The 72,089-nt window shown below is 29.2% G+C and overlaps 2 protein-coding genes across 2 annotated transcripts in view; one reads left to right on the plus strand and one right to left on the minus strand.

The window, feature by feature from the left end:
• Window positions 1-27,229: 27,229 nt before the first annotated feature.
• On the minus strand, window positions 27,230-35,207 carry LOC113374799 (segmentation protein Runt-like). The gene is made up of 4 exons (XM_026614765.1): window positions 34,934-35,207; window positions 33,123-33,344; window positions 30,784-31,125; window positions 27,230-27,908 (listed from the first exon to the last, which is right to left on the minus strand). Exons 1-4 carry the CDS (start codon window positions 35,205-35,207, stop codon window positions 27,415-27,417), a joined length of 1,332 nt encoding a protein of 443 aa, XP_026470550.1. The 3' UTR covers window positions 27,230-27,414.
• A 23,328-nt stretch (window positions 35,208-58,535) lies between these two features.
• Window positions 58,536-72,089, plus strand: part of LOC113374800 (segmentation protein Runt-like) — a 105,292-nt gene continuing 91,738 nt past the window's right edge. The window contains exons 1-2 of the mRNA XM_026614766.1: window positions 58,536-58,585; window positions 58,848-58,896. Of these exons, the coding sequence (XP_026470551.1) occupies window positions 58,536-58,585; window positions 58,848-58,896 (99 nt within the window). The remainder of the gene's footprint in view (window positions 58,586-58,847; window positions 58,897-72,089) is intronic.

Below are 72,089 nucleotides of genomic sequence, written 5' to 3' on the forward strand. Positions count from 1 at the left end.
ACATCGGTCGTATCGTGTGGGAACTGATTGCATACTTATTGGATCTGCGTTAGATCCGATTAGAATCGGGATCGTTGCATTTACAGCTACGCTTTATAGCCTTGGAACCCCACGTATTAAACCCTATTGTGTTTCACGATTTTGCATTATTGCTATTTGAGAAAAGCATTTCTTTGAAACCAAACAACACGTCACATAAACTATTTGATTAATTTAAAACAGGAGACAATTGCACCAACGAAAATCACCAACTGTGAGACATAGTATTCTGAGACCATGCTGTAATTAGATATACTACGTGCTTACAAGTAGGAAAGACTTCTTACGGTTGTGCCACTTTTTTGATCAGCAATTATTTTGTCAAATTTACTAATTAGCTGGGAGAAAAATAAATTAGATGGTATTTTGAACATTTGTCTACGTGGAAATACTGAAATACTGTCCTTAAATACGATGAATTATAGTCATAAAATTAAATCATACAAAAAAAGGGCTTGTCACAACCGTGGTTATGACATAAATATAGGTTTAAAAAAGAGTGCGCGTAAGGTTTACACGCGATTGAAGTAAAACTTATTTGCTACTTTACAAGATAGCATTTAAGTAAAAATAAATACATCATATAACAATTTTGAATAATGGTTATTAGTAATATGGTAACACTCGTGATGCCAACATTAATTACTATCAACTATTATACACATTTATATAATGATAAATTATAAATTATATATTTATAATAGCATTAAAATTATGTATAATATTTAAAAACAATAATGTAATTAAAGTCCTACTTCAACTATGACATGATCGGTTTGTCATTGTAATTACCATTTAGAAATGAACCTTCATTAGAGAAATGAAGTACATAATTCTATAATATTCGTTCACACAGTAGATTATGTTAAACAACGCCTAAACAAATATTGATTTCGCAACTTAACTCCTCATGTAATTGTGTTTGAAGAACTTCATGTAATTAAAATTAACATACATTAATTAACTGATGGTATTTGTTTTTACTTTTTCGCTGGCGATTTAATCTCACTCTTTGAACAGCTGTAATATCTGTCTTGCCTAAAAAATATTTTCAATTTTAATAATTTCAAACATTTATAGAAACTACGAATAATAATATAGAAATAGTTTCTAAGGAACAGGGTAAAATATTCTTCTGCTTCAGGCTTTTTTGCGTTCTACATGTTAATGTAAGGCGCTGACTCAATGTAATAATGGAAACTTGTTCGAACAAAGATACTACATGTTTCATCTTTTGGACTTAAATTTAAAGTCAGTATAGTTTAGCTGTTATGGCGACTGTCACTAACGTACCCTGGCACAACCGTACCCGAACTCCTCTACTTTAGTGTATTTCAGTTTCAACGCCTTTATTTGACATGTTAAATATGATTCTTACGTGTATCCATTGGCTTTGTATACTTTTGTCGAAGTTTGTTCCAAAATTAAGTCGTGCTGATCATTTTTTTTTGTTAAAATCGGCCGTGACGTTTCTTTGTAATTCATTATTAATTACGATTACGATTGGGCTTGCAATTTTTATGATAAAATTTTAACCATTTTTTAGGGATAGCGATAATAGCGTTTGTGGTTTTATAACGATAAAATTTTATTATTATAAAAATTTGGGATAATAATTTGCACTCTAAGATTTAGATTTATTATAAAAAAGTATGATTTATACATATCGGAAAGTTTATGCAACTTGCCTTAAGGCAAAATGTCACTTGGATTTTATTTCACAACAATGTCACTTACAGCTTTTTTATTTTTCAAATAATCTTTCTAAAAATCGTAGTGAACTGTTGGTAATGCACTCTAGATTATTGTAATATTCTCTGACATACATTTGTTTTATTTTTCTTAAAACCTAAAAAAAATTCATAAATTTTTGAGTAATCAACTCTTATAAGAATTGCAATAAAAGTGAGGCTTTAACACAATTGAAAACGTAACTATTACGTGAAGTTCAAGAAGTTGTCACCATATAATTGAAGGCGTTGAAAATATTACATTGTTAGTATGACAAATTGAATTTTATAGATTCGGATATATCGGAAATCTTTGTTTTGAATATAATGGAAATTTTCAAAAATATAGCTTAAGAAGAAATACAACGTGGTGATTACGTAATAATTACGTAAATGATATTTACGCGCTGTCCAAATATCATTTATACATCATTTTGTCAAGATCTTGGACGCCTGGAAAGTGGTTAAATATTTCGCAATACGAGATAAAGACCAGGAACAACTGCAAGTAATGATTGAATCGTCCAAACACCTTTAGTAAACTTCTTTTTACACCGAGTATAATTTTTTATACTTAACGTCTCGAAATCAATTTCAACATGTTCCCACATGCGATTTTATTTGTAATTTCAGTATTTTTACTCGTCTATGTCCCAATGTATTTAATTTTATATTTTTAAAAATGAACTAATAAAATTTAAATGTTTATAATTTGAATTAAAAAGCAAGAGTTTTAATTAATTAACCTATATTACTATGTAGGGGACCTAGAAGCTTATTGTAATATGGGTAAGTAGAAACATGCATTTCTCAATAGGATCTTAAACGATATTAAAATATTTTTTATCTTGATTGGACATATAAATCGTCCTGCATAATATTATCATAGCTACTGTTCCGCAGGTCGATGCAATAAACAGAACTGTGCAGGTCCGTCATTTTTGGCATGTAATATAAAAATTTACTATCATAAAATTTTGTTTGCGTTATTATTATCGGAAAATTTTAAATTTCATAGATATATCTAAGTTTCTTCAATCAATTAACAATCTTTGATAATGTGTAACCATTTTTGTAAGTGCTAAATAGTTATCTTGATTAATGTAAAAACAACATATATCTGGAGTTAGTTAAAACAAAACCATGGGGTTAGTTGTAACATACAAGAATAATATATGCTGATTCAATTCTGAAGAAGAAGATTGGGTGGAATTTATTGTTTGTGAGATTAGGCGAATATAGATTGTATTGCAGGAGACTATATATTTTATTTGTATTATAATAATGATTGTAGTTTACGTTGGTTTATGATAAAAATTTATTTTATATTAGACATTATATATTTTATTTGTATTAATAATAATATGCATTAATGAATGAAAAGAATTGCTTAGAAACATGTCAATTTTCTGCCAAATAAGTAATGAATAAATTATCCTAGGTATTATTGTCGTTTTTTGTCGTTACTACTTGACTTGGTAGGCATTACAACTAGCCCTAAACATTGGTAATACTGCACTATTTTTTAGAAAATGATTGATTGTGCATTAATGAAAAATAGTTATGGAGTTATTATTACTTGTTTCGTTAGAGAAATAGTTCCAGCAACTATGAACCTTTTTTTTCGTAAAAATCGAATCAGTGGATCTAAAGAATTAAATTTAAAAAAACTGTTACAAGCCCCTTGGTCTCTTATATATGAAAGTCAATTTTTTAAATTTACATTACGAGAATCATGGAAAAGTTTCTTTTCATATCAAAAACATAAAATGCTTAGTTTATTTTTTTCGGAATATTGAGGCAAGTTACATGAACTTCCCGATATGTGTAATCGACTTAATCAATAAAAAATAAATTAATTTATAAGTAACATAAAATAAATAAATTTGGTCTCATTCGATTCAGAATGGTTTGCAACGTCGAGAAAACATAAAATTAGAGAATCGGATTTTTTTATGAAAACATAAACTTCTCCTTCGGGAAGTTAAAAATTATATAGTACCTTTTTATATATCTCGATGCCATAAGGCTCTATGCTTTCGCACATGATCGATATAGATGGTAAAATATCGTATAATAGATTATTTTTGTACAATTTTATATTGTTTATACTCTCCAATTTCTTATAGCGCCATAAAAATGTATCGTTTATTATACTCAATTGAGCTAATTCACGATAAAAATCTCATTGGGAACACAAAAAATAATCTCAAAGGAAACATTCAAAATATTCATAGCCCAGTGAGTTCCACTTACCGCGGTTAAATCATGCGCAACAGAGTATTTTCACGATAACTTAATCTGCAAATCCTGAAAATCGCACAATAGCGACCTGTCATTACAATGTTCCTTTATACAAATCAGATACTAGGCATATGACAATACGAAATGTATACTCTTTGCCAGAAAAACGCAAAAAATGGCAAATTTTTCGAACAATGACTGAGATTTATATTACTTTAGCAAATACTGCCGCTCCAGATCGAATTTTGTTTACTACTTTTCCGTAACATGATATAATTTTGCAATTTATATTATACTGCGAAACGAACATTTTTCAACAATTGTCAAAAAAAATGTTTCTTAATTTTAATACATTACTTTAGGAAGTAATTTAATTTGGTCTCGAGTGGCATACAAACTTTTTCATATGTTATTATTTTTACAGTTTTCATAACTTGTATTATATTATTAACTAAAATATGAGTACAAATTTATTAATATTTTATTTATAAAAAACAATTGGTTTTAATCATTGAATATTCTGAATGGCTTTCGAAAGTCAGTTTCGAAGCAACTATATATTTTCGTATTTTTTAAGACTGTTTGCTAATTATATGATTTAGGTCTCTTTGTAATTTGAATACTTTGCAATACTTTTTATAATTTTAGAATGCTTCCTACGCTATTATTTATTATATCAATTATTTTACTAGTTTAAGTACCTATCCATGTTTCTCTTTTTATTACTGAAGGCAAATTAACCCTCTGTGGGCCCGCGCAATTCCAAATTTTTCGATATTTTACCAAATAATTATGGCTTCTTTGTAAGATTACGTATAAATCTTTAATTTATATTTAATAACAAATATAAACAATTATAAAAACATAATGTAAAACTAAAATAAATTTATAAAAACATAGCATGTATATATAAATAAAAGTAAGTTTCCGTCAAATTGTGTTACTGTCTTTGTAAATAATGATATAAAATGAATCGATTTGACTGAAACTTTTAAAATAAAGATTTTTCAACAAAATAGTTCCTACAATAGTTATCTACATGGTTTACAAGAAAAACAATGAATAATGAATAATGGTTTAACAAAAACTATCTAAACTTATTTTTATATCTAAACTTAAAAATTTTAATTTTAAATTTACTATTATAGTACTGCGTTTTCGTGAATATGTTTAAACGACGTTTTTATATAAAAAACGTCAATTAGCAGAATTAATTTATGCCCTTTGACTAATTATTTATTTATAGAACCGCCACATATAGAATTTTATTTATATTTAGTTAATGTTATGTTAAGATTTTAGACCTATGTAACTCTGAACTTAAAGTGTCATTAAACTGAATTACTGATGTAAAAATATTCCTATTGATGTGTTTTTAGCACAATATAATTGCGATAAACTAAATTAGCAATATTTTTTGCAAAAAAATGCAATATTTATTGATTGTAAATATATTTAATAAAATATCAGCATTCTAGAAGTCCATTCAACCTTAATCGATTTAATGTATAATCGAGTTGAACTGTCAGTATAAAAAATATGAATACTAAATTTTTTAATGAATAATCACGTACACATAAAATACATTAAAAATTGCAAATCGCTTAGTATAAAAAAGGCGATTTGCCCCACATTTGTCATGTCGAACAAGCCGATATCGTAAAAAAACACATTTTTAGTCGGTTTCAAATCAATAGTTTTCGAACAATGACGTCGAATGTGCATTATTACATGCAAATCTCGTAAGAGGGTTTTCACAAAAGAGAAAAATCTACGCGTGTCAATTTAAGAATTCGAGTTCTCAAAAACGAGGGCGTTTCCCAAACGAAATTGCCAATTACTCCGATATTCAGATTCAGAACTCTGTTAGCAAAATTTTTCGGAATATCTTTCATATTTTCAAGCCATCGGGGTATTGTATACAATTACTAACGTCATAAGATCGTTATATATATATATATATATATATATATATATATATATATATATATATATATATATATATGCATTTAAGCATTATTATGCTAAATTTTCAATCAATGTTAAAATCAAAGAAAGACGGTCATGTATAAGATTAGCGAAATTCTTTCTCAAAATATATTGTAGAGTTTGATATACCTCATAGCAAAGAGCCAGAAAATGAAAATTAGCATCTTTCCTATTATAATCCTTCATAATAATTTTTAAAAGAAAAACATAACTAAAAATTTAATGCAAACAAATTACCCTCAAAAATTCCACTTTTACCCATTTAGGGTAATTTATCCCAGTTTCTCGACCGCTGTATTAGATCTAGGTACAGTTTTCTTTTGATGATTATGCCACTTTCTAGAGCTGAGTAAAATAAGTGTAAAAAATCATAAAAACATAGAAAAATTATAGCTTTATTTGGTCATAAATACGAGGGATATAGTTATACATTTATATTGTGTTTCTAGCCATATAAAAGTAATAAATATATTTAGAAATACCAAATATATATATATATATATATATATATATATATATATATATATATAAAGGAAGGAAAGATTTAGACCTTTTCATCAAACTTCTTATAAATGCCTCGTGGCACAACATCCCCTGCACCACGCAATTGTAAGTATTAATACATCCCTTATCATTGGCAGATATTAAAAAAATAAAAAAATCAAATCTTTCATTCGAAAGAAATCTGTTCCATCTAATCCACATCCGCATATCGTTTTCATAAAAAAGTGAAATTTGTAAAGAAAAGCAAACTTTACATCCGTTTCAAATAAAGCTGTTTCAATAAACATGTCAAGGATTTATTCCGCAATCTTTAATCTCGACTTATAAATAAGTATTATGTCTTAATCCTTCGTAAAAAACTGTTTTATATATATGAGCCAAAGGATCTATTCATTGACATTGATGTACATAATTCATTTCTACTTTGCAATGAATTCTTGTGGATATAAAAAAATTGGGGTTCCTTTTCTATAGATTTATTTTTTGCTCGCACTTTTTCTTATTTTGGTAAAATGAACGTTTCCGTAAATATTGATTGCACGCTTATTAATATAAATAGTTTTTATGAAATTTTTAAGTTCGACTACCCTTTTTCCGCCAATGTTTTTTGAAGATACTTGTGTATAATATTTTAGAAAAAAATATAATAATGTGTGCAAATAATTTTAAATACTACTTTTAATCTCAAAACTCAACAAATATAAAAATAAGCTTAACTACAAGTTGGAAATGTGCTTAAAAAAATAATATTGTGATTAATAATGTCCTAAAATAAAACTTGTAATTATTTTATTTAATTTGTTATTTAATATTAGCAGGTAAATTGATATTTCTTATATTACTAAATGTCATATACTTCGGTGAAGTTTTTGTTAAAAATCTTACTAGGATTATTGTCATTTAGTGCACTTATTATTATATTAATGCGCATTTTATATATAATAATTCCATCTTATTTTTTTATTAAAACCATCGGGTAATTGTCCTTAAGGCAAATTGCTCGAATTTTTTGTACCGTAATTTAAAATTAAAAAAAAATAAATTAGTATTTATAACTTTCTTGTAACCTTTGAATTTTTTTACATTTATGAAAATATTTGATTTTTTTTGATAAACTAGAAAAAATGGATTTTTTGATAATTTTACAATTGTTATTTCAAATTCATTTTTACAAAACGGTAGGCCTTGTCTTTTCCAAAATTAATCAGCACGCCTCCCCATCAATAGGAATGAAATGATTTTTGAATCATTCAAATCGGTTGATTCGTCGACGAAAATTTGTATCCGAACCTACATACATATATCTAAGGTATACCAAAATGTTCAGAAACGAATAATCAAAACGAATGTTAAGAAAATATTTTCGAATTTTTGCGATTACTATAACTTACCCTAAGGAAAGTTAATTAAAATAAAAATTTCTGATTTTTGTTTTTTGACGTTTAAAACATTTTGATCATTTTGAAATGCAATCAGAGTATACGGTACGTAAATATCAGATCTACCACATTATGATATATAAAGATTGTTATTTCTCTTGGATGAAATACTTAACTTTTTTTATCACACAGACTAATTGTGATATTAAATTTGTATGTTAGTGATTCAATTTAGTTCATTGTTTTTATTTGGCTATTTCAGTGAATCATAAAAATCAACATATGATTGACTATTTATTGCTATTATTTTTAAAAGAGTTATTACTGATGCTCTAACATTCATTTAGTAAATTATAACTTAGAGATGCGGTTCTTTAAATCAGTTTTGTATCTTTTTAATTTTTCCAGTATTTACCATCAGACAAATTTAAAAATTTAAATGAGTAATTAACAAAATTGGAAACTTTAAGATCATTTTAGAAAATTAATCAAGTATTACAATTTTTTAATCTGTCGTCTAAATTGACAACCAATTCATTTGATCACTTCTTCTATAACATAAAAATCATAAATTATATTGTAAAATGTGTGATATTGAACTTTTAATGAAAATTTGTGCTTATCTCATGTATTACATACTTATAACAATTTATTAGAAAAACCATTCATTTGGGATTAAAAATAATTTTGATTGAGTTACATTCAGTTGCATAGTAAATGTATGATTATCAAAAATGTTAGTATTACATCAAAAGAAGTAGAATTGCTTGGTTGTACAATATCGAATTTCAATATGTCTCATGTAGTACCTTCAATAATAATATCGTTACATCATGTTTGGATTCGTGAATGCGTCTCTGATGAGATAGTTATCACGCACCATGGCGCGTTATTGAATTTATTAAAATCTATCCCTTATTCGCCCTACGCACAACGTGTTCACACCTTATATAAGCGTAGATGATATATAGATATAATACGTACACTCACAGTAATATATATATATATATATATATATATATATATATATATATATATAGGGTAGGGCAAGGCACAAAGGTCCAATTTGACTTTCAGTAATTATTCTGTCTAAACCAAATGAACTAGGTCACAACACATAACACGTATCAAACAAACAGCTATCGAACTATGTTTAGTAAAATCACTAGTTAATTCGTAATTATAGAAATACGTTTTTTTTACTATTTTTTTGAATCATTTATTTCATCACTCCCCCTACAAAAGGATCAGCCAGGGTGCAAACAGACCCAATGTCTTATTTTTAATTTTAAAGGAATTTTACGAAATAAAAGCTACATTATTCAATCAACCAATGCAAAATATAAATTTTATCGGCACATTTTTTATAATAATCACACCGTATATAACTTTGATCTAGTATTTTGTCAAAAATATTCATCAGCAAATTTGAAATAACTATTCACTAAATTTATCGCTTGCAAAATTGCTTTTTTCTAACCTAATTTACTTGCTTATTAATATTATCTTATTATTTACATCTTTGCCAATGTAAAGGTTCAGTTGGTTCTTTTTACCTCATTCACTTCGTAAGCTTTTATAGAGGTTGTATAAGAAACTGTTGATTTATCCTAAAAGTAACAATAACATCTTAACCAGCAATTAAAGAACGTATACTTAAAAATTATATTCAGGTATCATAAACTAACTAAAAGAGCTCAAAACCAAAAAACTACCGACAAAAAAAAACTTTTGTTATTGAAATTTATACATAGCCGTTTATCTTAATAGTAAGTAAAAGGAAATTATAGTAAATAAGTCGCATGTAATAAATAAATGAGAATAAATGGAAGTTCTATTTTAATTTGATAGAATAATAGGATTTAAAATTTTATTTACATGACACTGATTGTATGTCAATACAATTAATATAAATTTATATATATATATATATATATATATATATATATATATATATATATATATAAATGTTCTTTTGGTTCTATAACAATTTTGAATAGTTTTATAGGGTGCCGTAAAAGACTTTCACAAAAGGACTCTACTTTTATAAACCAATTACCACATTTACATATAGAGAATAATTTATTGATGTTTGAACTCATAGGCATGTTTAAAAATAATTTGTAAAAAATAACAATTGTTTTAAATGTTAATCTTCATATTTAAAAAAGAAAGAGTGCGCGTAAGGTTCACACGCGATTGAAGTTGAACTTATTTACTACTGCACAAGATGGCATTTAAGTAAAAATAAATACATCATATAACAATATTGAATAATGTTTGTTAGTAATATGGTAACATTCGTGTTGCACACATTTATTAGTGTCAAACATTATACACATTTATATAATGATAACTTATAAATTATATATTTATAATAGCATTAAAAATATGTACAATATTCAAAAACAATAATGTAATTAAAGTCATACTTCAAATATGACATGATCGGTTTGTCATTGTAATTAGCATTTAGAAATGAATATTTATTAGAGAAATGAAGTAATTGCCGATTAATAACTTCTATATTATTTGTTCACACAGTGGATTATGTTAAACAACGCCTAAACAAACATTATTTTTGCAACTTCACTCATCATGCAATAATTGTGTTTAAAGAACTTCATGTAATTAAAATTAACATACATTCATTGACTGCTTGAATTTTTGTTACTTTTCGCTGGCTGTATAATCTCATTCTTTGAACAGCTGTAATATCTGTTTTGCCTAAAAAATATTTTCCATTTCAATAACTTCAAATATTTATAGAACGACAGAAATCTATTCACATACATGACGACTAATCACAATCGACCCGCATAGAAATGATATCATCAAAAGCGAATGACGAATCATTGGCACTGGACTCTTATCTTATCTTATCTGCCGTAACGCAGTTCCGTTGCATTTGTACGGATTTACTCCCTAGTCGCGCTTAAAGAAGTTTTACTTCAAAAATGTATACGTCATTTATATTATATTATACGAAAAAAGAATTTATATGATATTTTACAATTTAATACTTATATGAAAGTGAACAAGTTATTTTTTTATGGCAAAAAGTAAAAATCTATTAAGAAATATCATATTTTTGCTGATATATGGCAGTAGGTAAAATAAATCTAATTGACACTTCCCAAATTAATCAAACAATCCCTTACAACTGCACCCCGGTCTGCCCTAGAAGGTAGAAAGGCCATGCATTGCAATTCTTGTTTTCTTTTGCATGTGTGCACACGCATGCACAAATGTACACATATATACTCTTGAAAATAATTGTGTTTGTACACCCATACATTCGAGCTTATAATCACACTTTTACGCATACACATGATTTCGAAAATAGAGTGAATTTCAAATGTTGACACATGTGCTACCAATATGTGACGCCAGGGGCACATCTTTGTGCTCAAGTTTGCAGGACAATTTTGCTTTCATGCTACATGCATTGTGTTGGAATTGGTATATTTTTTCAAATATTTGGGATATTTTATTAGTTCTTTTATATATAAAATTATATTCATTGTTGCATGTTATTCAACAATACATTTTATTAATTTGTTTTCATTATATGTTTTATATTTATTACATTTTATTAATTTGTTTCTTATATGTTTTATACACTAATAATTGTCAGCTTACTGTAAAATATATCCATATCGAGCATTTGTAAATATCGGGTAATACAATTTGGCAATGTTAATGGTAAAAGTTTTGAGGGAACGGAGCGTCTGATTTGAATGATTTAAAAAAACATTTTACTTGTATTAACGAAATAAAGATTTGATTAAGTATCTGGGAAGGCAGTTTCAGCGGTTTTGGAGATCTAGAAAAAAAGTTAAACAAATGCCATTTGGTGGTCAAAAATGATTATGTACATTAAATTATTAGATATTTTTAGAGATTATATTAAGTACAATATTTGTTTTAATTTCTATGGGTTACCTACGTACCAAGTTTTATGATGTTAAAAGTTTACTTATTTAGTTCAATGTTCTCGACATTTCGACAGTATGAATCAACCGACTTGAGTGGGTTTCAAAATTTTCGAAAATATTAAAATTTCTCAAAATAGTTTTTATTTTTCAAAAGTCAACACTTTTAAAAAATTCAAATTACTACATGAAAAGTTCAACCAATTTGCCTTAAGCCACGATGTGCCATTTAACACTAGTTTTCATTTATAATGGTATACTCCTTTATTGTTTCATCTAATATCTTCATTTTATGTTTTTTGTACATCGTCTGATGTGGGCGACATTATTTTCGCTTGCTTTTTGATCTAACAGTCTTTTTATTTTCTATAAAATAATAATGGGTAATTCCAAAACGAAAGAAGATCATTAATAATGAACTTACACAAAGAAAATGTTATTTTCCCAATCAATGTACAAACACTAGTAGCTAGCAATAATTTAAAAATTTATAAATATATAATTAAGTTTATTAATAATGCTAAGATTAAAATTGTAAGTTAAATTAAATTAAAGTAAACAATTGTAAGAATGGCATCTGGCCTTATGATATATGTCAATAGCCAATAAAAAAATTTAAAAAAAATAATGGGTAGCACTGCCCTAGGGCCATTCCGTGAGCTGCGTTAAGCTTCTGCTCGATTCAGAGAAGAAAAGTGTGAGAGATTTCCCATTGCCGTTTCACATCGTAGTGCCTGACATGGACTATTTTAAATTAGAAACATATTTTTATGTATATTATCAAGTGAAAATGGACATAGCTATTGCACGATATCAGGTCTTCCAGAGCGCGGGCTCGAACTCGCGACCCCCCACACAAAGTTACGAGATAACACGATACGACATGGAAGACCATTTTGATTCTATAATACTTATTATATAAACAACATAATAATAATTACTACATTTCTAGCATAGTGACACATATAATTGAATCTGCAGCAACAACATGTACTTGCTATATGAGACTAATATCCTATCGATTCGTTCATGGTACATAAAAATGACAGTAACCTTATCCCCCTCATCGTGACCAGAATATATCATCTACTGTTCCGATAGAGTATTTAATAAAATTTCGTCCCAAGTGCCGCCCTGTTCGTATGTAACACGTTGCAGATCGTGTGTCGTGCACGCGGCTCGCGAACCTCGCAGGGCGCGGGGGTCGCCCGCTCGGTCGTTTGCAATACTGCGTTTAGTTTCGTTTAGTGCACGCATGGGGATGAAAAATCAATAATCGCAAATGATTTAGTTCCGAATTCTGTATTACTATGCTGGATTTGAAGCAATCACTATTCCAACATGTTTGGAACGAATTTCTTTTATTGTTATGATATAGATTTCTGAATATGTAATGTAGAGTCTTTTGCGAAGATGGTGCGTTCTTCTTTATACAAAAATTATTTTTAAAAGTTTTGTTTCTAAATGGTTTGACTCACACTTCAATATTTTGCTTGTTATGAATATTATGTCCGTATGTCCATCTAAAGTTATAGGACAGAGCGGTGCTTAACGGGTAAAAAATTCTACCACTGATATCTCAAAAACATGTTAAGTTAGGACCTTTTAACTACAATGTTTGAAAGTAGAGGGCAAAAGGTGTGTAACCAAACATCACCTTGTTTCTTACGACCACGCTATCAGGATATAAACGGCAATGTTTGAAAATCCATAACAAAAGTATTTTCTTTTGTTGTTAGTTTTTTGGTTGTGAACACTATTGTTTAGTTTACAAGACTATAATTGAAGTATACGTTACTTAATTGTTTTATAAAATGTATTATTATTTTTAAGTTAGATTACATGTGGGTGGGGTAAAAAAGATTATCTAAATCTTTACATTGGCAATAGTGTAAACAATAAGAAAATAGTAAATGAACAAGTATATTAATTAATAATAATTAAGTTAAAAAAAAACAATTTTACAAGAGAAATAAATATATTGATAAATAGTTATTCCAACTCTGATAATGAATGTATGAATATTTCTGACAAAATACTAGATCAAGATTATAAAGACTGTTATCTTTGTAGAAAAAATGTGCCCCTAAAATTACTGTTATTTCGTAAAAAAAATTTAAAATAAAAAAAGCCATTGAAACTGTTTGCGGCCGGGCTAATCCAATATACCTCGCCTATGGGGTAAAAAAGACCAGATTACAAATTTTTGGAAAACAGCAAAAAAGACACATCTCTACAATGATTGATAGTTGTTTGTTTGATATGTATTATTTGTTATGATCTAATTGGTTTGGTTTTCACAAAACAACTGCTCAAAGTCAAATTGGACTTTTGTGAACCGAACCGAAAGAAATAAGAAAAACATTTTTTGATTATACATTTCGACAGTTGATGTATGTCATCATTCAACTAATTCAACTAAAACAAAAACAAAAACTTGAAACACTGTTATTAGTAGATAAAAATAAATTTTAATAACAAAAAGAACACAACTAATTATTTAAATCAAAAACTTCAAGCAAAGACATAATGCCTCATCGGCAGAAAGATGCTTATCTGAAAATAATCGAAAATGAAGTGACTGCAAATTATTTCAAATATATATTTAATTAGCTGGGAGTATTTTGCTCAACAGCTTCGTTCATTTTAATATTCTCCCTATTAATTTGTGATATTCATTTTTTCAATTATTTTTCATTCTATACTTCATTAACTTCCCGAAGGAGAAGTTTATGTTTTCATTAAAAATCCGACCCGCTAATTTTATGTTTTCTCGACGTTTCAAGCCATTCTGAATCGAATGAGACCAAACTTGGAAAAAGTATGTGTGTGTGTGTGAACAGATTTTTTGCCGTAAATCGACGTTTTCTCAAAAATGGCTGGATCGATTTCAAAAATTTAAAAGTCATTCGATGTATCTCGATGAGGACTAGCGTTTCTCAGTCGTGTGGCCGGGCCGTTTCTTTGTAAATCGCAGAAAAGTGAAAAAAATTTCGTCCACGTTTTAGCCCGCAATTCTGAATCGATTTTGAAAATTCAAAAACCGTTCGATAGATATTGATTGGGGATCGTGGTGATTAGAGATCGGCCGGGCAGTTTTCTTGTAATAAAGTTTAAAAAAAAAAAATAGACGATTTTTATGATTATTTTTTTGACGGTAGATATCATAGTCTTCTAGATCATACTAAAATATTACGGCCCTACGACAACTCGTTTAGCTTTAAAAATTCATCAAAGTTTACAAAAATTAGTATCGTTCTTTTGGCATTTGTCAAAATTAGACCTTTGATCGACGTTATCTCGGAAATTTACTTGGTATAATGATAGAGTACTTGGTTTTAATGAACATACTAAACCATTAAAGTCCCATGTAAACTGGTTCAATTATAAAAACTGGTGATTTTTGAAAATTTGCTATTAGAAAATACTCCGAGTCAAAGTGTTCGTCCGTTTTCAATCATGTGTAATAAATAAATCCACTCGGAATATTTCTAATCACTCATAAATTAAATTATTTTTTTATTGATTAAGTCGATTAATTACACATATCGAGAAGTTCATGTAACTTGCCTCAAGGCTAAATACCAAACCAACTAGTTAAAAATATCATTCCATTACAAAATGTAAATATAATACGTTGGTTTACACAAATTGCATCAATATAATTTTTCTTTTTGAAAATAGCTTTTGTATGAATATAGACAAAAAATAAACTCTTTAAATAGAGTATATTTTTGTTTGTTCGAAGATAAAGTCAAAAAATTGTTTGTTTTTTTTTTTAAGGGAAAATGTTCTAATTTGATATAATTAGAATAATATTTTCAATGCATACCTAAACCACTTGTCAGCCACCTTTTTACCATAACCGTATTCTTTCCGAAAGGTGAATGTTCTATTAGCGACCGATCCTAACGGTAAACGCAAATAGACCGCAATAAAGTCACATACCCCGAAAAAAGGGAGAAATTTTATGCGACTTTCTAAGATGCAATAAAATCGCGTTGACGAACCAAACTCACTTGGAAGAAGCATCGAAAGCAAATGCTGTTTTGACTCGTAAAATATTTTATGAACGCGGCATTTTTCAAAAACCCTAGATATGACCCTAGGTAAAAGTGCTCTTTTATGTTGTCAAACGCGAAAGCAAGAAAGGTCCTATTATGCACGACAGTCAACATGAGTCAAATATAGCTACTGTCTTCGCCTGTAATGAATTTAAGGGGAAACTGCATGTAAAATTAGGAACGAATATGAAATTGTTAACGAAAATTTGGTTTAATTGAAATATACATACCTCAATATCCAAATCGAATAAATCTTAATAATTTTTTTTTTATTATTACTAACAACAATCAGAACTTAAAACTATAAACCCTATAAACTTATTGTGATTACTTCTTGTAGCTGTAGAAGCCATCTAACAATTACCTTATCTCTATTTTATGAATTTTTATGAGAATTTTTCTAATGAACTTAATAAATTTAATACAATTTTACACAATTCAAATTTTAAATCGTTTGCTTGATATATGCAGAATAGATTCATACCAAATTAAAGATAAAATTGAAATCAAATAAATTCAAGACAAACTTATTCAACAAATCGTAGCGACAGCAATTATAAATTGCGATTCATAATAATTATTTTTACCTAATATATTGCAAAATTATGAATCAAAATATATTATATGTTATTATACTAATTATAATATTGTTTTGAATACAGTCAAATTATTTTACCATTTTCATTTTTCATCGAATTTTTTGCCAATATTCAATATTGCTTACATTTTTATATAAAAATATTGTATGGGCCTAAAGAAATGTTTTACTGTGATCCTTTTTTGAATAATTTTCACTGCAGAATTTATAATTTCTTCTGTTCAAACAGGATAAAATTTTAATAAAATGTTAAAAGAGAAAAATGTTTAAATTGTATTTATTAACTCAAAATTCTTTCTACAGTATCTACTAGGTATATCTAAATACTTTAATATTTTTTTACTTTTCTTTTCTATACAAAGATTAAATGTCCGTGGTAATTGTAGGGTAGTGCGAGGCTTTAAGGTCTGCGGGTAAAAAGGTCCACCACCAATATGTCAAAAAAGCAAAGTTAATAATTTTTAACAACGATATTTGAAAAAAAAAACAGGTAAAAAAATGTTTAGTCACCCATCACCTTGATTCAAAACAATCCATGAATTAAATAAATATTAAATAGTTCTTTCAATTCGCTGATGAATATTTCTGCCAAAATACAAAATCAAAGTTATACACAGTGTTATCTCTGTAAAAAAAATGTATCAATAAAATTTATATTTTGCATTGGTTGAACTATATAGCTATAATTTCGTAAAATCCCTTAAAAAATTGTATCTATTTGCCCGATAGCTGATCTTTTTCACGCAGCTTATTTGGTAACAAGGACCAGGTGAAAATTTTTTGAAAAACAGCGAAAAACACATTTCTACAATGTTGAATTAGCTGGAAGTTTTACTGAACATAGTCTGATAGTTGTTGGTTCGATAATTTTGATATTTGTTGTGATATAATTGTTTTAGTTTTTACAATATAATTGCTCAAAGTCAATTTGTACCTTTGTGCCCCGTCCTAACCCTATGCATAAAAGTACTTCTTTTAATTTCTATTTTATTATATTTGTTTATATATGTAATCATCTGTGATACTGTTTCTATAAGATACACTGCATTTATAATTTCTTTTCTTTGAATATGATGAAATTTTAATAACAAAAATAATATTTAATTATTTAAAAATTATTAAATACAAAAATATATTTAATCTGGAATTTCTTTATTAAAAATTGTTTAGTACACGTTTGTGGTTTTGTTCAATTACTTCATAAAAAATATATACACATATACTATACATCACAGTATATCGACTTGACTTTATTATCTTTTACATTTCAAAATTTCGGTGGTGCTTTACCTCGGCTTCCCCTTAACTTTTATGTCTTGTTGTACTTTCTTTATATGGCTTTCTCATATGCCTTTTCCGTAAATAAACACGAAGGGCATATAGATTTTTTATTAAATTATGATTCTGGCAATAAACCAATTCTTTGCCGAGAGCGCTGCGGTCATTGTGTGTTCCGCCTTCTGTTAGGTAACATGAATCCATAGAGAAAATGCTGACCAGTTCGGCCAAAACTCGGGTTAGTTTACTATTACTGTTGTATAATAAATTTTATATATGCATATTACTCGGTATGTTTTATACCTCAACTTAATAACTGTTTCTGAAATTTTAGTCGGTTAAATTTCGGCGACCACTAATTTTATATTTTGATGAGTCTTTATGAGCAATGTAAATACATGCGGTATAATTTAGGGAAAGTATAATACTTCAAAATCATTTTATTGCGAATAATTTAGCGTTTTAAGATATATTTCATCAATGCGTAATGCTCAATAAAAATATAGGCTTAGGAAATACATACCGTATACACCTAGTTGAGTCTTTCAAAAAGATTTTTCAGTAAATAATATTTAAATCGCCTATTAAATGGCATCTCTTAATTCTAATTAATAATCATGTTTAAATGTAAAATAATCGCATTAAAGTTTTTAAATCCAAATCCAGAACATATGTTTTTTTATTTTTCTTATAAAATTAATTTAACAACCGAAGGAAAACCTTTTTTTATACTTTAAGTGGATAAAGATAAATAGGTTTTTGAGAATTTAAAATTTTTTGCAAAAAATAGAATTTTTGGAAAAAATAATTTTTGCAATTTTAAAAAAAAAAATTATTTTGAAATATTTTGGAAATTTTGAACTTTTTTTCAAAGCAATCGCACTGCTTTAGCTGCATAAACACGAAATATCAAAGCGCGTAAGCGCCGCGTCGTCGTTTAACGTTTAACGAAATGTAAAGAAAATTGATGCACCTTATTAAAATCTCCATAAAATATCTGATAATTTGATGTGCATATGTCTAATGATTATTTTTGACCGCCAAATGGCATTTTTTTCTTTTCTAGATCTCCAAAACCGCTAGACTTGCCTTTCCAGAAGTTTAATCAAGATTTTCATCTTGTCAATACAGGTAAAATATTTTTTGTATTATTAAAATTGGACGCTCCGTTTTCCTAAAAACTGAGTTATCGTTTTTAGCACTTTTTGCCCCGTACTTTGGAATAGCTAGACCTGCCTTTGCCAAAAACTAATCAGCACGCCTCCTTATCGGTAGGAATCAAATGTTTCTCGAATTATTCAAATTGGTTGATCGGCGTTCCCGAACTTGTCGACAAAAATTTGTATCCGCGCACATACACACACATACATCATTTTTTCTAAGGTATGCCAAAATGTTCAAAAACCTTTGAAACGTAAAGATAGATAAAAAATTTCATTTTCTATTTTTTGCGATTACTATAACTCACCCTTTGGGACTCTTTTGTTAATTATAAATAATCAAATCAATTTGTTACTCATTTGTTAATTATATAGAAAGGGCTTTGTCGATGGTCTGGTCTCTCAAAACTAACGTGAGTCTTTGTTGAGTTTTATCCAATGACTTTTCAAATATTGAAAATATGGTCGACGAAAGATCAAATTTTAGCTCACATTCTCACATAGATACATATTCTTCATCCAATTTTGTAACTTTTGATTCAGAATGACTTGAGAATGACTTCAGAATAAAATCTAAAAATATCAAATCAAAAATAATAAACTTCTCCTTCCGGGAAGGCAACAAACGGCATTTGTTTTAACTTAATCTTTTCATATTGCAAGTATGACTCTAAAAAATCAATACTCAGGTGTTTTTATTCAGAAAAAACTGACCAAATAATAAATTTCATTATTTATGTTTCCACAAACAGTTATATTTATTATTTGTTTCAACCTTGTCAATGTAGAGCAATACTAAAGCAATGGTTTTAAAGTTTGAATTATTCAAAGTAATTGCTCAATTAATAATACAGATTGTAGATATGCATGTATGTTTGTTAGCAGAATATTAGGTAATGTGACATATGTAGGACATTTTCCGGAACATTTCCGGAGTGATTAGGATACGCTTCCGGCTTCCGCCCGGAACACATAACGTCACACGGCTACACACTGAATCGTCCGTCCGTCCAACATCTTTCTCCTCAAAGAGGAATTTGAATTTCGAATGAAATAGTATATAAATAATAATCGCATTCATCTGAAATTTAAATATTATTTATATTAGCATAAATATTATTTTGTTTTTATTATATATAAAGATATTTAGCAAAAATTATTTAAATCAAGATGAGTTTTCGTTGAGAATTTCGTATAAAAATTATGAAAATACAAGATTGTTTTTATCATATAGGTATCATTATTTGTGAAATAAGTTCAGTTAATATTTTTAACATTTTATATTCTTTGTACAAATAGTTCTTACAATTGGTATCTTTAATATCCAGTAGAGTAATAGAGAGAATATACCAATAACTTTGTGTGTAAAGAATATGAAAAGTTAAAAATATTGTGAGCAATCTTGTATTTTGATAATTTTTTATACGAACTTTTCAGCGATAATAGTTCTCGTTTTTATTAATTAACCTTTTTATTAAGGCATTCAAATTAAATTATTATTAAATTGTCACAAAATTTGTGATGAGTTGAGAAATAACTTACAACTTAATGATTCTAATCTATAATATGAACTTGTGTTTCGTCAATTTAAATTAGAATTCCATTTAATTTATTATAAATATTCCTTCGCTCTGAGTGGTTTATGGAGAAAATTTACTGTACAATTCTTCGAGGAAGCTGATTATTGGATTCAATTTATTCTGAATCGTTTGATATTAAAATTAGAAAAAGTATATGTGTGTATGTGAGCCAAAGTTTGACCTTTCAGCATCTTTTTCTCAATAACGGCAACACTGATTTAAAAAATTTAAAAACCATGTGATAAATCTCGATGAGGATTTGCCTTGATTAGTTTTATGAGCAGAATATTGCACAAAATTTTGTCTAAAAATCCTGAACCCTTTTTGAGGAATTAAAAACCGTTCGAAAAATGTATATAGTTGTTTAGATATTTATATAATTATTGGTTTTATCGAATGTGTGTACCATTTTTGTCCACAATTTTGAGAAAACAGCATTTTCGATTGCTATTGCTATGAGTAGTTTTTGGCTCAGGTCGATCAAGCTGTTTCTCAGATACGAGGCAAAATTGGCAATTTTGAGAAAAAGAAACATCCGATTTGAATTAATAAAAAACATATCACTGTAGTGACTGAATGAACAATTGTTTAAATGTTTGGGAAGGCAGGTTTAGCGGTTTCGTAGATACAGAGGAAAAAGTTAAAAAAAAATGCGATATGCAGTAAAAAATTATCATTGGACATACGCATATCAAATTATCAGATATTTTAATAATAAATGTAAGTTTTGTTTACATTCCTATGGTTTCCGTACCAAGATTTATAATGTTTAACCGTCTTAACGCGGCGCTACCGCGCTTTGAAATTTCGTCCCTACAACAGCAACACATCGCAATCGCTTTGAAAAAAATCTAAATTTTCAAATAAAATCAAAATTCTCAAAAAAAAAATTTTGTTTCAAATATTTAATAAAGCTTTAAAACTCTTATAAATTTTAATTTACTATATACGGGAACTTCCAGCAATTTGCTTTAAGGCACGATGCTTTGCACCACTTATTTTATTTTTAGAAAAATGGTGAATATGCAGTCTTTATGTAAACAAAAAACGTAACCCATTTTAAAACATGTTTCTATATCCTTTTTCCAGAATATTCATAAAAGAGCATAATTTCATAAAACCAAAATGCAAGCCATAACATTATTTCGTGCAGAACCAAAAATGCTACCATAAACTAATCTTCCTATCCGCAATAAAAATCTAAAATATTGGCATGTATATAATAATTCAGTGCCAAATAATGTTATATTTTGCATGTTCTGTTACAATGATAATTTGCCATGTAGACATCTACCTAACCGTGATAATAAACGCCCCATAAAAATATGCAAAGTTATGCGGGATGAACTTTCGGCATGTTTGCAGGGAAATTTGAGCTTCAGATAATCGTATTCATAATTCATATTCATGTACTGAAATGGTTTTGTATAATTTAATGTTGTGATTACGCAAAATGCTATGGTTCTGATTTTTTGGTAGTTTTTCGGGTCTATATAGCTCAAACAGATAAATCTACTAATCCAAAAAACTACTGCTTACTATTTAATTATTAATGTAAGAGTAATGCATCTCTATATATAGGGTAGAGAGCGACTTTTAGGTCCGCGGGTAAAAAGGTCCACCAACGATTTCTCAAGAACAAGTAAAGTTAGGAATTTTTCAATAATATTTGAATGTAGAGGGCAAAAGTTGTATAACTATTCATCACATTGATTTTCACGTCAAAACGTCGCTACCACAAAAGTATTTTCTTTGGTTTTCAGTTTTTTGGGTTGTGAGCGCTGTTGTTTAGTTTACAAAACCTTAATATAATTTTTAATTGTTTTATTAGATATTTTATTAATTTTAAGTTAGATTTAACGGTTTTATTTATATAACTTCTATTAAAGCTTACACGTGAGTGGGGTAAAAAGTACCAACTGAATTTTTACCCTGTAAAGGTGTAAACAATAAAAATTGTAAATAAGAAAGCAAATTAAGTTGAAAAAAGTAATTTTACAAGAGATAAATTAAATGAATAGTTATTCCAACTCGATGTACATTTCTGACGAAATATTATATCAAGGTTATATACAGTGAAAACTGGTTATATACTGTGAAAAACGTATCTATAAATTTATATTTTGTATTGGTTGAATAATGTAGTAATGTAATAATGAGTAATGTAGCAATTATTTCGCAAAATTCCTTTAAAAAAAAGGCTTTAGGACTGTTTGCTTCTGGCAATAGTGACATTTTTTTTTTGAAAAAGATCACAAATAACACATTTCTACAATGATGAATTACCTGGGAGTTTCACTGAACATAGTCAGATAGTATTTGTTTGATATGTCTTATTTGTTGTTATATAATTGCTTTAATTTTCACAATATAAAGATCAAACATATATAAATGTATATTTATATAATGTATGTTTAATATTACAATACATATGTGGCTAATTGTTTTAATATATATGTGGTTAAAGATAAATTTCCAAATATGAATCAAATTGAAATCATTTTATTGAAGTGCGATATAAACATTTTATACCTATTTACTCTATGTAGTCTGAAAATTATGAGCTTTGGAACATAGAGATATGTAGGTGGACCTTTTTACTCTAGGACTTTTAAGCACAGCTTTACCCTATGTTATAGCAAAAGAATGCGTCTGATTAATCTGACCACAGTTAGTTTAAATATAAATATTGGATTTAGATGGTAAAAACAGCTTTGGAATATGTCAATAGTAACAACAAATACTAAACGTGATGATTTTATTGCGTGTTTGGTAACAACTAATACTGCTGTAAATAATTTTTCTTCCAAAATATGAGATACTAAATAAGTTATAGATACAAAGTCGTGTCCGAAATGTTATCGTCGTTCGCTGTCCGTATAGATTTTATATAAATCAATATCCGTATATCCGTGAGAGTTTGATTAGGAGGAGGGCGCGACAACACATTGTGCAGATTTGAATGATTCTGTGAAGGGCGCCCTTCACATGCACCGAAACACATTTGCTACGATTTTATAAAGGGCGAATTACGAACGACGAAACGCACACGAACACATGCGAGCGATTTTTTACGCCGGGCACATGTAACAGTACGGCATGGTGCATAACTAGAGCAGTGATATCAAATTTTATATAAAAATTCATTTGATATAAAAATTAACTAGTGGTGCATGGCATCGTGCCTTAAGGCAAGTTGCTGGAACTTCCCGTACCGTTTTTTAAAAAAGCGCCAAAAATTTTAAATATTTTTCAAAGCAATCGCGCTGCGTTGCAGTTTTTGAGGCAAATTATTGAAGCGCGTAAGCGCCATTTATTTAACAGTAGAATATTATATGTCTTAGTACAAAAACTATAGAAACGTAAACCATATTTGTACTTAATACAGTATGTACGTACACTCACTATCACGAAAAATTACGTGTTCTATACCAACATTTTAAATAAAATGGTCTATGATATGATGATAATAAACTATGAGGCTATAGAAACGTAAACCATATTTGTACTTATTATTGACATTTCTATAATTTCTATAAATTATTTGATAGTTTTATGTGCATATGTCTAACGATCATTTTTGACCACCAAAGTGGCATTTTAAACTTTTTTTATTGGATGTTTAAAACCTCTTGACCTGTCTTTCAAAATTTTAACCATTTCATTAACCATACGCTGAATCAATCTTTCAAATCGGCTGCTCCGCTCTGTCATAAACTGAATTGTTATTTTTGGCACCTTATTTTGCACCGTATTTTCTAGACTGCTAGACCTGCCTTTATCAAAAACTAAGTACTGCTTCTCACCAATAGGAATCGAATGTTTTTTGAATCATTCTAATCGGTTGTTCCGTGCTCTCGAAAATGTTGGCAAAAAATTGTATCCGCACATACATATATACTGCACACACACATACATACATACACACACACATACATACATTTTTTTTTAAAATATGCCAAAATGTTCAGAATTCATTAGAACCTAAATATATGCAAATTTTCAGTTTCGATTTTTTGCAATTACTATAACTTACTCTCGGGATCTTAACTAGTGGTGTATGGCATCGGGCACTAAAGCAAATTGCTAGAACTTCTCGTACAGTAAATTTTAAAACCTTTAAATTTAAAAACAACAGATTTTTTTCGAGAATTTTGATACTTTTTAAACTCATTCTAATCGATTGATCCATACTGTCAAAAATGTCGAGGACATTTATTTGAACTATGCAACTAAACTTTAAACATTATATATTTTGATACGAAGACCATAGAAATCGAAACAAAATTGCTACTTATTCTTATTATTAAAATCTCTATAAAATATTTGATATACATTTGTCTAATGATCATTTTTAACCGCCAAATGACCTTATTTTAACTATTTTTTGGATCTCCGAATACACTGAACCTGCCTTTCCAAAAGTTTGATCAAATGTTTATTCCGTCAATACAAGTAAAATGTTTTTTGAATCATTCACGTCTTACGCACCGTTCTCTCAAAGATTTACTTTATTACATTTATTACATTTTTTGCCGCGTATCTTCGAAACGGCTGAACCTGCCTCTGCCAAAAACTAAGTAGCATATCTCCCAGTCAATAGGAATCGGATATTAAAATGCCTTGTACTCGTATTTAATAAAATTTGAGTAGAATATTTGTCCTTATTATCAATACGATGATAATATACTATGAGGCTAATAGAATGAACATGTGGTGTAATGGACTTTCCAGCGCAGAGTGGGCAACTATCTCCTGGCAACTATCAACTTAAGCTGGTTTATTAGTTTATATATTTATCTTTGAATATAAAGTCTGAGTAAGTTTTCGATCCTTTTGGTCCCGAGACCGTAGTTTGCTCGTCCGTCATAATACGCGGAAAAAATCTCACCCTAGCTGCATTGCTAACTTACTGGCTGAATAGCATTACACGTAATGGGGGTTAAAGCTTGATTCCTGAGATATGTTCACTGTTCAGACTGAAAAACTCGTAACTTTACCTCTTGTATATGTTTGTAACTTTTTTGTTACAAATTTTATTTGTCAATCTCGTAATAATAAATGATCCCGGATCGAGCACAGGAACTCTAGAAAGTTTTTGGGAAGTTTTTTTGAAGTAAAAGCGTCTTGAGGCTGGTCGGGAACGGAGAGAATAAATTAAAGTATTTTTCTTTTGGCGAAATGCACAAACGACATAGGGGCCTTGATGTTTGATATGAAACAGAATAAATTAAGCTTTCGAAAAAGTAAAGTTCGAGTATTTCGGGGTAGGTAAATATACTTTTTTGCATAACTTAAACTTTTAATTATTTAAAGAAGGAATATTGTGATTCTTATTTTCGATGGATATATACATATAGAATATTTATACATTGGATGGTATATATACATATACGATGGAATTATCTCCCGATGAACGATACTTTTCCAGTAAATAGTTACAAAACAGCTTAGTTGTACTTTCATCTAAGCAAAAGGTTAAAAGTGAATTAATAAAATTATATTAATTTTCCTCTCTGCTTGTAATGAAAAAAATCAGTTGTTTACTGTATATGAAAATGCTTTCATCTTTCTACGACTTCATCTTCATTGTGTATATAAAAAAAGTATTGAATTAATGTTACTGGAACTATTTACTATTTCTTTTGGATCCTACTAAAACTATTATTTCGGAAGCAGTATTTAATATAAAATGTTTTTATTTACATTATTTCATCCGTGTTATAGTTAAAATATAACGTTTGCCTTACTTACTTTATGAAAATAAGTATTAGTTTTTCTATGACAATTGAATCGATTTTTGTTTGCTTACCTTTATATTTTGGTTCTGGCATTTCAATAAACTGTATAAACTGTGATATTAAACTTTTGAATGTTTTACGAAATATACCGGCATGGTTAATTGAATTTCATCTACATTATTGAAATTTTTGTGAATAAAAAGAGTCCTGAAATTCGAACACAGTTTATTGAATATATAAATTATTAAATGAAATATAGTGTTTCTCATATAATTTGTCATTTTATTTATAAGTTTTGTACTCCATATCTGTATTCTATCTCTTGGTACAAAAATAATTTCCTTAATACTAATTTTATACAAATATTTACACAAATATAATACAAAGGGTGGGTTACTACCGAATATATAAATATGATAATATAATAAAATCGATATATAAAATCTGTATCACAAATACCTTCTCTCTAATACTTTTTATCGATATCATTTAACATAATTCTAAAAACTTTCAATATTTACATATATAAAGGGAAGGTACAAATTTAAAATTATGTCACTAATCTTACTTTATGTACACTACAACGTGATATATAGAACTTTTATATGCAATGAGTATTTTTTAAATAATGTTTTCTATGAACAAAACATTAACGTAATAAAATGCTAATTGTTAAAAATATTATTTCTATATACATTTTTGGTATTAATTCTCAAAATAAATAGATCTGCTATACATAAATGATTTGCTTGAAATAAACTAACATATACATATAATATTTACAATAATCTCCTAATATGTGATCTATAACGATTTAACAATTTTGCAAAACTTGCAAAACAGTCGAATAATACCAAAATTTGTGTTTGATGGATTGATTCAAGGATCTTATTTCACTGTCACTTTTATGCACTTGAAGTTAGAATCAAAATTGCTGCTCAAATGATGTAGGCTTCAATATTATCTTTCTATATAACATGCCCTACAATAATTATTGAAGATTTTTTCACGCATTGGTTTACCGATATTGCTTTTAAATACGCAATACAACCATGCAGATTGACCAGAAACCTCGGTTTCAGACCCAATCTTTTAAACACAAATTTAAATATTATTCGTTATACAAATCACTGTTCATCAACTTGTTAAATTTAAATTATTTCTATCCCTTTTTCAATATGGTCGCCACACGGTTTTCTGGCTGTGCAGCCTCGTCGTTCTTGACGAGTCCAGCCTATCACCAGTTCCAATGAGAACCGTAGGAGCTTTAAGTTCACATTTTTGTTTGACTATAACATCCTTTAATGGCGTAAACGCTGATCTAATTTCGACATCTATGAACTCATCATCACTTGCATCACTTCCATTTGCTGAACCCGAATTGGAGGCCTCACTTCTTTTAACTTCGTGGGATACTCTCGTTGGCGGAGGTAAACTATGTGGTGCAGGCAATGGTGGCGCAACTGCAGGTGTAAGGAGCGGGTTCAGCGAAGGAGGTATTGTTGGAGGCAAAGTTCCTTGAACCAAAGGCAATCTTGCTGGATATCCAGGCGGTAAATAAGGCGGTAACGCACTGGCGGTTGGTACCACTGCTGGCGGCGGTACTGCTGCAGGGTGTGGGTAATAGTCAGATGTGGCTGAACCGGGAGAAGATGTAGGAGATACACCTGGAAAAATAAAAAAAATTAAAATTATTATTGATTCTGGAAGATGCAAATAATTAGGTGTCAACTGCGATGTACCAACTGGCAATCTTGTAATGATTCTACACATAATTTTAGTGATAGGATTTTAAAAATTCGTAACCCCGCGATTCATACATAAATTTATCGATTGAAAATAAAAGCCCATTTTTGCCCGTGTGTTTACACATCTCGGGCAAACATTGGCACCCATAATTTCCGTACAATTTTGTGACTATCGTTTTTTGTATTTTATTTTATGTTTCTCGGACCGGGCGATATATTCCTGTACGCGCGTGTGTATTTGTTTTATTTGTCGAAGCGCGGGCGCGGAGGCGGGTTCGCAGTTAATCGAATCATGTCCGGTCGATTGAGTTTTTTTCACAAAGAGTTTTCGAGCTGCCGTGCCGCGAGTTTGTGTTGCCCGCACATGTGAAAAGCCCCGATACTCTGTAATGCAATGCTTGGTGATATAACAGCAATGGTAAAGCAGAAATACTTGGATTATACTTTTTCCCTAATTAAATGGAACTCCAAGTTATGGTAATAATCTTTCTTTTTGCTGTTGATTCGGAATATCGACATATAGGGATTCTGGTTAGGATTAGCAGTTCCAGGAGCTGATGTTACCGTAAAATATACCAATGACAAAGCTGTGCTACGTAGCGTTTTTCATATAAAATAGTACTAGAAACTGTTAAAATGCTATGTATTTGCTGTGGAATCAGACGTTTTACCTAAAAAATCTAACTTCATGTATATTATACTATGCCATGTCACAAATTGCTGGTTTTTATCAAAATCGCCTGGCCGCACAGAAACCACATAGCATTTTGACAGTATTTAGTACCATTTTGTATGAGAAATGCTATGTAACATAGTCCTGCCATAACATTGGTCTATTTCACAGTAGAACTGGTTCCTCAATCTCGTGCTTTGATCTTTAGACTCAATTTTTTTATTTACTTTATATAGTTCTTTTTTCGATTAGTTTAATTATAGTTTTAAAATGTGGATCTAAATCCAATTATCCTTGTCCAGGTCTGTTATAGAACATTGCCTTCCGTATGCTGCTTGCAATCGCGACCGTGCAAAAATGCACTCCGAGCTACAAACGAAGTTTCGAAGTACAGACGCGATCATATACGGAAGGAGGTACTTTGTGAAACATACCTATACACATTTGGACCATTTGTGTATTATGAACAAAATTATATACACGCTAAATGTGTAAGATTACAAACAAAAGATGCGGGAATTGGAGAAAATATACTTTGAAATATTTTGTTACCATAAAATGGTATTTTATTTAGGCTTTTTACCCGTAGTTATTGTCTTGCATGTCTGATTCTTAATAAGATTAGCAATTACGATAAACAGTGTTAAAAGTTTATACTGATAAAGATACAAAAAAGAGCCGATTAAAAGTTCACCAAAAGATATATCACAAAACAATATAATTATTGAAAAGTGTCGCTATAGGTTGATCAGGCTATGGTTTGGCATTGCGTATTTGCCATACCAGACTTTATTAACGTATGAGATTTTAATAAAATGCTGACTAATGAAGTAATTATTTGAAATAATTGGTAAATATAGAAATAATGAGCTTTGACGTAACATTTGAAATTGTATTTGTGAATATGTGGTTAAGTCAATTTTCATTATTTTAGAAAGCTTGGTTTCAAAATCTGATTACTCATGAAAAATTGCATTTTTAAAAATAATAATCCGAATTTTATGTAAAGCAATTCATTAATAATTCTTTTTCACTGAGAGAAATAGTTAACAAAGCGTCTGAAGATATTTTTGCAAAAATTTGATTTAACTACTGCGATGACTGATTTAACGTTAAACATTTAGAACATTTATAGGTATTGAACACTTCATAGTGCAAGTTTCTAAATACAGTTACTTAATTTAATTAATTTGAAGTTCAAAGAAGTATATATATATATATATATATATATATATATATATATATATATATATATATATATCGGTTTACTCGTAATTTTGTTCCCTCGGATGTACGCGATTTCAGCACGCACATTTTCAGCGACACGTCAACAGCCAAACATTATAATGAACAGTCAGGCAGACAGATTTTGCCCCATGTTGTAATATCACCCCTCTTTTATATTAAGGGAGCGTTGCTTTGTCTAGTCAAAATACAGTACGGGAGAGATCAATGAATGCGTTTTGTTACAAAAGCCCTCATCGTCATTCGAACCTCCAAATGAATGAATGGTTTTGCGTATAACGCTTATTATCATACTTTGCACCGGATTAAAACAAACAACGTGCAGTAGAATTCGAAAATCGAGATTAAAGGAAATAACTAATTCTTAATGAAAAATTCAATGTCTGTAATATATATTTTCATTATGCCTATGTAATTAACTCGGCTATCTCGCGATCTCTTTATCTCAGCTAGACCAAAACCGCGTCGTTACGAAAGGTATGCCTATGATATAATTTAACTTCCCAAGATGTAAGCCAATGCCCGTAAATCATGTTTAAGTATGTGTAGTAAATGAGGCCTTAGAAGCAAATGAGATTCCTTGGGGTATAATTAAGTGTAGATCATTTGCAATTGCGCATTTTACGAGGCAACTCTAAACTCATAAGACAATCCCTACATTAATCAGTACGGTTTGCCCTACACACATTGCCATCGAAAATCCATTGCTATTAATAATAAGCACGCGTGCGTAATTTGGTACATCGAAATTTAATGACTCATTATAGAATATATTACTATGTAAATTGAAATCCACCATTCCAAATATATATATTACGTAAATTTCAATTTACTTCTAATTAGTCTGTTTTAGTTATTAAATATTCCTCAGCTTACCTTTACTAATGGCATGGTTCAAATCGTTGTTTCCCATCATATCGGAAGTTTTTCCAAGTCTGGCCGCGTTCATTCTGTTAACTTCTTCGCTGAGGGCAATATCGGGCATGGCACCGCGGGCGCTCTCAGGCGGTAATTTGGGCGCAACGTGCATATCTGCCGCATTGACGCCAATTGCTGTGTTGAAGTAATCTCCTATAGCGGCAGCATGGTGGCCTGCTGCCGGATAACCCACACCAGAATGGTGATACACGGAATCTAACCAGGCCGGTAGTGCTCCGAAGAGGAAAGGATTAAGACCCAAAGCGGGCAACATCGGGTAGCAGCCTGGGTATTGGAAATCTGGAAAAAAGGAAAATATGGTTTAATGTCTAGTTTCGGTTGATACGTTTATTAGTTGCATCTAATTTGATTATATTGGAAAAGTGACTGTGAATATGTGTGGAAGAAACATCAAATATAAAAAAGCATCAAACCGAGCACAAAAATAAACACTTCGTGTTCGGAATTATATACAGAGAGGGTTGAAGACGTTTGTTTGCTTAACTTATTGTTTATTTTTATTGTGATTGGAACTCGTGTTTGCATTGTAAGTTTATGTTATATACATAAGTGCAGATGTTGTAGGAAACTGTTAGGCAAAGTTTGCGTATACGGCTTGAAAACATCAAAATTCACCAGAAATGATATATAGGGACCGATGTTTCTATAATATAGAAATGTTACGGCAACCCTATCCTCGTATTTTTTCGGAGTATTGGCCCCATATTGTCAAATATATTGAAATTATAAATTTATTAAATATTCACAATCAATTATCTTTATAATTAATATGCATCGATCACCTAATACAAAAATATGAGTGGATTTATCCAATATAAAGTTGTTTATGAACTATGGCTGTGTGATATTGAGATTAATGAAACCGCTACGGGTCTAAATTAAAGTCTCGGGCTGCTTCTTGACACGCAATCGCTCAAATAATGAAAATTAATGATGCTTGTAGAGCGATGGTGTTCGAATTTATAAATTAATGGCCGACTCTATTTGTTCCAATATGTTATACAAAAGCTTGCACTCTGGGTAGCCGAAATCCCGCATACATTATATATAACACATGACGATGTGTGAGTACCCGATCGTAACCCTATTCAGTTTAAGAGCATGTTATACAAAATTCATTTTAAAGTTTGAAAACCTATTTACATAATTCATACTCTAAGTAACCATACAATGAACTCGAACAACTGTAATGAAAATACTCGACAAAAATAGAATTGCTGTTAAATTGTTAATGAATTGAAATATTTAATTATGAATATTTTTAGTATCGCAAAAAACATATCATCCGGGAATTTCAAATTCAATTAATGGCCGCGCAATTGAAAAATAATTTATTGAATTACTTCCGTTTATAATACAGATGAAGAGCTGCTATTCATGGAATAAAAATCATGTCAATTTACATTCGTGATGATGCAAAAAAAAACTATAATATTTAACGTAAACTTGTGGTGTATGGTATCATGCAAATTGCTAGTACTTCCCGTACCTAAAATTAAATTTTTTAAAAAAGCTTTAAATTTTTTTTGGAAACTTTGAAAAAATTAGATTTTAGAAAATTTTGAAATTTTTGAAAAAATGACTTTTGAAAAATTTGTATTTATAGAGACAAAATATCGAAGCGCGTAAGCGACGCGTCCTATAAAAATGTAAACAAAATTCGTAATTTTTATAAAAATCTGAATAAAATATCTTATAATTTGATGTGCATATGTCTAATGATCATTTTTGACCGCAAATGGCATTTTTTTTGTTGAATCTCTGAAATCGCAAATAAATTTTTCAAAAATTTAATCAACAAATAAAATATTTAGCAATCAAATTAAGCGTTCTCTCAAAAACTGAATTGTCATTTTTGCAAATTTTTGAAATTTAATCAGCACATCTCCCCATCAATACGAATCAAATCTTTTTTTTTTAATTAGTCAAATCGGTTGATTCGTGTTTCCAAAATCGGCGTAAATTAATACATAAAAATTAAATGAAAAGTAATGATATTGCTACGCGTTGATAGTAATTCTAAAAACAATTTTACAATGCACATGTCATTAAAAATATGCGTAAACAGGACTGCATTTTAATTATTTGCATTTTTCATAATACTATTAAAGAGTTAACAACCGGGATCAACTTTTATACAAATAACCTGATTTTAAATATCAAGTCAATTATATTCTTATGAATCCCTAATCATAAAGTTGTGCTTCTTACTAATGTCAATTGTTATATCAGGTAGAATAAAATGTTCGAAATATGTATTATTATAAAATACTTACTTTGTTTGGTTCTGGGTTCCCTTGGTCCGTCTACTGTGACTTTTATGGCTTTTGTGTATGTGGCTACTTGGCTAACGGGATGTGTGCTAATGCTTATACTAATACTGAAGGACTTTCCTCGGCCGCTTCTGCCGACAAATCTCAGGTCATTAAATTTAGCTACTTGGTTTTTAATAACGGCAGTGCAGTTTCTTAGTTCGGCACAGGAATTTTCGTCGTTTCCTGTGATAAGGAAAATATTATAATTAAATACTATTGAACTTCAGTCACCAAAAAATTATAATTAATTAACTATTGCTTGAATTAGCTAAACAATTTTTCATTTTATTACTATTGAATTTAAAAGAAATCATAGTTTGATGTTGAAGATTATTCATTTATTTTAATAACTAATGTTATTAAAACATAATAATACACAATTCTATACTAAATAATTATATACTGAATGTCTGTCTGATTGCGAGAAATTATAACGTAGCTGTCCCTCAGTAGTGTACAAAACTAATTGCTTAGAAATGTTATAAAGCGATTTAATTTTTTTTATCTCGTATTTAATTATCTTCAATATTAATGGAATTTTATAAGTAAGTAAGCTTCTGATTACTTTTGCAACTGTAAACGGCATATATATTATTAATTTGATCATATCTTTTTGTCGAATTAAAAACTAAAATAAATATTTTTTTATTCAATTTATCTCCTTCATTTAATATCTTAGATAGAATTCAGAATTATATATTATCAAAATGATTATTTTACATTTATTTAATTCAAAATATTCTGCAATCGGTTAGTTAAACAATAAGCAGAGATCGTTAGCAATATAAAAAAGGATAAAATCATAACTTGATTATAAAATACTCTCAGCGGATAATTTATTAGGAATAAATGTTACAAAACTTAAAATATTACAATTTTAATAAAATATTTCATAAAAATATATTTGGACTGAGTGTGTCATATTTGGGCTTTTATGATGCTGGTCTCTTTAAAAAATTTAATAATATGTTTAATTTTAAACAATGACATAAATCGCGTTTAGTCAATTTTAAAATAACTACAATGATGTCATTACACCAATATCAATTGACCGCAGAAGTAAAATACTTCGGTTTTAATTAATTGTATTTTTTTTGATTATAGTAATTTAAAAATGAAATCTATATTTTGTATTCGTACAATTAAACATCACAGTGCAAACAATCGCAAAATGTACGTTGGTTATAAACGCTTTAAATAGAATGTCGCATTTAACCCTCAATCGGCCGAATTTTTGTTGTATATCCAAAAAAATAGAGGAATTATAGAGGAATAAAAATTCAGTTATATATAAGTCTATATATTTATGAAAACAAAAAACAAAAAATTATGTTTGTTATTTTGTGGAGTTAATGAATTATGTGACTTTCAAGTCTCTGTGGTCTATAATGTTCGCACTTCTGTGTATGAAAATGTTATTTCAAGTTGAAAATCCTAGCAAAAGTCATAAATATTGATGGTGGTTGCCTTGATAACATTATAGAGTTAAGATTTCTGCATCATATCATAAAAAAAAACATTATTTGGTGAAATATTAAAACATTTGAAATGTGTTCTGAAAGTTACGCGGACCAATAGAATGTCACATTTGAATTTACAGTTACCTCAACCGACAATAATATTTGTGCGTAAATGTAAGTTTGTACTTTTATATTTGACATCTAATAATTATTAATTCCCCTCTGGCGACTATGAAATTATTTAGCATTGTACTCAGTGTTGCATCTTTACAATGCCGAAGAACAAATTATGGGTTAATGTAATCCACTCACCAGCTCTGACTGTGACGAGTGTTCCGTCCTGGACATCGTCCAGTACGACCACCTTGAAAGCAGCTGGTAGCGACTTGTTGGATCGCCAGTGTGAAGGCAAAGCTGTGCAGAGGACCGCTGGCGACCCGGTTTCGACCAGCTCCCCGTGGTACTGACGCAACGCGGCGGTTAGGTGGGCATAGGCTGATGACAAATCGCCGTACTGATTCGAAACACCGCTGCCGATTGAACCAGGACTTGAACGCTGGATGTTGTCTTCTACTACGCTGCACATGATTTTTGTTTTATGTTTACTAAATATTGAAATATCACTTAACCGCAAAACTCAAATTGCGGTAACACTCTATTTCATTATTCTTATATCGGTGATTTCGACAGGGAGTTATGCGCGGTAAAGACACAGGCGTTTATAAGAAAGTTTTAACACTTATGTTTATGAGCACTATAATCGGATATGGATTATTCACTTAACTATAAACAATTTTCGATGTATAAATTACACTTTTGTTCTTTTATGAATAATATTAAAGAAATAAATTAAACTTATTTATCATACACTAGTCCATTACTATATAAAACTTGTTCACGCACTCTTATATAATTAATATGATGCACAATTATTAAGAAGTTGATACTACGCTCGCACGGAATTTAGAACAAATTTAGAAAAAACAGCGCATGTTTACACCGCGAAGTTCCAATGCTGACTGATGCGTTTTTCGATTTTTCTTGCATTTAATTCTTTGAAATATATCGATTACAAACACAGCGACCCTTGCGTTTATCCCTACACGAAAAGTGTGCTCGGTACAGCTGTGTTAGTAAACCCCGTTTTTGGCCTAGGTATAACCAAAGTATTCGCCAATATCGTGCGGTTACACCCCTTTTTGGTTTTCAAATAAAACATCTTACAACGAAATATGTCGGGTCTTTCGTTTCTTATGTCGACTCGAGCGCGGCAGAAAGAGACGTGCGGAGTTTCTCTGCAGCTCGGCGTCAAATAAAAAATCTTTGTATGATTTAAGAATACCCGGGTGTCGCACAGGGGTTCTCTAGCGCGAGAAAGGGACAAAGAAATATAATGCCAGCAGACGTATGTCGAGCTGATACGGAAATATAAAAAAACGCCGAATGAAGAGTGGTGCGGTGTTTGTATTCCATACACGTGAAAGAGAGAAAAGTTGATTTTTTTGAAAAAATCGTTTTTTTTCTCAAATGTTCGTTGAAATGTCGCCTACTAAAAAACCCATGCGCCGGATAGAGTCGGTGCTATACGAGTTTCTCATTTGCGCGAAGAACTTTTAGCGGTATTTTTTGTGTGCTACGTTTGGTTTTCCGACGTGAAAATGTGTTAGTATTTTCCGTTGGAAAATGAGGCGACAAAAGTACGTTCGGACAGTGTGTGTGAATGCATCGGCAATATACATTTTTTCACACACTGCCTGCGTGTATGTATGCGGTGTACCAAATCGTATATAAAAGTTCCCCCTGAAACCCACTGCTGTTGGAGGGAGACAGGAAAAATGTGCGGTGAAGCGTTGCGGGTGCGAGTGCAAAGGATATAATAGTATCATCGTCAGAAAGAAAGAGACGGAAAAGCCGTATAATAAAAATCCATGCACAGTAGTTACCACGTGTAATGTGTCCGAGAAGAGAGGGAGTTCGTAGTTGAGCGTTCTGGCAAGCGGGTTGCCAGGGAGTGCGAGGGAGATAAAACAAGTTTTGAAGCGCATTCAGCGTTGAACGAACGAGTACGAAAGAGAGGGCCGACGTAGGAAAAAGTAGACACAGTTCTGGGTTTCATGCGGTGTGTTTGAATGTGTGCGTCGATCGGCCCTTGTGTTGGTGAGCTCTATCTATATAACAAGCCCTACGCGTTAGTAGAGCGTAGGAGCTTATCTATGTGTGCGGATCGAAAGTTTGATGTGCGAGGGTATATGGCCATAACAAGCCGCTAGCGGGCGACCAATGGAACGCGGTTTAACCGCCAGGAAATTTTGAACTCGTGCACTAGTATAAGCGCGCAGCTGAATATGTATGTATAACTAAAATATAATAGTGGTGCACTTGATATGCGAATAGAGCGGGCCCGGGTGGATTGAAAATAACACGGAGACCGGGGGAGATTTGTCGAAAGTGCGCTGAAATACACGGCGGCCGATGGGGGTCGAAAAGCGGTGATATGGGAATATTAAAGGGACAGCATTGGTCCGTTTGTTCACTGATTTATGTACGTCCGTGCGGCGTGCAATCGAATATGTTCCCATCGCTTTAATCACACTTGTACAATCAGAATGTTTAATTAAATCACTTCGAAAAATGTACGCAGGGTGTTTCTGGATTAGTATAATAATTAATAGAGAGTATTAAATAATAACTGTCGGATGTAAAAACATTACATGATTATTATTATGTTCGCTAGTCATATGAATATCTGTTTTAATGACTGACAAAATTTTATTTAACTAGACGTAATTATCATTTTGCTTTAAGGCAAGTTGCATAAACTTATCTGTACCTATATATAATCAACTTAATCAATATAAATTTAGATTCAGCTATTTAGGTAAAATGATCAACTCTTTATTTCGTAAATAAAATTTTTGTTTTCACAAAAAATTAGTCAATGCGCATTATAAAAGATTTTTTTCAAACGTACCTATAAGACTTTATATAAATTAAAATAACTTACTACATTTTATTTCATTCATTTCGGGTTCTAAAAATGTATTTTATTTAACACGAAACACAGAAAATACATATGCACGACGTGCATAGATTCTGATTAGAATCGCTTAAGTGCGAGACGCAGTTCCAAACTTTGATGATTTTATAAATATAATCACAAACTTATAATATTTTAATATATTATTTCTATCGTCATACAAAGTTTCATCAAAATCGCCAAAAAAACATTTTTTTAAACATTTAATTACAAAGAAAAGACCTAAACGAACTCGACCAAAAACTAATCGGCCCGATTTACGTCCAATATCTTTCGAACAGTTTCTGAACTTTCAAAGTCGGTTACAGATTTTAGGCTAAAACAAGGACGAAAAATTTTACAACATTTTGCTAATTACAAAGAAACGGCTTGGCCGACCGTTGCACAAACTCTAGTTCTTAACAAGTTTTGATTTAGATGCAAAAAAGTTGGTTGACGACGTTGTTCAACATAAATTATAAGTTAATTATAATACATTTCATTAATAATACTATACTAAATTTATTTTTATATTATTTTAATATCATGGAAAACATTGTTTTAATTACATTTATTTTGTGTATTTAATTGACTCTTTACTTTTAAAAGAATTTGGTTAATTCGTTACAGTTTTACATGTATACATGTATCAATTTTTTGTTAATAGTTCTTATTACTCTTCTATTACTATTATAATAATTTTTGCTTTGTTAGTTTATAATATTTCTCAAAAAAATGCATAATACTTCATTCCCCTCATGGTATAACGGTTTCTTTGTCTTTGATCTATTATTAATTTACTTAAAGAAGTATACTTGCATTTGGCGCGGCAGACAGGTTCTTAAGAGGATTAACACTTATTAACTCGATTCGGTACCTATGCAACGTGCTCCATTCATCTTGTATCTCCCCATTAATATACCCTTACAGGGGTTGAAACCAATAACACAATAAATATGGTTTTTATTTCTTGACATGTTATAATGTGTGATATGTTTGATTCTTATGAGAATGAGTACAGATTATACTAGTATGTTGCTAGAGTTTTGGGCCTCTATGGGCCCGCGGAACTTTCAGGTTACTTTCCAAATTTTTTGATGTTTTTCCAAATAATTATGGTTTTTTGTGAGATTAAACATATATTTTAATTTCATAAGGCTGTCAAAACAACCCATATCAATATTAATGATCATTGTTAAGCTTTTCAACCTGAAATAACATCGTCATACTTCTGTGCGAACATTATAGACCGATGTGACTCATAAGTCACATAACTCATTAATACCAAAACTTGTTTAAACAGAATATATTGCTTTTATAATTACTGATTTTTTCGTTTCTCTACTTTCTTTGGATGTAAAAATTCGGCCCATAGAGGGTTAAATCTATTAAATGGACTTATTGCTCTAAGCAAATGATATTAAAATATTATACTTATCATAAATTTGCAAATACGTTGTTTACACATTTGAATTTATTGTGAATAATAAACTAAGGTTAAAAAATTTACTCATTGATATATTTAGATAAGATTCCTATTGGAATGCGATTCTGTTAGTCTTCAATTTTTGTAGGATGAAAATATAAATACAAAAAAAATTGTATAAAGAGTTTTGAATATTGATAAACAAATTTTTTACTGAATGCGAGTAGGACTATATCTTAAACGTTTGGATTTTATATAAAAAATCATGTTTTTTGTTGACGTTATGACCGATTATTAGACTTTGTCAGTATATACCATTATCTCGAAACCAAGTAAAGTTAGGATTTTTAAACAATATTTAAAAGTAGAGGGAAATTATGTATAACCAGCCATCACCTTGATTGCCGTTTCTATGGTATTTTCTGCCATTGTTAGTTTCTTTAGTTGAGAGCACTGTTGTTTAGTTTACGAGACCTTGATAAAATATTTAAATACACGTTATTTAATTGTTTGATAAGATGTAATGCTAATTTTAAGTTAGATTTGCCAATTTTTCTTATATAACCACCATGCAACTTACACGTAGGTGGGGTAAAAAGAACCAGGTTGAAGGTTCGAAACTGGCAAAGGTGTAAACAACTAAAAATAGTAAATAAAAAAGTATATTAAGTTAACAAAAGCAATTATACAAAAGATAAATTAAATAGTTATTCCAACTCTGCTGTTGAATATTTTTGACAAAAATCCAGATCAAGGTTATATACGGTGTTGTGTGTAAAAAATGTACCCATGAAATTTATATTTTGCAATGGTTGAATAAAGTAGCTTTTCCGAAAATCCCTTCAAAACTAAAAATAAGACATTGTACCTGTTTGCCCCTTGGCCGTCTCATTTTACCAGCCTGTGGGGTAAAAATTACCAGATGACAAATTTTTGTAAAACAGCAAAAAACACATACTGAACATAGTCAGGTAGTTGTTTATTTAATACGTATAATTAGTTGTGGTATAATTTGTTTGGTTTTCACAATACAATTGCTCAAAGTCAAATTGGACCTTTGTGCCCCGCCCTACCCTATGTATAAATACGTGTATGTGTGTGCGTATGTACCTATATGTAGAAGGCGTGTAGTTGTGTTCGCGTCCGTATGTAAATGCATGTATTTATATATAATTCAGTAGAGTAGCGGGAAGGTCTTGAATAGAAAGGGTTTGATAATACATCTGGCTTTTAGTCTTCGGAGAGATTATTCAGATATTCTATTTCCGTCTGTCGTAAGGAGTGCAGAGTGCGGCAGGGGAGATTATTTGTGAGTTGCGTACGTAATGCCTGACTAAAATCGAGTCTTAAAGCTTAATGCCATCGCCTGCTTGGCTATGGCCCGCGTTGAGTTGAGTGAGAACGACTTAAGTACTACGACGCTGCCGCCGATGTGATAATGTGCATGCCTTTTGTTTAGAAACGGATCAAGATCTATTATGTGCTCAACTAGCAACGATAGCACATAATGAGAGAACGACCTAAGCAGCAATATCACATTTTATCACGGCGATACATAGCAAACAAATCGACAGGAGATCTTTAATATTTTCAATCATCGTCAGGTGATTGGCTATTTAAGTCGAAGAAGTCGACTTAATTATAGGTAACCCTTTTTAACACTAATTATAATCACTAATATCAGTCATATGTGTCTGACGTCAAGAATTTTCACACGAGCCATATCAGACATTTATGTTTGACATACGCTACCATTGATTTGATAGAGATCTGTCAATCATAGATGTCTAGCAACTTTCTTGCTACAAAAGTTAGGTGTACAGTATACATATAAAAGGTAAATCTTTTCTTAAAAAAAAAAAACACTTTTATTTATAAACCTAATTGCTCAATGTCTATCTGTAGACAGATTGTAATTTATATGCAAATAAAAAAAATTGCTAGAGGAGTTGGTTCATATTTATTTTCGGTTTTCAATTGCACCAAGTTGTTAAAGATATTCGATGAATTATATGCATATTCTTCATATTTTCTTTTGATTTTGAAGAAGTTTGTTTTCACCAGAAATAGTTTTATTCTCTCGATGTTTCGAGGTATACTGGATTATTTGAGTCAAAAATTAAAAAATGTATGTGTGCGTGTATGTGTGTCTATGTAAGCCAAAATTTAACAAAAACGAGTGAACAGATTTTAAGTCATTCGATGAAACTTGAAAAGTTTTTCTCGATTATCATCTGAGCCGTTTCTCTACAATTAGCAAATAAGTGCAAATTTTATTGTCAACGTTATTCTCCAAAAAACTTTAACCAACTTTCAAAATTCAAATACTAGTTTGACCAATATTAGTTGGGAATAATGCTGATCACTTTTTGGTAAAGATCGGTTTGATCATATATAAATTGTTATAGGGGAGACTGGGTACGGTTGTGCCACTTTTTTTTGTACAGCAATAATTTCGTTAATTTACCAACAGCTGGGTAATTTAAATGGCAATTTGAACATTAGTCTACAAGAAAATTCAGAAATACTGTCTATAATTACGATGGATTAGTCATAAAATCAAATCATACAAGAAAAGGCGAGTCCCTCGGGTGTGGACGGTTGTGACAAGCATAGGTTAAGAAACAATAGCAAAATGGTTTATAACGACTTTTATTGTCAAAAATATGTAACACAAGAAAACACAATCATTAACTAATAAATGTAATAAAACAATAAAATACAATGAAATAATAAAACTTTTGCATTTTTTTCTTGTATTGAGTTTTTCTTTTTCTTTGTCTTTTGTATTTTATATTAGCTAAGTTAGATTTTTCTTTATTTATTTAATCCTCATTCGAAAAGGACCAGAAATACACGTCGCATAACACAAAACTAAATGCTGGTATTAGTTATCGATTTAATAAAAGAAATCTAACAAATTAACTTGATTTTAACTCTTCAAAATCAATCTAGCCTACAGATTCTAGTAATGTAGTACGCTGACTCAATGAAATAATAGAAACTTGTTCGAACGAACATACTACATTTTTTTCATCCTTCAAAATCAGGATATTTTAGCTGTTATGATGACTGCCACTACTGTAACCTGGGATAACCATACCCAGTCTCCCCTACTCTTAGTAGAGATACTTTTGCAGCAATATAAGTAAAAAATTAAAAAAGTTGCATTTTTGATAATATTCTGAATTTCCGGGATAAATTCTAAAATCAGTTGCGTAATAACAACAGACTTACTGTCGGAACCTAATCTCCGATTATTACAGAAATTTCGATTCCTAATTGAAAGCCATCGGGATTTGTCATTTAATAATACAATACCATAAACATGTGTATCTAGTGTGTAGTGTACAGCCTCCGTGTCATCTATTTATATACATATCTATCTGCCTGTATCTCAATCGAAATACATATACGAAATAGTTCGTCACAGACACATGCTCCTGTAAACCTACAATTGTTTGTTTTGTAAGCGTCGATGTAACGAACTGAATGTACTGTACACACAATAATAGTCCCGCCAAACATTCAAAGGGACTTCCGCTGCATTCGTTTGTGTCACACATATGTTATACCAATGATCCTTAAAATTTTGACTAAACCGTTTAATAAGTTTAACAACAATTTCATTTTTAACACCCCCTAACTTACATTTTTGTTACATTCTAATTACAAAAGGCAGAACCATGTATGTATATCAGTGGCACAAAACTAATCATACCACATGCGTTTTGCTATTACTTTTTATATTCTATATTCAAATTTTATTTTATTTATTAATAATTCTAATTAAACTATCATACTATTTAACGAGTAATGCTTTAGCAAATAACTTGATTAAAATGCTTTAGATTCTTACAATTAGTAAATATGGATAGTATCTCACAACAGTTAATTAGTTTGAACCACATTACAGTTTTAATAATTATTGGATATAGAACTATTATAAATGAATTAATATCTAGTGGTGTATGGCATCGAACCTTCAGACAAATTGAACATTTGTTTGAACTATATAAGTGGACTTTAAACATTTTAAATTTTGGTACAAAACTTCATAGCAATGGTAACAAATATGGTACATATATTAAAATCTCTATAACTTATCTGATAGTTTAATGTGCATATGTATAATAATCATTTTTGAACACAAAATGGCATTTTTTCAACTTTTTTTTTAGATCTCTGAAACCGCTCGACCAGCCTCCACAAAAATTAGATCAATTTTCCATTTCGTCAATACAAGTGAATAATAATTCTGAATCACATCATTAGGATGCTCCGTTCTTTCAAAAACGGAGTTGGAATTTATGGCACTTTTTGCCCCGTATATTTGAAACGGCTGGACCCGCCTTAGCCAAAAATTAATCAGCACGTCTACCCATCAATTTTATTATTGCTAATTTTCTACTTTTTTTACTAAATCTGTGCAAAGTTCAATTACATAAAATAGTATTTTATTAAAACCAAATACATCGCAGTCTCTCTTTCCATAAATGAAGAAAATGTAATGAAGACATTTATTGTTTCAACAATTATTGTTGTTAAAGATAATTATAATAATTTAAGCAACAAATGTTGTCAACTAATGTATAATTTTTACAATCAGTGCAAAAGTTCAATTCCATGAATTAGTATTTTATTGAAACCAAATGAATCGCAGCCTCTCTTCCCATATATGAAGAAAATATAATGAAGTCACTTATTGTATCAATAATCATCGTTAATAAAGATAATTATAATAATTTAAGCAACAATGTTTTCAACTAATGTGTATATAATAATGAAATTTTATAATTTATTTTACAAAATTATTAATTTTTTTAACAAAAAATGAAAGCAAACTAAAATATAGAGTTAGATTAATCTTGAAAAAAAAAAATAGTGTAAATTCAATTAAAAATGTAAATAACAATTTATTTACCAACGTAAATGAAGCTAAATTTTATTTGCTAACGCTATTATTTTTTTAAATTGATATTTTCTATAGTAAATAAGTTTATTTGAAATCAGATGATTTGAATATTCTAATTAGAGTCAATCGTTCGTTTCAGATGCAAGCCCACCACTTCGTTTCAATCGATTTGTATCACAAAAATATTTTTTTAATCTAATCTATATTTTATTATAATTTCTTTGCCAAAATAAATTTTATTTGAAATTAGCTGATTCGAATGTTCTAATTGGAATCAATCGTTCTATTCAAATGAAACTTTCCTTCTTACATTGCACTAGATTTTGTAAATTTTTCATTTTGTGATTGTTATATCTGTTATAATATTAACAGAAATTTGAAGTTCATGAAAAATAATGTTTTTTTAGAATGCAATTCAACTTTGAATTTATTGATAACAATTTCCGTAATACTAATTAATTTCTATCGAATTTTATAGTCAAACAAAAATACGAGTATCGAGGGGGTATTTTCACTTAAAAATATATTACATATTGTTTTCTATATTTTGAGGTGAAACCGATATCACTACTGCTTGACATTAGCCTGGTCGTAACGGGTATTGAATCTGGAACTTCTGATTGGAATCCTATAATAATTCATTTGATCAAAATTTTGATTATTTACGTTAATTGTAAATATTGAAAATGTTGTCTATTTTGTAGCTAATTTAAATTTGTTTCAAAATATTAATATATTACGAGACATTTAGTATAAACTAAAACTTTGTACCATTTTACCCTCAATGCGCTTACGATTAATTCGCGCCCTGTCCAAAGTTTGAGACTTCAGACGAATTCAAATGTCAACTTTAAACCAAAAATATGTATCTTTTAACGTTTGCGAATTTTTTCTTCAGGTTTCGGTGTACGCTGTTCTCGACCATGTGTTTTGAGGGTTCAAATTAATAATCGTATATAATTCTAATCCGAGGCGTAAGAGTCGGTTACATGCACGCGTGAGTTATTTCTGATGTAAATTTGTACGTGCCTGCCCGTTCTCAGTACGAAACTATTATTAGTGTCTTGTCAAGATATCGCAGTAGTAAAGGAAATTACTTGTCTTGTCCACAGACTGCTGTGGACTGTTACCCTTTTCACCTCGTTTGAAAAGGTCCTTCCGATTCCGATTCGACGTCTTAGCACGAAACTGGAACTAGTTCCATTCTCCCCTTCTCGAGGATAAACAAGGAGCTGATGAATATTTGATCCGATTATCTTGGTTTTAATTTTTATTTTGGGTTTTGAATCGTGAAGGTTCAGAAGGGGAATTTTCCGTGCTTATATTTTGCCGACTGAGGACAATCAGTCCTCGGATAGGATGTTTTGTTTGTGATTTTTATATGATGATCGACAAGAGATTAAAACATGTCAATATTGAAAGCCTAATACTTTTTTATGTATTGTATTTTTTCAATTGGGGTTGTTATTAGAATGTTGTTTTAATAATCTAACAATCTTAAAAAAATACAACTTTTTAATAATTTTAATTTGTGTTTTAGATTTATCACATTTTAAAAATTTGGATTTTTGTGAAAATCTTTAGAAATAAGACTTCTTAATCAATTCGGGTTTTAGATGTACATATAGAATTTTGAAAGTTTTTACCACATTTACATGTGGTGTTTTAAACAGAATAAAACATTTAATATTAAAATTATAATACATTTTTATAAATCGTGTTTCTCGAATAGTTAAAAATTTTATTTTTAAATTATAGAATTTCTTAATTAATGCGGGTTTTAGATTGTTCTTTCACTGAATTTAATTTTTTTTTTTTTTTGACTATTCAATTATTCCAATTTTTAGTTTTTTTTTCGTTTAAGATTTAAATGTTTTGAGTTTTTGTCTATTAATTTTTTTTAGTTATTTTATGAAAAATAAATGATTTGATTAGATCTGTAGGAATACTTGTTTTTAAGAATATGTTATTCAAGTAGTATGTTAAAAATTACTATATATACATAAATATATTTATTATTATATATATATATATATATATATATATATATATATATACATATAACATGCAATGTAGGACGGAGCACAAAGGTCCAATTTGACTTTAAGCAATTTTGTTGTGAAAACCAAGCCAATTATATCACAACAAATAACACATATCAAACAAACAACTATCTGACTATATTCAGAAAAACTACCAGATAATTTATCATTGTAGAAATATGTTTTATTCGTATTTTTCAAAAAATTGTCACTTTGTTCTTTTTGCCTCGCAGGGGGAGGGGTAAAATGAGACAGCCAGGTAGCAAACAGTTTCAATGTCTTATTTTTAATTTTGAAAGGATATGGAGAAATAATAGCTACAATATTCAGCCAATGCAAAATATAAATATCATGAGCATGCTTTTTTACAAAGATAACATTGTATATAACCTTAATCTGGTATTTTAGAAATATTATTTCAGAAATATTTATCGGTAAAGTTGGAATATTTACTATTTTAATTTATTTTTTGTAAAATGGCTTTTTTTAACTGAATATTCATTTTTTTATTGTTTACGTCTTTGCCAGGGTAAAAATTCAGTTAGTTTTGTTTACCCCATCCGCATGTAGGTAAACTATTATAAAGGTTATATAAAAAATCAGTTTAATTTAACTTAAAATTAATACTACAACTTATGAAATAATTAAACAACGTACACTTAAATATTACATTGAGATCTCGTAAATTAAACAACAATGCAAACAAATAAAAAAACTAACAACAAAAGGAAATGCTTTTGTTATAAACATTGCCATTTATCACCTGATAGCGACGTCGTAAGAATCAAAGTGATAGCTGATTACGCATTTTTTCCCCTCTACTTTCAAATACTGTTCCTTTCAAAAATTCCTAACTTTACTTGTGTTTGAGATATTATTGGGGATCTTTCTACCTGCGGACCTTTAAGCCCTGCTCTCTATCCAATATGTAATCTGTAACATAAAATTAGTTTGATATTATCATTTTATCGTTTATAAGGAATCAGTGCGAAGGCTTACTAACTAAGCTTTGGAGTAGTTTCTGTTTGTATTTGTACAATTTTTTTTAAGAGCATAAAATTTGTGCTTCGAATCAATTCCCAAAGATTCCTTGTATCTTTATTAAAATTGATTGTTCGTCTGCCCTTGCTCTATCCGAAATAAGTCCCAAGTCCTAAGCTTTCCTACAATTACCCACACCCGAATTAAATTCGTCGCACGGGCTTCTGGTAGTTTAACACCTCGTTAGCGCGCGACGCTTGTTTTTTCTACTAGAACGATAAACAAGAACACTTTATGGGATTATCTACAAGGTTATAGAGTTGATTAATTATTTTGAGCCAAACAAATCGATACACAAAAAAGGAAATGAGAGGGAAGACGAAATAAACAACGTGAATGAATTTTTTGTCTAAATTTTGTTGATATATTATTTATATGAAATTGTAAAATTCAAGTTATTGAAATTTGTTGCCTTTGTCAATATAAAACGAAAATCTTGTATATAAACCATTCATATATTCTTATTTCAGCCACTATAAGCATTAAAATAAATTAATTTTTTTATGATATGTCTATTAAATATCAATTAACAAAGAGAAATGAGTGTAATATAGGGCAAAGCGGGGCTTAAAGGTCTGCGGGTTAGACCTACCACCATTATCTTAATAGCAAATAAAGTTAGAAATTTTTTATTTGAAAGTAGGCGCCTTTGCTACCACGAGATAAACAGCCACATTGTCAAATTTGCAAAAAAAAGTATTTTTGTTGTTGTTGTTAGTCTCTTTGTTTTGAGCATTATTGTTTAGTTTACGATACCTGAATATAATTTTTAAGTATAAATAATTTAATTGTTTTATGAGATGTATTGTTAATTTCAAGTTATATTCAAAAGTTTATTTATATATTCTCTATAATAGCTCATATATGGTTGGGGTAAAAAGGACCACCTAAATCTTTATACTAGTAAAGTCTATAAACAGTAAGAAACTAGTAAATAAAAATGTAAAATAAGTTAATTCATCTTACAAAAGATAAATTCAATTAATAGTTATTCCAACTCTCATGATGAATTCAATATGAAGGTTGTATCCAGTGCGATCTTTATAAAAAAGTACCCATAAAATATGTATTTCGAACAGAACTTCTATTCATTTCATTTGTAATAATTGTATTTTAATATACAATGAGTCTGATTATGATAAATTGAACAGATATTCCTACTGAAGCAAGATTTTATGATAGTATTGAAAGTTGATATAGTTTTTTGTTTAACCTTAAAAATAGTACTAAAGTAAAATGGTAAAAATAAAAGTTAAATGTTATTTAATCAATTTTATATGTCCCATTTAATTTATTTTCATTATGTTTATTAACTGAATTTTAATTATGTACAACAAACTTCTCTTATAATTCTGTGATGTTGATATATAGCAAATCTTCAGAAGAAGAAAATCAAATTTGATTTTTTTTTAATTTCTTGATTATATAGAAAATGGCCATAAGGTTATTATAAGCAAACCAAAACGAGTAAGTTTAATGAAGTATGCGAAATTAATATACATTAATCAGAGAGCTCACCAGAACAATCTATATTTCTACCTGCTCATTCAATATTTCTGAAATATCTACGGGATATTAATAAATAATAAATTTGATATTATTTATATAAATCTATCAGTTCATAAAATTCATTATTAATTGCATTTGCTAGTATTAGTTAGCGTATATGTGGGTGGGGAAAAAGGACCAACTGAACTCTGGCAAAGTTGTTTATAATAAAAAAACAGTAAATAAAACAGTAAATTAAAAGTTAATAATGCAAATATACAATAGATAAATTAAACAGTTATTACAACTCTGGTGATAATATTTCTGACAAAGTACCAGATCATAGTTATATACAAACCATGAAATTTATATTTTGCATTGGTTGAATTGGTTTGCAGTTAACTCTGCACCCATGAAATTTATATTTTGCATTGGTTGAATAATGTAGCTGTTATTTCGTAAAATCCCTTTAAAATTAAGAATGAGACATTGCCCCCTAGTCGTCTCATTTTACAAAAAAAAAAAAACTATAATGATGAATTAGCATGGAATTTTAGTCAGATAGTTGTTTGTTCGATATGTATTATTTGTTATGATATAATTGGCTTAGTTTTCACATTATAATTGCTTAAAGACAAATTGGACCTTTGTGCCCCGCCCTACTTTGCACGTATGTATATAACACGTATATAACATAAAATTAGATTTTGATTTAACTACATCAATTGAACAGTCGCATTTGGTTTTGGAACTTTTATGCAAATTTTAATTCTGATGCATCTAATGAACAATTTAATAAATGCTGAATTCCTGTGTTGTGTCTAAATATATTTCTTTTATCAATTTGCCAAAACCTAATTTTTCAACTTACCAAGTAGCTATATAAACAATACATAAAATTGAGAAGCCATCAAATATTAAATAACCGACATCACAACATTAAGATATTATTAAGATTTACCGAAATATGTAAGACGAATATATAATATTCTGAATCCAATTACAAAATATTTCCTCATCTCTTTGTTTCTGCTCACTCTCTGAAATTTTCATGAGTGGTTTGCAATAAGTTGTAATCGATGGCCGCAATATTTTAATTAAACGAGATTCCCATTATATTCCTTGGCGGATTCGTATAAGACGAGAAGCAATTATATGAAATTTCTCATTACATAGTCAGCCAGCCATACAGTAATTTGAAAGCTCCGATGTTATAGATTGTGCTTATGCTCTGGTATTAGCAGACTTAGAACATTAGTTTAGGAGTCTCTCCTTCCCGAAGGAGACCGCGGCCACGGGCGGGGCGGGACGGACGAGAGAATTAATTATCAAAAGGGTCCCGATTCGTATGTGTGCGATATCAGTTATATAACTGACTCAAATAGAGGAAACGGAGTAATTGTACACAGTATACTGATGTAGGATTTCAGAAAACTAACAAAGATTATGTCTAGCCTTAGAAGTTTCTACTGCAGAGCCAACTCCGCACTCACGGCCAACTTGTGTTGCCACATCACTCCCAGGTTCAGTGTTGGCGACAAATTTATAGTTAGCTAAAATTTCTTTAACTTAGTTATAATCAAATAACTAATTGTGCATATTCGCTTAAAACTGGCAAAGAGTATGCCACAGCTTATTTGCTAACATTTTCTCTATCTGGTTATGATTTGGTTATGATTAAATTAAATTGTGCATACTTATTTATACAGATAGCAAACAAGTAAAATTTGATACAGTGCATATTCTTTTATCGTAATGAAGTAAAATCAACTATGAGATAGAAGAGAAATGTACTGTTCTTAACTTCTCATAAGACCAGTTGGGCAAAATTGTTTGTCACATTTTTTATATAATGACATGTGACATGTCATGATGTTAAACGTAATTTTATATGTACATTTGAGATTTAAATATCTCGTCATTATTATTTGTGTTGTTGGTACGGGTCTCTGCCCCCACAATTTGATATATCCGCCATTTTTATGTTTATGTTAAAACTATGTAAAATATCACTCTTGCTCCTGAACCGCGAAACAAGTAACATCTATAATAAACTGATTAAATTTAAAGGAATCGTTTTATTTTGATTAAAGAATGAGTTTTTAATAATTCTAGTGCATTTAGAGAACTTTTAACAATTTTGGCATAACAAAAAAAAGTATCTTTGTAATATATATTCAGATGCATTTTTTTTTCGAGTGCATTGAATCATTTGATTCTTTATTGTCAAGCATATATCAAATTGGAGTATTTACAAATATCAAGAAACTTAGAAACGTGTTTATGTACATATGAGCCAAAATTTGAATTTTTCTCGACGTTTCCTCCAATTTAAAAAATTTGAATGCCATTCGATAAAACTCCATAAGTACTCCAGCGTATTCGTTTTTCGCGAGACGTTTCTTTATAGTTACAAAAAATTTGGTTCACATTTTTGACAAAAATCCTGAACCGATTTCGAAAATTTAAGTGGTCGAAGGATTCCAGTTGGAAAATGTGATTAGGTTCGATTATTAGGTGATATTTTTTTGATGATTTGATAAAATTTTGTATGATGATAGGTGTCTTAACAAAATTCTAAAATGGGTCTATAAAGAGTGGTTTAATTATAAAAATGTTATTCATTAATTCTTATTGATTAGGTTGATTATTTACACATATCGGGAGTTTTGGTAAAATGCATCGAGACAAAAAGCACTCACATATAATAATGAATTTATTTAAAAAATTAATAAAAAATAATCCTGTAACTATAGAGTTTTCATGATTATTAAAAGCTGATTTTTTGCAAATAAAAATATATAACAAAAATGTAAAATTTGATAAAGTGAAAATTACTTCTTATGGTAAAGAAGTAAAATAAAATATAAGAGAAAGATAATTTATGAATTTGCACTAATTTGCATGCTATAGTTAAATTTTACTATTTTTATGAATTATGTAATTTTGACTATTTTCATGAGTTCGTAAGAATAGAAATCAGTGAAAATTGTAAAATATTCATCAGAAATTATTGAAAATATGCATTTGCCGATTGTGGGAACTGAATTGAATACTCGCCGTATGTTGGCATATGATAAAGAATGCAAAGTTGAAATGGTGATGTGAAGATAAATAATATGAGTAAAAAATTTAAATATGAAATATATCCTTAAAGAAAATTAATAAACAGAAAAAATAGACGATTTGTTTGCGATGCTTATTCATAACAAAACAACAATTTGTTTTGTATACAATGCCATTTCCAAGTAGGTATGATTATCATCTTGAAGTGTAATGATTCGACTCCCGTTCCATTGTGCCCCGTAATCCCCGGTTCTCCCGTATCCTTTTGAGCAAGTATCTCGCGATGCTTTGAGACGACGGAAGCGAAAGTGTTAAGTGCAGTTAGTGCGCCCGCTCCTAAGTGTCTCCTCTCTTGAATGTGTTAACTGAATTAACACTGTGTTATACTATTACTGAGCCTCCATGGAAACTACTACAAGTGAATTTCAGTTTATTGAAAACCGCTTTGAACATCTGTGACTTTGGCTGAGAACGAGACACTGGGACGCTATTTACTAAGACGCTATCTAGTCGAAGCTAACTTTAGTAGATGATGAGTAAACTAAAAGTTGGAGGATTATAAATAATTTGGAGAAATTTCTAGAGACTAACTTTTAAATATATTATATTTAGGGGCTTCCCTGTGGTTTAGTGGTTTGAGCTGTAAGATCTCAATCAGAAGTTCCTGACTCGATGCTCGTCACCGACAACTTGATGTCGATCAGAAGTAACATCGGTTTTTACTGGAATTGTAAATAGCAAAATGTTTCCAAGTAAAAATAGATCGTTAATGGAATTACTGCCTCTATTACAATGTTAATATTACAGAAACGGTAATAATAGTTTTATCATGGAGATCGGACAACCGTTTAGGTTGCCATCTATAAAAACTAGGACTCGTTAAGTTCTGATTTCTATTAATTATGTATATATACATATAATATATTATATAAAAATCAGATAAACAATATAAAAAATATCTTCTGGTACAGATAGCCTTCTGAAAACTAATTTCAATTTACAAATATTAGATCATAATATCACAAAGTAGAAACAACTATGCAATTTTACATAACAAATACGAATTTAAGATCTTTTAATTTAATTTATTTTTAATTATATAAAAATATTTACTGTTACAATATACAATAGTATTGTATTGTAAAGTAATTGATAGACTAGTTTAGACGTAGCGAAAAATCGAATAAAATAGATAACCCAAATAATATTAGAAAACGTTGGCAAAAAAAATGATACCCAAATAAAATGTACATAATACAAAGTAATATGGTAATGTCATATTATATTTGGAGAAAAAATTTTAAATATTTATTTTAAAAGAGAAAAAAAAAATACAGCCAAACACAAAGCTTTTTTCGCTATGCAATGTGACAGCCTCATTGTAAATTTAGTATTTTGCTGTTGTTCTATTGTATTTTTGTGAATTTTACAGATATAGATCACGTAGTAAACAATGATTTATCCACCAACTCTGAAAAAAATTTACTCAAGTTTACTCATTGACTAGTACTAAGACTTACTTATATTAGTCTTTAAGTATGAATGTTTCGGGTAACTTTATGAAGCGGGGCACTAAAGTCCAATTAGACTTTGAACAATTATATTTTTTTTTTAAATTTCTAGGCGGGGTAAAATGAGACACCCAAAAATCAAACAGGTGCTGCAATGTCTTATTTTTAATTTGTACGAAAGGGGGAGGAATTTTACGAAATAATAGTTACATTATTCAACCAATGCCAATATATAAATTAGGTTCAATTTTATGGGTACATTTTTTCTAGATATTCTACTGTATATAACCTTGAGCTGGTATTTTGTCAAAAATGATCATCGGCAGAGTTGGAATAACTATTTATTTAACCTATCTTTTATAATATAGCCTTTTTAACTTAATTCACTTTTTAATTTACTATTTTTTTTATTGTTTACACTTTTTGCCAGGACTCACAATCAAATTTTTTTTATCCCACCCACATGTAAGCTTTTATAGAAGTTATATAAAAAAACTGTTGAATTTAACTTAAAATTAACAAGACATCTTATAAAACGTATACTTAAATTATGTTAAGGTCTATATAACCAAATATATAACGTAAGCAAAAAACTATGAAAGAAAATACTTCTACGCGTATTATGGATTCCCTTTTGATAGTAACATAGTAAGGATTGAGGTGAAGGCTGATTATACAATTTTTGCCTTCTACTTTCAAATATTGTTATTAAAAATTTCTTAACTTCACATGTTTTTGAGATATCGGTGGTGATTCTTTTTACCCGCGCCTTTTAGGTCCTGCTCTACTCTACGTAGTACTTAATACTTCACGTTTTAGGCGTTTAGGCGTTTAAATAATGTTGAGATTATACTATATAATTTATTATTTTCTTGCAAGACGAATGATCAATTTTGATTATGTATCATAATAACCAAAATAAATATATTAAAAATAAAATTAAAAATATAAATGCAATATATAAAAATATGTTAAAATTACAAATTACTCTGTCCTCAACTTTTTTTTCTGTAAAGTACTTATTGCCGCAAGAAATTAAAAATATTTGTAATTCTGTCTCCTTTTTTGCCGCGACTTTTCCTCTCAAGTCTTCCATAATAAACTCTATTTCCATTAGATGATTAACTACTTGTCTAAAAGTCGACGTTCCGGAAGATTTTCGTTGCAAACAGTCGTCATTTCACTCCAATATGTCTGGTAGATATTAATTGCAGCAGAAAACTTACTGTCGTTAGTATGGAGGAAACATCGGGCAGATGTCAATGAAGTTGATAGATGAAAATAATGAAAGCCGGGGACAAAAGAAACGACATATCAGATTCTAGCATTTCTCTAATGACTTCGACGACTTGTCGAATGATTCTTTTTAAAAATGTTTGCTTAACAAAAACAACGTTTAAAGTTAGAATTATATAGGTATAATCGATTTCTTGGTAATGTAGTTCTCTAAAACTATTCATAGATCTTCAACATTCACTTTAATTTGATAAATGCTAGTTTTGTTTTTTTAGCGGATATATACTAGTATGATACTAGTTCAATAGATATCACATTGACATATTTTTTTAAATAACACCTCAATATAATTTCGTAAGTATCTTCTGATAATTGAATTTGTGAAGTTATCAAAAATAGTATGCATTCGACGTTTTATGATTTTAATTAGAAAAGATTTATATTATTAAAATATATTTCTACCAATTATTAACTGAGTGATAAATTTGATTATAATTTTATCACTTGACTAAACTATATCTATTAGTATCTATTTGTAATTACCTTTGTTTTACATTGTTTAAAACAGTAACGTTAGTGTTTAAATAATATAACTTCCACTTTTTAAAAAAAGATATTAACGATATCAATATCAAACATATAACAATCCCAGTTAATTTTAAATGTCAATTTCTTCGTTTTAATATTTATTATAAGATTTGTTAATTAATTTTAAATATATTAGAGTTAGTATTTATCATCTGATTTTCGAAAATATATTTTTTTTGCTTTTATGTCAAAAATCGTTTTAATTGGATTTTATATATTTCGAATAACATATTATACCACAAAATGTCATATTTTAATTAAAAGTAGATATTCATTTTCAAGTGATAATTAACTCACTGGGTGTTAACTGCCAATAATACTGAAAAAAAGTGCAAGTGGCATAAGAAGACTGATAATAAAATTGACAAAATGCCAGAATTTGGCCTGATAAGGAAACATGTGAATTAATAGGAAAACTGATAATAAAATTGACTCCATAGAGTCTCAATAGAGAAACGTATAGTGTATTAAACTCCTATTGATTAGTAATAGGTGATTGATAATATAATTGACCAAATTGTCAAAAAAAAAAGAATTTTGGCTCAATAGGAAACATGTCTATAACAAGAGACTGATAGCAAAATTGGCAATAGAATTAATCTTAAATAGTAATTATGCATTGAGCATTATCGTGTTACATATAATATTGCCAAAACATCCCCATTCTTCGTCAAACAGCTGACGTGTAAAATTCTGGATATAGAATCTGTTGTTAATGTGACTCTATCTTCCAATAAACATTGACTTTCGCATGCGAGTATACTTTACAAAAATCAATATAGGAGCGTAGTTGTATTTAACCCCTGGTTTAATAACGAGCACATAGTGTGCACCAATTACCCCGTTCTACTTGTGTCTTATAAGGGAAACAGACGGCGGAGGGCTGAGGGCTGAGGGTGAGGGCTCAGATATTACCGACTGTAATAAGTCAACACGTGTGAAATAGCTAAAACGCGACGACTGATATGCCATCAATTCCACACTGCTCGAGGCTCTAGTTCACCTATGCTTATACTCATACACATATACTTATATACACACACACACACACACATATATATTATATATAATATATATATAGATATATATATATATTAGGGTGGTCCTTAATGTGGACATTTTTGAATTTCCTTGCTCCCAAGGGTCAAATGGTTCCAAATTGATAAAAAGCAATCCTCTGAAAGTTTTAGCTTAATATTAACTTTTAGATAGAGCGCAATTCAACCAAAGTTTTATATGGAAATAGCACAAAACAAATTTTCAAAAATTTTGCAGAGCGTGGAATTTTCAATAAAAAATGACACAAATTTTCACTTTTAATTCAGTTGTCGCTAAGTTAAAAAAAATAAAAAAAATTTTTTTTTAATTTTTGAAATTTTTTCATTGCTATTTCCATACGAAGTTTGATTGAATTGCTATCTAGAAGTCAGAAACTGAAACTTTCAGAGAATTTTTTTACACCCTAATATATATATACATTGGTATCCCGCCTTACGAGCTTAATTCGTTCCAAAACCACGCTCGCATGTCGAATTTCTCGTATCTCGAAGCAATTTTTCCATATAAATACAGTAAAATGTCATTAATTGTTGCAGCACAGTGGTTTCATTAATAATTGCTAAGTTCAAATACATATTCTGCAAAATATAGCAATTTGCTAAATAAAAGATGACTAAATTGTTATTATATTAGTTTTTACGTCTGAATAAAAAACCATCCATTGAGCATTGTTTTTTTCTTCCACTGATTATATTGCGAAAATGAGTTAGGCAAGTTTCGTCAAACAATTTTGCCTGCTTACATTAGAATATTTTTGTAAAGGAGGGAATCTCCAAGTTCACCAATTTTGAAAATTTGAAATTCATAGTATTACTTTCTTTAATTATTTTAACAATGCACACTCTTCTAACTCGAATTCTAATTTAGATAACAAGTTTAATTATTATGAGCTTAAATTATTTACTTTCTGTTTCTGAGCTAACACTCTGTATTATATAAAGTTTTGTATCAAACTTTTTATTTGCAAATCGTCCGCATTAGTAAACATCATAAATATGTTTTTTATCGATATTGCTAATTGACATTCAAAAAAAATTTTAAACTTGATAAAACTTGTGAATTATTGCCTACTTTATTTTTCTAAAATAAATTTTACTAGATCGTTAATATTTAAGCTTAAATTGGTTTATAATTAATTAAGACTTGAAATTTAAAAACTAATAGTTTCAATAAAAATTTTCTTTGCAGAAAACTTCAATGGACAGAAATTAAAAAGTACAATGCTAACACAAAATCATGAGCATCAAGGATAAAGTGCACAGAAAATCTTCTTAACGACATTTATAACAATGTTTTTGCTGAAAATATAATCAATTAAGGGTAAAAATATAAAAGGGCGGTAAAATCAGACAATATATCAGATTGTGATTTAATCAGAAAATGATTAGAATGCTTCTCAATAGAAGATAAAATTATCCGAGAAGCAATAACGTGAACTTATATAGCGAATTCGTCGATTTCTGTCACTTTTAATTAACTAAAAGGATTATAATGGGATTTCAATTGACTCTACTAACAATAAGTGATGTCTTGTAGTGATTGGTTTTTCGTTTTTAGTGCAATTTTCAAAAATAATTTTGCCTGTTTTTAGTCCTTATTTAGTCCTTATTTATAAATTCTTTTGTGGCAGCATAGTGCATTTGTGCAAGTTTTGCAATTATAGTCTTACAATTGTTAGTGAAGTGTAGTGAAAGCTCGAAGCTGCTGTTGCTCCTGATTCAGCTCCTGATAAGCTCTCTTCTGGAAATCACGAGGTATATTATAGTTTATTGAAACTTATATTTAGTATATTATTTACACATGTACATTTAACTAATTATATTATTTCAGACAACAAATTGGTAATCGGGATGTTCCAGAAGAATCGGTGATTTTTAAACGTGAGCGATTTTAATTTCTAAGCATGCTTCTGAAATTGGTTTATAATTAATTAAGACTTGAAATTTAAAACTAATAGTTTCAATAAAAATTTCTTTGCAGAAACTTCAATGGACAGAAATTAAAAAGTACAATGCTAACACAAAATCATGAGCATCAAGGATAAAGTGCACAGAAAATCTTCTTAACGACATTTATAACAATGTTTTTGCTGAAAATATAATCAATTAAGGGTAAAATATAAAAGGGCGGTAAAATCAGACAATATATCAGATTGTGATTTAATCAGAAAATGATTAGAATGCTTCTCAATAGAAGATAAAATTATCCGAGAAGCAATAACGTGAACTTATATAGCGAATTCGTCGATTTCTGTCACTTTTAATTAACTAAAAGGATTATAATGGGATTTCAATTGACTCTACTAACAATAAGTGATGTCTTGTAGTGATTGGTTTTTCGTTTTTTAGTGCAATTTTCAAAAATAATTTTGCCTGTTTTAGTCCTTATTTAGTCCTTATTTATAAATTCGTAGTATAATGTAAAAGATAATATAGTGTTTCGTAAAATCAGTTAAATTAATTATTTAAATAAAAAATGATACCTAAATAATTTTTTCATAATTTCGTGTAAATCAATGCTGAAAAAATGAAGCAGTGCTATTTAGCGAAGAAATGTCTGCAGCTGCAAAGCCAGAGGTGAGAATTATATATTACTTTGTATATATTAGTAAGTTTTAATATTTTATTATTAAATATATCATATATATATTATAATATATATAATATAGGTATATCTTATAGAATATTTTGGACACCGATTTTGGTTATTATCTTTCTCATTTCTTTATTTTTTGTTTACATCTTTGTTCAAAGTAATAAATTTTAATAACGAACCAGTTTAATCTTTTTTTAATATTTGTTAATACTTTTGGCTTAATAATTATGTTCAATTTTTCAGATTGTTCCAGTTTGCAAATGACTTGTGCGGATCAACTATAGCATTAAAGGTAGGTCGACAATTATTTTGGCATGTACTTTGTTATTAGTTAATTTGTGATCTATCTTACATAATTAAATTAAAATCGAGACTTTTTTGGAATTTTGCCCTTAAATACTTTGTATCAGAAAATTGTTCTAGATCAATTGTCAAAAAAACATATTTGGAATATTCTTATATCTTGAAATCCTTGAATAGATCGAGTTACATCTAGCGAATCTATAAATCTACGAGTATATAATGAAAACACTATCATTCTGAATATACTAATTTAGTTAATTGCACAAACAAGTATATATTATTAAAAAACAAATTCAGATTTAAATAATATTTTAAAGCAAATCTCCCTACTAAACTCTTTAGATCGCTGATAGCAGTGTTGATTTGACTAGAATACATAAATTTATTTAACCAATAATCATTCATAATTAAAAAAAAGTTTTTTATCAAGATAACTTATATCTTGTATATTCAATTTATTTTTGTAATTATTTACCCCCACATATTGATGAATATATAGGCAAATTAGCAATAAACAAAATAAGTGTAAACTAGCTGTAAGTGGAATTCTGTCTTGAGGCAATTATGGCATCGTGCCTTAAGGCAAATTGCTGGAACTTCCCGTACCGTAACGAAATGTTCGAGGAATACTGAATGTTTTCAAATAGATTATTATAAATATTGTAACATTGTGTAATATTTATAAGAATTATATAAACTGAATTGCAGAGTTGAAATTATTTGTAAAGTATATTAGAACTATAGTCAGAATTAAAAATTAAATCTGAAATATTTTCGATATACAAAAACTAAAAAAAAAAAAAAAAAAAAAAAAAAAAAAAAAAAAAAAAAAAAAAAAATGGAACAAATTTTTTTTTCCAAAATCAATTATTTTGTTAAGACAAGCTGAAAGTTCTTTCAATCATTTAAATCGGACGCTTAGTTCTCTCAAAAACTGCCATTTTTTACATATTTAGCTCCGTATCTTCAAAATGGCTGGGCCTGCCTTTGCCAAAAACTAATAACACTTCTCCCATCATTACTAATTGAATGTTTTTTACATCATTCAAATCGGATACTCCGTTCTCTCAAAAATTCGATTTCTATTTTCTGCACTCTTTGCTCCGTATCTCCGAAACGGCTGGACCTGCCTTTGCCAAAAACTAATCAGCTCTTTTCCCTATCAATAGGAATCGAATGTTTTTTGAACCATTCAAATCGGTTGATCCGTGCGCCCTGAAACGTGACTGGAAATTTGTATCCATACATACATACACACACACACACACACACACACACACACACACACACACACATCCATTTTTTCTGAGGTATGCCAAAACGTTCAGAAATCTTCAAAACGTCGAGAAATGTAAAAATTTTCAATTCCGATTTTCGGCCCATTACAATAACTTACCCTACGGGAAGTTAACAATGTGATTGAGTTAATAATATATATAAGTAAACTAGTAAACATGTAATTAAATATAGGGTAAAGCGGGGCTTAAAGACGAAAGTTTACCACTATTATCTCAACAACAATTGAAGTATAGATTTTTTAAAGAATTCTGATGTGTAACCAGCCATGACTTCAAATCTTACAACCACGTTAGAGATAAAGTGTTATATATCAATCTCTATAACAAAAGTATTTTTTTTAGTTGGTACTTTTTTAGCTTTTTGTTTAGTTTATAATACCTGAATATAATTATTAGTATACGTTATGAAGCAATTTTACAAGAGATAAATCAAATTAATATTAATTCCTACCTTAATATATTTCTGACGGAGTACCAGATCAAGGTTGTATACAGTGTGATTTTTGCAAGAAAATTAGCTCATAAAATTTGTATTTTACATTGGTTAAACAATGTAGCTATTATTTCGGAAAATTTTTTCAAAATTAGAAATGAAACATTGAATCTGCACCCTGGGTGTTTCTGTGTACTTCGACTAAGGGGTATTAAAGGACAATTCAGAGCACTTATTTTCTGTAAAGTTGTTTTTTAAAATAATTTAGTGTTTTATTAATCATTTTTTAACTATTATATAAAAATAAGTCGGGTTTTCCTTTCTGACGATATAACTCCAGAACGCACGAACCGATTTCGACGATTTTGCATTCGTTGGAAAGGTCTCGGGCTCCGTGAGGTTTATAGCAAAGAAAATTAAAGAAAAATTTCAACAGAGAAGCGGATTATTTTTTCACATACAGCATCATCTCTGATACTTAGCATGTACTACAAACCAATATTTTGAGTAGATGGTGCCGGTAGATACATTGTTTGACAGCTACTCATTTGCTTTTCAAATATAAAACAAAAAAAAATCTTCATCTTTCCCACGAAACTATCTGGTGGCGAAACGGAGTTCGCTGGGTTTGCTAGTTGTTTATACTTTTGATAGAGTAAAGATACAGAGGGTCCTTTTTACCCCACCCGCACGTAAGCTTTAATAAAGGTTATATAAAAAACTGTTGAATCTAACTTAAAAATAACAATACATATTATAAAACAATTAAATACCGTATGCTTTAAAATTATATTAAGGACTTGTAAACTAAACAACAGTGCTCACAAACAAAAAAAAACTAACGGCAAAATAAAATACTTTAACATGATTTTTCAGACATTGCCACCTATCTCCTGATGGCGACGTCGTAAGAATCAAGGTGATGTTTGGTTACAGATGTTTTTCTCACTACTTTCAAATATTGTTGTTAAAAAAATCCGAACTTCACTTGTTTTTGAGATATCGGTGGTGGACCTTTTTACCCGCGGACCTTTGAGCCCCGCTCCGTTCTGCATAAAAAGTGTTCGTGTCGTATCAAATGCGTCGGCATTCAATTTGTAAGTCATTAATTGGTGTCGGTAAGTCGTGCAAGTGTCGCTCATTGTCTCCGCAGGGCGTGATTTGACCCGAATCAACAGAGTTGCTCGGCCGCTCATCCGGATCACGTCAGCCGGCAGACAAGCCGTTTGTTAATGTAATATCTCACACGTCGGACACATTTGACGATCAATTTATGGGATTATGGCGTTTTCATTGATCCAATTCCAAATAATTACTTCATAGAGCCGAGCAGATTCAGATAAACTTACTGTTGTCTCGTATAACTGGTTAATAGACTTGCTAATTGCCCCATGATTTTATGAGGTTATAACAGTTTTATAAACGAGTGATCGAGAAGGAGAATTTTTATTATTGATAAAGTCTGTCTGCCAACCGCTTAAGAAAAGCTAACACGAACTTTTAAATAAATACTTTTATTTTAGTCCTGAAAATTATTTTAATTATCTTCAATTTCTGCACATTGCCGCATCATTATTATCCCAGTAATTACAACTGACAATTCTTGTAAAGTATGTGATTTTTTTTATATTTTTATAAAACTAATTGAAGTACGACAACACACAAGAATATAATATATTTTAATTATTAACTTTATAGTACTCGCAAAAAAATGAAAATGAAATTCTTGCATTACTTCACGTTTCATGATATTGTGAACATTTTGGCATGCTTTAGAAAAAATGTATGTATGTGTGTGTGCGTGTGTGTATGTATGTTGTGATTTTGAAAGTACGGATCAACCGATTTGAATTATTCAAAAAACATTCGATTCCTATTGATAGGGAGATGTGCTAATTAATTTTCGGTAGTCAGGTTCAGCCGTTTTGATGATACAGGCAAAAGGTGAAAAAATGCAAAATATGGCCATTCAGCTTTTGAGAAAACGGAGAGTCAGATTTGAATTATTCAAAAAATATTTTACTTGCATCGACAGAATGAATAGTTGATTGAATTTTTGTAAAGACAGGTCAAGTGAATTTGTATGTGCTTTTATTTTCAAAAAATTTAATACATATTCACAAAATAATTTAATTTGTTCAAAACTTTCAAAAACTTTTAAAGTTTAAAGTTTTAAAAGAATTAAATTATGGTATGGGAAGTTCCAGCAGTTTGACTTAAGGCACGTTGCCATGTACCACTAGCTATATATTTAATACTTATATTACATTTATATATTTATTTAAATATAAATGTATTATTGCCAATGTGTTTTATAATTTTATTTCTTTTATTGAGGATATTTTATTCATTTACTATTCTGCATAGATTTTGTCAACATTTTTATGAATTCGAGATATTCTAATATGTAAAAAATGCCATTTTTTGGAAATTGCGTTTAAATTCCGTCAAAACTTTGATAATTGATATACATATTATTAAATTTTGATCAAGTTCCAATGAGTAGGGTACTTAATTATAGTCCGTAAATTTAAATTAAAATGAATTTACATTATATTATATTATATTATATATATATATATATATATATATATATATATATATATATATATATATATATATATATATATATATATATATCACATAATATATGTAAAGACGAAGCGTCTGTATCGGCACATTAAAAATATAGTATCAAGATAAGAAATTTTCAGAGGCATGCTTTTTGTGGATTTTTTTATGTTCTTTTAATACTGTTATGTTTGTTTTCATTGTAAATATATTTTGGGACAAAATCGAATTATTACATTAACAAAACTTCACTAATATATTTTCGCTGTCAAAAATCACGTTCTTGTTTACATTATTTCTTTTGACATAAAAAACGCACTATTCTATGTGAAGTGCCGTCCATTCTTATTGCGTTAAAGATACACGAGTATATTTCTTCTGTATGCCAGTTTTTTTCTCGGGAATGTTAAAGACTACAAAGCGTTAGTTACGCGTTCTATTGTTAGTTGTTTAAACATGTTGTTCCGCAAAGCTCCCTCCCTTAAAGAGATAAAATTAATTCCGGTACATTACGCTCATTTCATGTAAGATTTTGGGACAACTCTATTATGCTTGCGCCCGTGAACAAATTTCCAAATAAAAGAAATGGTGGACGGGCAGCGGTGGCCGCGAGCAGGCCCGAGAATAATTTTTATAACAGTGACTGTGCGATGATAGTTGATTTACGATATGCAAACACTTTTAGATTTACATTGGATTAATATTTAATGAAAATTTGCAAAAAAAATACAAAAGACTTCAATATTGTCAATGGAATTCAGCAAACTTCTATTGGATTACAAATATTTGGGATTATGGTAGATTAACATGAAGGACATTCAAGATTATAAATTATTTTATAAAGATATTTAAATTAAAGAAATTAAAGAAAATTGAAATAAAAATTAATAAAGTAAAGTTTAAGATACTTATATTAACATTTTTTGAAAAATTCCTTGTTTTTGTACCAATAAATATTTAAAATAACAAAACCTTTTTTCTCTATTGAAAAAACTTAAGAAATCTTATCTAATCTAGTTCTTTGTTTCTCGACTTAAATGACTAAGGATCTTAATAAAAAAAATCATAATTTTTTAACAGCGTGTATCGATAATTTTTTCTAAATGAAAAATGAATTCAGCAAACTTATATTACAGAGTCAGAGTCAGTACGTATATATTTCAATTAATTTACATATGCGTTCATATTTACACCTTTGCACCTAACCATTTTCATGTTTACTTATTTATGAAGGTACTAAGATGTTAGTCAGTCTTAATATTTGCAAACTAAGGAACCTTAAAGGGCCTTAGATACGTTGAAGGGTTGCATTTAAGACATTCTCTATCCTCTCAAATTGTTTATTTGCTCGAAATTAACTATGCTTATTATAACCCTAGATGGCGTTAAGGAATCCTGAACTATTTATTAAATCAAGCTACATGCAGGGTCTTTTCATTTTGAACATGGATTATTACATACATATACAAATAACAAGTTGTTCAAAAAGAACATTGGCTATATATATTTTCAACGCTAAAATTCACACTTAATTCGAAAATCCATCTAAAATTTTTGAGATATGGTTAGGTTACATTGTACATTGGAGTAGTACATTGGACTTGTTATTGACTCTATTTATTTTTGAAAACAAAATAGGTAAAACTGTTAATATTAATTAAATTGCAAATTAAAATAAAATTAACAATACAGTGATAATTTCACGTCACGTTTTTAGTTAGAGGATCAAACACCTTCTATATGACTAATTGAAGTATTGATTTACTTAGGACTCATCAATCTTTCCAGTTATCAAAATAGATAGAAGATTTTTAACTTCTCGAAGAAGTTTGTTATCGCAAAAACATTCGATTTGCTAATTGCATGTTTTCTCGACGTTTCATGTCATTATGAATCAATCAAGAGAGACCAAATTTGGAAAAAGTATGCGTGCGTTGGGCTGGACCAAATTCAAAAATTTAAAAATCATTTGATGTAACTTTTATCATTTATGAGTGGCAATCGTCCGAATCTTTTAATTAATTAACAGAAAAGTATAGTTACATTACAAACATTTAGGATTATGGTGGATTAACATGAAGAACATTGAAGATAATATAGATATTAAAAAAATTAAAAAAAAATTAAATATAAATTAATAAATTAAAGTTTAAGATATCTTTTATATTAATATTTTTTTAAAAAATTCTTTGTTTTCGTACCAATAAACGCTTTAAATAACAAAAACTATTTTCTCTATTGAAAGAACTCAAGAAATCTTAACTAATCTCTTAACTAATCTTCTTTGTTTCTCGACTTAAATGACTAAGGATATTAATTTAAAAAGTCATAATTTTTTGACAGCGTGGATATATGATTTTTTCTAAATGAAAAATGAATTCAGCAAACTTCTATTGCATTACAAACATTTAGGATTATGGTAGATTAATATGAAGGACATTCAAGTTAATAAAGATATTTAGAAATCAAAGAAAATTGAAATATAAATTAATAACTTAAATCTTAAAGTGTAAGATATTCTTTATATTAACATGTTTTAAAAAATTCGTTGTTTTGTACCAATCAACACTTAAAATAACAAAAACTTTTTTCTCTATTGAAAGAACTCGAGAAATCTTACCTAATCTTGTTATTTGCTTCTCGACTCAAATGACTAACAATAAGGATCTTAATAATAATAATTTTTTAACGGCGTGGATTGATGATTTTTTAAAAATCGAAATTGAGATTTTTAATGTTAACTTGTATTCATTAATTTCAGCATATCTTGAATATTTCTAAAAGTATAGTAGCATTATTATATGAAATTAAAAATGTACTTATTTGTCTAGAAATAGATAATGTAGTTAATTTGATCAAAATGTAGTATTACTATATGAAATAAAAAATATAGGTACTTACTTCTCTGTGTGCCTAGGTAAAAAATTTGTCGACAAACTTAGTGTTTGAATTTTAATTGTCAATTATCAATAATATATATTGTTTCAGATTATGATATAGGTTAGGACTGGACTTAAATTTTTAACAACAATATTTGAAAGTAGAGAAGAAAAAAGCCATTATCTTGATCTTCACGACATTGCTATCGGGAGATTAATAAAACGGCAAAGTTTGTAAACCAGTAACAAAAAAATTTTTTTTCTAAATTTTTTTTTGGTTGCGAGCACCGTTGTTTAGTTTACAAGATCTTAATATAATTTTTAAGATTCCGTTATTTAATTGCTTCATAAGATGTATTGTTAAATTTAAGTTAAATTAAGACATGTGGGTGGGGTAAAAATAACCAACTTAACCTTCACCCCGGCAAAGGTGTAAAGAATAAACAATAGTCGATAAAAAAGTAAATCAAGTTGAAATAGCAATTCTACAAAAGATAAATTCAATAAACATTTATTCTAATTCTGCTGATGAATATTTCTGACCAAATACCAAATCAATGTTATATACAGTGTTTTCTCTGTAAAAAATGTACTCATTAAACATATATTTTGAATTTGTTGAATAATGTAGCTGTTATTTCGTAAGATCTCTTTAAAATTAAAAATAAGACATTGAACCTTTTTGACTTCTAGCCGTTTTATTTTACCTTGCCTATGGGAAATAAAGAACTAGGTGACAAAATTTTGAAAAATAGCAAGAAAATACATTTTTATAATAATAAATTTGTTGAGACTTTCATTGATCATACTCGTTTTAATTAGTTTAGTTTTTACAATATAATTGCTCAAAGTCAAAGATCAAATTGGGCCTTTGTACCCTGTCCGCCACTTGAAAATAAAATCATATCAAAGCTTCCAATATTATAATAATTCATCTTACATATCAGTATGTGCAATTTGTCGACACATACAATAACATATATAATTATATCCAATTTTTAAATCAGACCGTTCTCTATGAGCTTTCCTTCACTGCGATCCCCTGTTCACGTAACGAAAACTAACCAGGTGTTGTATAAACATATTTTTTCTAATTGTTCGAAATCATTCTACTGTGGGCTAGTATTTACTAACACGGTGACTGAATAGCCGAAAAATCTGAGAACTCGATATGTAGATAAGTTCGTTTTTTGTAAAAGTTCGAAGTTTCTTTTCCAAATCGGTGGTTCCGAATGAATCGGCCGCAACCGATGCTGGAACTGCATCATACCGGGAACTAATTGAATAGGGTAATGGTACTTCTGAGAGTATTCTAGTTTCACGCTTATACAATTTTATTTAAGAGAAGTAATTATCTAGACTACAAATGAGTATTTAAGTCATGATAATGCGATAACATTGAAAATGCTGAGATGTACAAAATAACATTAAACATATACTTAGCCTATGTAATAAGCTTCGAGTAGAATGCAATAACACTCATTGCGAATGTTGGGAGTTTACTAATGAGCGTAAAGGTATAACAATAATCACAAGTTTCAACAATGAAAATAGAGTGAAAATGAAATAACATCTCCTATTACCATTTCGTTTTGTATTAGAGCGAACAATAATATACTCGTACATACTTGGGTTAGTTCTAAGTATTACTGTTTAATTTAGTACTTATCAGCTCAATTTATTAATTTTATTTATTTATAAGCTAGCCGTTGTCAATTAATAATATATATTATTTTAAGCTCTTGCCAAAATAATTCATAATTTGTACCTAATGTGAAGTAATTTTATAATATGCATAGTGGCTGCAAAATGTCCGATTCTAAAATTAAGAGTTAAAAGTGAATATTTGAATATTAAATTTAATGCTTGTCATCAAGTTGTCCGCAGAGTAGAGTCTACTCAAAATCCAGTCGTGCCTGAATTTTATGCTCAAAGTTGTACAGATTAAAATACTTAAACTAGTAATGATTTTTAGAATGATAATAGTAAATCAGCAATATTGCTAGATAAAAAAAAATATTAAAAAATAATAATCATAGAAAACTTTAGTACAGTTTTTTATTATTATAATTCAACAAATTTTTACGGTTTAACTACAAATCATTGGTTCAAAATATAAATGTAGTTATGTGAATTCTAAAAAAAAATACTTAATAAAAAAAAACTCAGGAATTAAAAAATTGTTAGCTTTTTTAACATCCGTATAATTTCAAAATTGTCATAAATATATTAGATTTGTTTAATTTTAAACTGAAATTGAAACTATATAATATAGGGGAGGGCAAGGCACCAATTCCAATTTGATTTGTGCAATTTTATTAAGTAAAACAAACCAATTATGTAATAGCAAATAACACATATCAAACAAACAACTATCTGACTATGTTCAGTAATACTTCCAGCTAATTCATTATTTAACTTAATTTACTTTTTTTACTACATTTAATTGTTTGCACTTTTGTCAGAGTAAAGATTCAGTTGTTTTTTTTTACCCTAGTCATATGTGAGCTTGTATAAAGATTATATTAAAAAACCTTTAAATCTAACTTATATTAACACATATTATCAAACAATTAAATAACGTAGACTTAAAAATTATATTAAGATCAGGTAACTAAACAACAGTGCTCACAACCAAAAAAAATATCTTGTTATGTATTTTCAAATATTGCCGTTTATCTCCCCATAGCGACGACGCAAGAATCAATGTGATGACTGGTTATACATCTTTATCCCTCTACTTTCAAATATTGTTATTAAAAAAATCTTGTATTATTTTTGAGATATCGGTTGTTGACCTTTTAACCCGCTCTACCCTATATAAAAATAAGCGCACGCAACATCATTCCAATTGAAAAAATATATAAAACTTTTTATTATAAATAAAATCTAGAAATTGGTATCGTGTGAAAATAAACCATAAGAATTTTTTGAGTTGGTTTTATTTTCTTAAATACAAAAAATCGGAGAGACCATCGTATTCAAATGACTTATAAGTTTAGAAATAAGACACAGGAAGGATCGTATTCATAAAACAAAAGTCTTTTCTTGCATAACCGCAAATCTTTATAAAGGTCCAACGAAAAGTTCAAAATTGTTGGTGGTCAAAGCCAAGGGAACTAAATATTATATCACACGCGCATATACATACATTCATACATTTAACATATAGGGGAGCTAAAGGCTCGTTGTAACTTTTTTTTTCAAATAAATATATCTTGCGATCCACAAATTCGATTTTAACAAAATAATGATGTATAGTTGCTGTACCAAATCAAGTAAAAAAATCAACTACTGCCGTTCATCATTTCACAATTATACATTTTCTAGATAAATTGCGGTGTTACAAGTCTTACCCCGTGTTTGGGGCTAGTTGTAACTTCTATCAAGGCAAGTAGTAACGACAAGGAAATTGACAATAATATCTCTGATAATTTATTATTTACCTATTTTTAAGAAAATTGACATGTTTCAAAGTAATTATTTTTATAGATCAACAAAAACTGTAATTAATACAAATAAAATATATTATGTCTTTTATAAAATAAATTTTTATCATAAATCAACGTAGACTACAATTATTATCATAACACAAATACAAAATATAGTGGTCCTGTAACACAATTTACATTTGCCTACATCTTACAAACTATAAATACCACTGAATCATATCTTCACTTGACTCTTTAAGTTTTGTATGGTACAACTAGCCCCAAGACATTGTTTTAACTAACCCTAGGTGTGATTTTTTTTACATTAATCTACTTGACTATGTAAACAATTTAGCGATCACAAAATTTATTACACATTATCAAAGATTGATAAATTTGAAACAAAATGAGATGTATAAAATTTAAAATTAGTCGATAATGATAACGCAAACCGAAATTTTATGATCTCGTATTAATTTTATATAACATATCAAAAACACAGACAAGACAGTAGCTATGACAATATTATGCAGGACAATTTACATGTCTAATCGAGACAAAAAAAAATTACTATCATTCAAGATTCTTTTGAAAAACTCCTGTTACTACTTACCCCCGTTACATATAGCCCCTAGCTCCTCTACACCAATACCTATATGTAATAATTCACTGACATCCGTCGATCATAAATTATGCTACCGAGGAATCAGTTTCGGGACCTTTTCTCTTTCCCTTGTTTTTTTCTACCTAAACTTTCTAGGTCGTTTCATTTAATAACTAAATGATGTGTTGTACAAACAAATTTGCCTATTTTTGGTGTGCGGTCGGCACTGACTCAAAACCTACGAGTTAGAAAAAAATATGCAGATGCATCATGGGTGGCCTTTGGTACGATACCAAAATTTATGTTATTGGAATATGCGTTTCTTCTGACAGTTATCTTCCCATTTCTTTAGGGGCGGCTAGTTAATCCAAAAACAAATATTTTTATTGTTAATATCATTAGTATGAAAATGGACCTTAAGTGGAGGAGTTAGATCTATAACGCAAACACCGAGCGGCACGGCTACAATAGCGAGATCATCCCTTGGTAATCCTGTTACAGGGGGTTTACGTAAAAACCCGCAAAATACTACAAAATGATATTTTAAATAGTCTAATAGAATTGCAAATATGCTCTCGTCTTATTCTGTGCTAAGTATAATCTGGCTTCTTCAATAAGATGCCGCTTATAAGTGGTATGTATACATATTTCTCAATGGGATGTATTACAACGGGAGGAGTACCTTTGCCACTTACTGCGGATTAAAACTGAAATTTATTAATATAAGATTTATTTATTAATTGCAAATATACACAACTATAGGTAGGGTTAAGCTTAAAGGTTCGCGGGTAAAAAGGTCCACCATCATCAGGTCACCATCATTAGCCCGCCTACCTAAAAAAACAAGCAAAGTGTTTAATTTTTTAATATTATCTACTATTTTAAAGTGGAAGGCAATAGATGTGTAACCATCCATCACCCTAATTCTTACGATTCTGCTCTAAGGAGATGAACAGGAATTTATCAATATACATACCAAAAGTATTTTTATTCGTTGATAGTTTTGAGCGTTTGCTCTTATAATTTGTTAGATTTAGTTCATTTTCTCTGAATATAGTTGGTTATTTAATTCTTTCGTAAGATTTTTTTTTAATTACAACTGTTAAATAATTTAACATCTAGTAATAATAATGAACAATAAGATAAGATAAGATAGATTTTGTGAGATGTGTTGTTATTTCTAAGTTAGACAGATTTTTATATAATTTGATATTTTATCCTCTGACATTGAAACAGTTTTTTTTATAAACCTTCTATAAAAGTTAACATGTGAGTGGGGTAAAAAGTACTAACTAATCGATCACATTGGCAAAAGCGTCAACAATGAGAAAATATATAAAAAAGTTAATTGTCTTAAAAAAGCAACACTCGTGGAAACAAATTATTAGTTAGTCGACCTGATAAATATTTCTTTCAAAAAGAGCAGATTAAGTTTATATACAGTGAATTCTTTGTAAAAAATGTTTCCATAAAATTTGTATTTTGCTTTAGTTAAATATTGTAGCAATTATTACATAAAATTACTTAAAAATTAAAACAAAGCGTTAGGTCTGTTTGGACCCTGACTATTCTGTCTTACCTCGCTAAAAGGGCAAAAAGGGACAGATAACAAATTTTAGAAAAATAATGACAAAACATTTCTGTTGTTAGTATTTCCACGTAGACAAATGTACAAATTACCGTTTAATATAATTTTTTCTAACAAATTGGTAAATTAAGAAATTTATTGCCGATAAAAAAAAGTGGCACAATCGTACCCAGTCTCCCCTAATGTTGGAAAACGGTTTAGTTGATTTTTATATTTGGCAAATTAAATATTACAATCTGCTTAATCACACAAAAGTAATATATGAATGAACATTTATTTCGCATTTTCATATATGTTTGAACAAACTTTATTTATCAGAGAGCTTTATTGTTTTCAATTCTTATGGTCACACGTTAATATTATATTTCACTGAAATAT

Source organism: Ctenocephalides felis, unplaced genomic scaffold (assembly GCF_003426905.1).
Source record: "Ctenocephalides felis isolate EL2017-DRISC unplaced genomic scaffold, ASM342690v1 CF-g0.4_SCAFFOLD_01886, whole genome shotgun sequence".
Classification (NCBI taxonomy): Eukaryota; Metazoa; Arthropoda; class Insecta; order Siphonaptera; family Pulicidae; genus Ctenocephalides; species Ctenocephalides felis.

Excerpts from the sequence above, each read along its gene's own strand:
- LOC113374799 (XM_026614765.1), bottom strand. The coding sequence starts at position 35,207 with ATGTGCAGCGTAGTAGAAGACAACATCCAGCGTTCAAGTCCTGGTTCA. Across the intron at positions 31,126-33,122 it reads GGAACCCAGAACCAAACAAA|ATTTCCAATACCCAGGCTGC; the intron begins GTAAGTATTTTA and ends CCTTTTTTCCAG. Across the intron at positions 27,909-30,783 it reads GAACCATGCCATTAGTAAAG|GTGTATCTCCTACATCTTCT; the intron begins GTAAGCTGAGGA and ends TTATTTTTCCAG.